This window comes from Cucumis melo, chromosome 6 (assembly GCF_025177605.1).
Source record: "Cucumis melo cultivar AY chromosome 6, USDA_Cmelo_AY_1.0, whole genome shotgun sequence".
Lineage (NCBI taxonomy): Eukaryota > Viridiplantae > Streptophyta > Magnoliopsida > Cucurbitales > Cucurbitaceae > Cucumis > Cucumis melo.
The window spans coordinates 24194593-24266681 of NC_066862.1; the positions used below are offsets into that span (position 1 = coordinate 24194593).

A 72089-nucleotide genomic window follows, 5' to 3' on the forward strand; every position below is an offset into this window, starting at 1 on the left:
TTTTGGGCTAAAGTTCAATTAAGCCCAAAGACATCAATTTAGCCCAAATGTTAAATGAGGCTCAAATCCATATGATTGGGCTCAAGGGTTTGATCCATTGACCAACCAAGCCAAGCTCATAAAGACCATTAGAAAACTTTATAAATAGCGGAGTTTACTTCATTTGTGGAGATTTAGAAATTTTTACTTTGAAGAACTTAGAGAGAATTATTCTAACAAGTAGAAGTTCCTAAAGATAAAACGCTCATTGAAGTTTAAATTCTTTGAAGATTCAAATATTCTTCCAAAACTCAAACTTCAAGAACATCAAGCGCTCCGCTTCCATACATCAATCATATGCATTCAATCGAGAAAAGATTAGAGAATCAAGTACTAGAGATTGATTGCGATGAAAATATGCTATCTATTTTTGCTTAATTGAAGCTCGTTCCGTGATTTTATGTTATTGTTTAGATGTTTGATAGTTAATGAGCAATTCATATGTGACATGTGGTGCTAAGGCCATTTTGGAGTCATACGTTGACAACCAAAGTGAACCGAGATGAAAGTGGAAGCAAAAAAGGCCAAAAGGCTTCCGCCTTTCAGTGTCATGGCGCCCTAAGCGCCCAACGCAGTGATGTAAGGTAGCGAGAGCTGTCTTTCGTGTAATTGGACAAGTTCCACATTGTTGTCCTTAGATGCCGCAACGCTTCGAACTTTCAATGCGCACACAAGAATGTCAATGCGCGACACGAGCATTTTTATAAATATTGTTCGCCACCAGCTAGAACTCTAACTCATTCTAGTTTATTTTTACACCTTTTCTCTCCATTTTTCTATGTTCTTTCATGTACTTTGAGTCCTTGAATTATCCCTCATCATCTGTCATGTGGATGAGAGGCTAAGGTACTCTGTTCTAGCTTAGTTTTCTTAGATTCCCCTTTGTCCTTTAGAATTTGACCAAAACTTAAACTTAACTTTCATGTTATCTTTGGTTTAGTTTCGTACTAAAATGAATATTGTTATATGTTGGACGCATGAGCATGTATGACTTTAGCTTTGCATTGAAGTCTTTGACTTGTGATAATTAGATAAGAATTGGTTAAAAGCGATGGCTAGGTTGGCATGTAAATCTATATTGATGCACATTGATTCTAACCAACTAAAATTGAACCTATTGAATGTCGATTAGATGGCTGGAATTAGGTATTTCACCTAAGGGAACTTAATGCTAATTGGAAAATTCAATACTGCATGTTATTGGGTTAGACCAATTAGAACCTTAGGACAATTTAATTTATAGATCCAATTAAATTGGTTAGGTGAAGATTGCATATGGCTAAGTAATGATAGTTTGATGAATAAATTCTTAGGATAAGGGAGAAATCACTATATCCAAAGCTAGAATGTTTTAACATAGAATTTTCACAAGTTTTACCTTTTTAACATAGAATTTTCGCAAGTTTTAGTTTCCTGAAATTTATTCTCTTGACATAATTTCACTCAAAACCCTCTCATCGATGACCTCCAGTTAAGATTTAGTTTGTTTGAGAATCAATGTGTTTTTTGTGATTGACCTAAGCTTACCACTAAGATTAGTTCTTTGTGTGTGATTTAATCTATCATTTGGTACGGGTTTGGACAACGAAATTCTTTAACCAAATTGTCGAACCACATCGCATTAAATCAACACAAACACAACATAAACACTAGTTCAGCTCCATTAAACATGTTTCCCCGAAAACCTCATGTGAACACAAGTCTATTAAATGTTAACATGCAAAATAAAAAAGTTCAAAAAATATATAAATATACATCTTGAAAATTTATAAACTCAAAATTAAAATTTTATATTTTATGGTTGTCCAAGGCAAGGTCGAAGCCCATCAATACGCTAAAGCCCAAAGGGTATAAAATAGGCATAGAGAAACGCACATCCCAAAAGAAAAATGTATGCTCATGACAATACTATCATCACATCTAACTATAGATGTGTGTCAAAAGGTAGACTTAAAAATAGCACCAATCAACCACCCCATGGAAAAGAGTAATTAGTCTCTAAATGAGAGAACAAACCTTACTTCTTAGCTAAATTTAAAACTCTTTGCATTAACTTATCATCGTAGTGTAGTAGGCTCAACACCATACCGGTGTGAGGATCTCTTATGCATGTCAACTCAAAAGATCTCAAGATCAGGCGAAGAAGAAGCATGTCGAATGTTAAGGCCACCAAATACTTATTACAAAGCGCCAATAGACAATGGTATGATTTGATGTCACACCGCCTCCCAAACCCTCTTCTTTAAGTCTAAGAGAAGGCAAGAAGTCAACAGATACCATTCTTCACTCAACGAAACTTACTGGAAACATACTTAACTACTAACTCTAATACTGAAACAACTAGATAAAACATACGTGACACTCATATAAGTAAACTTAACATAACTATGTAGCTTATAACAACACACCAAACTAGGGTTCAATAAAATAACATATAAACAACCAAAAACCAACATAAGATTAAGGTTTTACAACCACAAGAAAAACACATAATTGTTAACTCAACTGTCATACAAATGCACAACCCTAGATGCATGATAAAAGTATATGACATACAATCAGAAACCTAAAATTGGAGGGCTTACTAGCAGCAGTAGGTTAGACTCGAAAATCACGATCTCTACTTAAAAAGTAGAAAACAATTGAAAACATGAACTAAAACTCAGTGAGTGTCACTTTTAAAACAAAACATGCTTATAAATTTGTGTATATAAAGAAACTTAGCAAAGCAATAAATAAGATTACACAACTTTCTCATTACTCCTATACTCATCTATAAACTACTTGTATCTAACTCGGTTATGGTAGAATTTAATCGATACCAAGAACCATAATTTCTCCAAAACTCAGCACATAGTATCAAAATTAATTAATAAATTATCAGTGATACTTGGCCTTCACTAAAGTGGGTCTCTAGGCACCTAACAAAGGCTCTTACCTCAGTGCAAATTTAACTTTATGCACAATATACTAGTCTTGAAGGGTCTCCACTAATCTCTAAATAACTCATGTATAAAGTAATGTAAACCATGCTTATAAATTCAAGCTTTCTAACTTAGATAGTTCAAATCTCATGCTTATACTCTTTAAAGCTTTTAAAAGCAACATGCTTGAATAAAACTCTTGCTTATAATACACTTATGCTTACTTTAGGACATGCTTTCTTGAAATACTTCAAACTCGATTAGAAACCTAACTTAAACTCATGCTTAGCATTTCTTAATAAATCTCATGCTTTTAAATCAAATCTCAAGCTTTAGCTAAATCTTATGCTTAAATAACTCATTGAAATCAGTCATTAAATAAATCATGCTCAAGTAACTCAAAGGCTTGCTTAAAAATTTCTAATTTGAAATTCATGTTTAAATCAATATTTAAAGTCATTTTGTTCACTCATGGGTTTAAGCTAACTCCCTCAAGTCTATAGACTTGCTCAATTTCTTCTTGACCTAGAATAAGAGAATTAAGACTCAAATTAATCCTCTTGATCTTAAAAATTTAAAACTTTGCTAAAAAATTACAAAAACATAAAAAAAAGACCTATTTTTGCACTAATTAAGGCATGGGTTGGCATATAGACTTGTCGCCTAGCTACGCATTGAGGCTTTCCATGCATTGCTCAACACCGCATGACACTTACTGTTCGCACATCTCGCACACCCTTCTTTACACACAAGATCCTAACCCTCGGCCTAAGCCCCTTGCGGTAGCACAAATGCTTAAACCTCCTATGTAATTCCAAAGTCGTGTTTTAATTTAAAAAAAAAATCCATAATAAAAATTAGTTCACCAAATCAAGAAGTATCCTTCTACAGACTTGCTTGCTATCCTCTTAACTAACTTTCCTCAAAGATTCATATTAAAAATCTAATTATTATCTTGGCTGGACTCAAATCTTTGAAGATTGTTCCTATATCCTTCGAAAAATGACCTTCTAAGCTTTCCTTCGGCCTGTAGAGTTCTTCCCCAATTCCCTTCTTTCCAACAGCCCTCGCCAGAAAATTAGAATCTTTCAAGGTTCTTTCGAGACTAAAATCACTTAATTCGCACGAGTAAAATGGTAGCACTCCTTGTTTGAAGTTGGCTTATATAAACAGTTTTGAATGCTTTCAACTTGACAGCTCCTGTTTGCCAAAATTAAAGTTAATGCTGAAGGGATGAAAACCCTTTACAGCAGAAAATTACAGAAACCCAATTTTAATTGGAATCTTAAAATTACCAATACATTAGCAAAAATTACAAAACTATTTTTATGGTTAAACATGCTTTGAAGAAAAATATGGAGAAGAAAACTTACGCTCGTTGACGACTCTGAATTTACCAATCACCAATTTAGGCACCACCACTTGGAAACCTTTCTATTCTCTGAATGATAGTTCGTGGGAAACAAAATTGGAAGAAGAGAATTTTTTTTTTTTAGAGAGAAAAATTGTTTAGAGAGAAATGGGAGAGCAATCCAAACTTCGCAGAACTCATCCCTCTGATCTTTGTTACGTAAAAAATTCCCTCTTCTTCCGACCGAAGAAGAAGGAAGTTAGAGAGAATAAATGGGAACGTGGGAAAACCACCCACGTTCCTTATTAATTTAATAAATAAATATTAAATTAATATATATTAAATTAATTAATTAATTATATTAATTAAATAATTAAATCATATTTAATTAATATTTCATTTAAATCATATTTAAATTAATATCTCTCACATAACCTATAATTTTAATTTAATTAATTTAATTAAATCAAATTTAATTAAACGAAATTAAACTAAACTATTAATTAATTCTCCAATTAATTAATTTCTAAATTAAATATCTTATATTTAATTTAATCCAAAATTTGAATCATATTCAAATATAAATTTCTCTCATAACCTATAGTTTTAATATGTATCACATACACATTAAATTTTAACATATAGGTTTAATATGAATCTAATTCACATTAAACTAATATTTGAACTCATTCAAATATTTTATTCTCTCATAATTTAATTTTGAATCATATCCAAAATTAAATTTATATAATAAAGTCTAATTAAAATATAAACTTTATATTATAATGTATCAATATACATTATATTAATTCCCAAAGTAAATTTGAACATTTCAAATTACAACCAATATAAATAAATCTCATTACTCTTTATGAGCTAGGAAGGGGACCTAATGGACCTACAGTCAGAAGCTACAACGATATGAGATTAATTAGCTAAACTCATTAACCACATTAATCAATATTCGTTAACTGTGTGTACACTCCACTAAAGACTCACAGTTGAACTCTTCTCACTGTAGATATATTTCTGTGTCCACAAATATAGACCAATACCAGTAAGTTAGTCATTCACAAGCGTTCGTAACACAAGTTGGGTCAAATTACCGTTTTACCCCTGGGTTACTTCTAGTCCTTAAATACCAGTGGTCCTCTAATGAACAACCTGTTTATGGTTCAACCACTAAACAGAAACCCCTCTCATGCCATAGAGAGGGTAGAGCCCTTTGTTCAAGTCCCGGAGAAACCATTTAAGGGAACACTTATCTACTTACCCTAAAGGTGGGAAGGAGTGAATTCCATCTTGTGTGATTATGTTTCCAGCTCCACACTCGGTCTTGTCCCCAAAATGATAAGCATATTGAGTCAGCAATTTGGCCACTCTCACCCGTACAAATCAAAGGACAATCCCTCGCAAACAGGAGTTCATAATACACTCAGGATTAAGACTAAGTCACCTAGGTCATCCTAATGAAATAGAAATCTAACTAGTTAACGGAGTTACATCTAGTGATTACTATTTCGTTGTCCAGTCTTATGCAAACTCGTTGCATAGGATACCCTCACTCGCATGTCGCATACATGAACACATTTGATCAATATGTTTGTATCAAATACAAAGTGAGCCGTATCCATAGTGTTAACAGGATAAGGTACCCAACCTTAACCCTATACTATAGACCCTTTAAACTGATCTTGAACATTAATCCCCATATGTCTCTACATACTGTTCAAGACTCATCAAACAACTTAGGATGTTAGTTTATTGGATTTAGGTTATTAAGACAAAACTAATAATATAATCAATAACACTTATTGAAATTATAATAATAAAACACTTTATTAATGACGCTCAATTGATTATATTTACTATCTACGAGTTTTAAGACATAAAACCCAACAAATGCTTGGTCATCGGTAAAACCACTCAACTGACACTCCCTTATTGCCTCAATCTTAAAAACTCACCCTTGAAAGCATGGCCCTCAACCTTGAGGTCGCTTAACCTTTTGCTTGACCTTGCCACAAAGCCTTCAACACAAGACTTGTCTTCCCACCTAATTTTCAACTCTAGCACCCAACAACTCTTACTTTCCATGTCGCTTAGAGGTTATTTAGCTGGCTTAAATGCATACATACTCATACTTGGTCGCACAAGGCGCTGAACACTCACACTACTCACTATTTACTTTTGTCGCCTATCCCCTTTGCCCTAGGTCACCTAGGATGCTCATGTGATCATCTTTGCCACCTCACCAACGCCTCACTTGGCTTCATGGAGGTTATTTTGACATTGTTGGCCTCATTGCATCCTCTTGCTCGCCTAGCAAACACTTAGCCATTTCTACACAACTTTTCCTCTTTAGCCGCATTGCTACACTAGGTTAAATATTTCTTTATGCCTTTCAGCCCTCTCACTTTACTTTCTTTTCTTAAAAACTCAAAATGGTTGCATAGTAAATCTAGATCAGCTTACAATTGATACTTGTTCTGGTTGATAGATTTAGTAAAATATCTCATTTTCTTCCTGTAGCAAAAATTTGGATGTGATATAACTTTAAGAGATTTTATGTTTATATGGTGTTCTTAAGTCTATAGTTTCAAACCGTAACGTGAAGTTCTTGGGCTATTTTTGGAAGACATTATGCAAAAAGTTCAATACTAGTTTGGATTTTAACACTGTAAGTCACCCTCAAATGGATGGACAAACAAAGATTACCACATTGTCTTAGAGGTATAAACCAAAACAATAGGATCTTATCTTGGCTGAAGCAAAATTTGTTCTAGTAATCACATGAAGAATAAGTCTACACGAAAGTCCCCCCTTGAAATAGATTAACTATTGACTTAGCTAATTTACCTTCCTTGATTGGACTGTCATGTACTAGACGATGCCATAAGCAAAGACTATTGAGGAATTCAAGGAAGGAGACCTCATTATAATCCACCTCAAAAGACTCAATTTCGAATGAGAGCTTACAACAAGCTACAACCAAAAATGCTTGGTTCTTTTTAAGATTTAAAAGATCAAATTACTAGCTGATATCAATCTAGGGATTTTAAATGTGACAGATTTGAACAAATATTATGCTCCAAACATGTTCTCTTTTTCTACATCAGCTCGAGGACGGGTTTCTTTTTCATTTACAGATTCTTTAAATTCTTTTGTAATAGTCGTCTTTAGTTACTTAGTCATTGTGTGGTGGTATAGAAACTAAAACTTCTCGATCCCTTTAATAACATTCTGAGCAATATTTTCAAAAATCAAGTTCTCTCCACGTGATACACTATAATTACATCTTAAATCAGCAGCGGGTTCGACACAGATACCGAAGGTTATTTGATATTTTGAAAGGAAAGAAAAATATTTTGCCCAAATGAGAAAAAAGTTAAAAAAAGTTTGAACAGAAAATATCTGTTGTCCTATCTGTAGGCATAGGCCCAACCAATTATGAAAGTAGAAAAAGGCCACAAATGAAAAGAACTTATCTCTGAATCTAGGTGCTTGAACTCCCCAAATCCCAAAGCTCGGTTAGTTCAACTTCAAACACAAGCTTCATGCTGGCCATTGATATAAGAACCACCCAGCTAAGGCTTCTTCCCAATCCTTGTTCATTTTCAGGCAACGCAAACCAACGCCGGCGACGCCTCCTTTATGCATCAAAAACCACTGCCAATCTGAAAGAAAATGGCCAAACAAACCAAGAATCCACAACAGCCGCAGGCAATATCAGACGCCAGGTTCTTACCCCACAAGAAAGAATTAAGCTTAATGCTTACCCAGATCGAGAATTCTACGCTTTTCCGCGCTTCGTAACTCATGTTGATGATGGCTTTATTTCCACATTAACCAATTTGTATCGGGAAAGGCTGCAACCGGGTATTGAAGTCCTTGACTTGATGAGCTCTTGGGTTAGCCATCTCCCGAAAGAAGTAAAGTATAAAAGAGTGGTTGGGCATGGCCTAAATGCTCAAGAACTTGCCAAAAACTCCCAACTTGATTACTTCTTTGTGAAGGATCTTAATGAAGATCAGAAGCTAGAGTTGGAGAGTTGCAGTATTGATGCAGTTGTGTGCACTGTTGGTGTGCAGTATCTTCAACAGCCTGAGAAGGTTGTCAATTCCTTTCATTCTATGCTACGGCATATTATTTCCATATTTTTAGACTAACCAAACAAGAATGAATCAGATTTAGCTAATCCCCATATAGTGTTGATATAGCATTTTGCTCATTCTTCTAGGTAATGATTTCAATTTTTTTCAATATTAGACACTTGAAAGAAAACATCTCCTTACCAACATTTTGCTCAGGAGGAAGATAAGAATTTTTAGAGGGTTGAAAAGTGAGTTTTAAATCGGTTCCAATACCTCACTGAAACTAAGCTTTCTGCTGGGAGATTATCAAAATCTCTTATTCTCAGCAATTGGAGCACCTTTATGTGGCTTCCTGTTCTTTTAGTTAGTCTTGCATCATTTCATGTGTACTCTTTCTGGTTTCTCATAGAAGTAGAAAACAGAAGCAAAACATGAGCCTAACTGTATCTACTCTTTCCTGAGGTCGGAGGACCAGATTCCCCATCCGCGTCCCTGTCCCCATCACCACCCCCAAATTTATCATAAAAGGTAAAAATTAGAAAACAATGGGAGCAACAAAAGAAAGAATTACCAAAACTTAAGGAATACCCTAAGATCATTTCTACTTCTTTAAAAAATTACAACCCCATTTCTTTACTAAAAAATTATGACATTCTAACTATCTTAAGTGGAAGACCTAACCAGCAAATATTCATTGCAGGTATTTGCTGAGGTGTTCAGGGTGCTGAAGCCAGGAGGAGTGTTCATCATCAGCTTTAGCAACAGAATGTTTTATGAGAAAGCTGTGAATGCATGGAGAGATGGTTCTGCATACAGTAGACTGCAATTAGTAGTTCAATATTTCCAATGCGTTGAAGGATTTACAGAGCCAGAAATTATTAGAAAGCTACCTGCTTCAAGTGGCAATGCACAACGTAACTCACCATTCAATTGGGTTCTGAGGTTGCTGGGCTTGTTGTCAGGCTCAGACCCTTTCTATGCTGTGTTAGCTCACAAGAATTTCAAACCTGTATATACAGCAGAAAATACTTGATCCTTCCCCTAGGAAGATACATAATTCACCACATCACTCACGGTACTTGTGCAAATATCAGAATTATTTCTTTGAAGAAATGGTCTTAGGTTGTTGCCTGTTAGTGATATATAATTAAATTTGCTTTTAACCATCAGCTTAACCTTTTGAACAGTGAATTGATGGTTTAATAAACACTGTGTTACAAAAGATAATAAAAACTCCTAATTTAAAATACTTATTGGGCCTTGAAGTTGGTATTGGGGTTCGTGAGGGTTGGACACGAACATAATGCAAAAAGTAGGCCTCCCAGGTAGGAACAAAAAATAGGGTACTCTGTTGCTGATTTAAAGACAAATAAGAAGTCAAAACTGAAGCACATCCTCTGTAACTATGACTAACAAACTTCGTAATTTAGTTCTCAAAAGTTGTAAATGGTACAAAGCTAAATGCCGAAAGATTTTACAATTTCATTTGAATTCTGGAGAATTTGAATTCAATTGATGGGTACAGAGAGGATTCATTGTCCCTTGAAAACGTTGGGACTGCAAATCATTTGAACAAAAAATGTCCTTTTAGCCCCAAAATCAAATCAAATGTCAAGCGAAGAGACCACCAGCCGGCAGCCACCTACGAAGCCAGGAAACAAAGAGGGGTTTCTGAACGTTTTCACAAGAACTTTGAGAGCCTTCAAAACTTCTTTAAAAGAAGAGCAAGAAGGCATTGTCTTTTTCTTCAAAAGAGATTCCTGGACCCTCGAAAAAAAAAATGAAGCCATCCATCTCAGATAGGTAGATAGTTGATGAACAGTCATTTTGATGCCAGCTTCTTTGCTTTCTCAACTGCTTCAACATAGTAATACAATCTCCAGAGAGTAGTGTTACTCTGCAAAATAAATAAGTAAATAGACACATATAAAGACTAAGATTCAGTCTATGTTACCATTCCATGCATATTACTGCGCTGCTTCACTCACCTCTTTATCCAAATCAATATGGATTTCACCAGACAAATCTGTTTTATCGGTTCTATGTTGGATGACGATTTCTGCAACACGCCTAATATTTTCTGATGGAAGCTCCTGAATCAATTTCTGAAGCTGTTCCTTTTCCTTGAAGGTCATAGGCCTGAAATGAAAGCTAACAGTTAACTAGATAGAAAAAAGAAAGTTAATGACTCATTTGGGCCATTCAAAGATAAATATAGTCTGGAAGATAAACAGTTGGTTCCTGGTACCCATTTAATTAAAAAAAAAAACATCCAAGTTGATACTTTTACAAAATTTCTGAAAAGAAAAAGAAAATTTAAGACACCAAATTTTGTATATAATAAAATGAAACCAGAGAGGCAACATAGTGATTGACTCCATTATTCAAGCACAATACAATCTCGCAAGAGGAATAAAAGTAAGCTGGCTTCAAAGTTACAATTTATAAAATGCTGGGTCACCGCCATGGTATGTCTAAAATCATCTTTTCTGTCCTCCCTCCCTCTCTTTCTAATTATCTCTCTACAACTTAATGCCATACCTGAAATTTGGTAGTACAGAATCAAGAACTTCCTCAAGCTGTTGCGCCATGTGCCCTAGCTGACAATTCATTGTTTGATGTTAATTAGCAGTCGAAGTATAAAAACAGTAGGGTAATAATAGTATTAAAACTGAATATATGATATTGACATGATCCAATTGCATTACATATTACTGAAAGCAATTGGCTGCGCATGCAATATAAATCAAAGAAAAATGGAACAAGGGATAATAGAATATTACTGTTCCAGATAGATCATTTGAAAATTCCGTAACTACGTCTTCGATCTGCTCACTATAATTATCTAGAAAAAACTGCAATTCATCATCTATCTGACATGAAAGAAAGAAGGATAAGCAAAAATAATATAAAAATTTGAAGTCTACAAAAAACTAGACCATCATGCACTGTTATGCTTACAAGAAAAATGAAAATTACATCAACTTAAAACAAATTTTCTTCGCTCACTATTTTCTTCTTTCTTAGCACATAAGATACATAGTTTTGTCAAATTTGCTCAAGCCAGGGATATTTGCCATAGACAACTAAATAAGTCCAGTAGAGGGGCAGTAGAAAACCGTTTTCTTTCTTCTGATTAGTGGAAAATCATAATATGGAATCATGGGAATCATGGGGTGCAACCTGTTCAACAACAGAACAGAACAGCATGCCAAATGGTTCCAAAAATTTAAATAGAATGTCAGAAGCATGCAACCACCCATCCCTGAAATGTCAGTTTTGAATGAAGTGCTAACAATCTAAAAAGAACGAGAGGAACTAAGAAATTGGCATTTGAGAGAAAAATCAAATCGAGCATTTATGGATTGCATACCAAATGACCAAACCATAATTTCATATTAAAACCTATCAGCTTTCTTTGCTTTTGAACACACTATCCTAATCATTCATTACTATTAATTTAATGAAAAACATCCTAAATATTTATTTAAAAACCCAAGACAACATCCATCTTTAGGCTTCTCCCAAACAAACTGCTCAATTCTCGTACTTAAAAGTATTTGCACTTAAACCTCAAAAAAAAAATGACCAACCTATGACTCTAAAACAAAAAATATGGATTTCAGCTTGAATCTAGATTTCATTTATTGAGTATTTCAGGTCATCCAGAAAGATTCCATTCACTGAAGGTACTTTACAACTCACAAGAAAATGGAGGAGATACATCAGTTAATTTTCACCAAACTGTTAACTACTACTGTTAAATCAAAATGCATAGGTTGATATCGAGCTTTACCATCATACTAGATCCAAGATTAGCATAATCTTCATGTTCAGATAGGCTGGTTAAAGGGGATAAGGATTTGAGTTTCTTAAAAGGAGCTTGCTCCACATTATTCATATCCACTTTTTCCAAGTTCTTTTTGGATCTCAAATATGACTTCAAGTGCTGGGTAGATCGAGCAGGCTCAAACATCTGCAGCATAATAGTAACAACAGTAATTGAAAATCCATTCATTCAATTAACAAACGTTAAAGAAAGAAAGAAAGAAAGAAAGAAAGAAAGAAAGAAAGAAAGAAGACAAAAGTAGCTCGAAAAAATATTTAGATCTTCGGCAGTTCTCCTTACTTCACACTTTTTTTTCCTTTCCTTATTCTTTTCTTTTATGAGAAACATAGAATTCTTTCATGATGAGATGGCATTACAAAAGAGCTCAAACTACGCGTCAAAATAATTGCAAGAAACATTTGTATAAGGCAATAAGAGAAGAGTGTAAGAGCTAAAGAGAGGGTAAAATTTACACCAAGAAAGTGCTATATATAAGTTACGTAATCAAAGAACTAGTCAAAACAGGTGGCCTTGTCATCAAAAATGCGATGAGTACGTTCCAGCCATAATGACTAAAAAAAATAGCTCTGATGAAGCAAATCCATATAATTTCATTTTCTTTATCAAAAGGATGACCACTAGAAACAACTTCAAGAATACTGATCATATCTATCAGGATAGCAAGGTGCCAATTAAATGCGGAGAGAATAACTTTCCAGTTCTGCTTTAATGTATAATGCTTTAGCAACAAGTTTCTACTTGTTTAACAAGTGCTAAATTGAGTTCAAACCATAACTGAAAAGATGGAGTGTACATAATTCATAACATATTTATTAAATTATCAAACAAATAACAAGCCCAGTGATAGATTGTACTGACAACCAAAATTTTGTAACCCAAGTATACCTCATTTACTTCTTTTGAAAGAGTAACTACACTCTGCCTGAGCAGTGTCTTCAGCTTTTCCTTTTTAAAATGAGACAGCTTAGGTCCTATGCAATCACTAAATGGGGGTGAAGCTCCAGATTTCTGTGAATTTTGGGGAGGAGAAGGTACATTATCCTCTTGAGATAACAAATCTATAACTTCCCGTTTGAAGTAATAGAAGGTATCAGGTCCGAATTTATCTTGGTCAGCTGTATCCGATTGATGGTTTGACATAACAATGCAACACCAGAGGGCCGCAAAAGCACACTGCTACAAATTAGCTAATAAAGTTGAAATCCGAGAACTGAACTGCCCTTCCTTCAAGAAAGAAATCCACAAATTTCAAAAAAGAATCAGTGAAGATATCTTGAAAATCCAAAAGCATCGCATGAAAATAACTTATATAAATTCTGGTAATGACTACAAGAAAACAAAAAAAGAGGAGTAATGAAAGCCTCGTAACCACAAAGGAGAAGAAGTAAATGCACTTCCAATCCAAATTTTCACCAAGAACCAGAAAGAAGAAAAGAAAAAAATCGTCAGAATCAAATTCCTCAATCGTTATATAAAACGTCACAATTGCAATTCTCTTATTATCAAAAGTCAAAACTAATGAAGTGTTCAGTTAAAGGCAACAAAGTCCTGTAGCTCTAAGTGAGGAGAAGTACCATCGCCATCTCAGCACATCGATATATAAAATATAAAACACCTCAGAAACGAAAATCAATATTCATTCAACAAAAAAAAAATTCAGGAAAACGATCTATTAAGCACTTAATATGCAATGATTTCTTCAGCAAGTTAACCAGAAGCAGGAAGCTACAGGTAAGTAGTAACAAAAACTCCTCGAATACACAAAAGGAGCAGAATCAAATCTCTACAACCAGCCACCATATCTTAGCAGAAAGAGGACGAGACTGACGAACTTAAAACCATAAACGAAGAGGAAATTTTCCGTTTCAGCAACCAAACAGATCAAAGTACAAGTAAGTTTCAATCAACCAGTTCAAAAATCATTTGAAATTCCAAAAAAAAAAAAGGGAAAAAATAAAAACGAGAGAGAAGAGAAGATTACGGTAGAGAGAAATGCGGGACGTTGTGACAGATTGAAGCTTCAGATTCAGTGGAAGTGGAAAACTGGAACTAATTGCGCGAATGTTATGCTCATGAGTTATAAATTTGTAATGTTGAGCGCTTCGCGACTTTTGAACGATGATTTTATTTATTTATCTATTTATTTATTTATTTGGTCCTTTTGGCAATTTAGGAAGGTTTTTTCCCCCTCTTGGCCCTTGGGTTATCACTTTGAAATTAGTTTTTGGTTTAACTTTTCTGAAAACAAGATTTTAGTCTCCACAGATATGCTTAATAGTTTAGAACTCTTCATGGTTTTAGACTCTGGGCCGTTTGGTGGAAGAAAAGGAATACGGAGGGAAAGGAATATGGAGGAAAAAAATAGGGGGGAAAAAATAGAGAGAAGAATATTATAAAAAGGAAAGGATTATTCATAATTCATGTTTGGGAGAATGATTAAATAGGAGGATTATGAGGAATTATATAATCTTTGTTTGGGGGAAAGATTAAGTAGAAGGATCTTGTTTGGGGAAAGGATATTATGAAGGATTATTTATAATTATTATCATTATTTGGGAGAAGGATTACATGGGAAACATCATGACCAATTTTTTTCCATTACTTTTGTTTCTCGTAAATGAATCAATATTTTTAATTTCCGTTTTTTTACAAATTGAATTTTATGTTTGTTCATCATGCGACGTGTACTTTTTTTTTAAACGTGTAATTGTTAGCGTAATGCACGTGCAATTACCATCATTCGCTAACGACATTATTTTGAACTATATCTTGGTATACGTTATTCGACAATTCCATAAACTAATTACTTACGCACCACTGAAGAACGTTAAATAAAGTGAAATAAATCCGTAACATGAATTATAACAAAGAAAATGGGAAAGGCAATAAATCTAAATCCATGGTTTTGAAAAAAAAAATAAAGCATCATAAAAGTCTTCTATGTGAAACATATCACCATAGTCACGATTCACCGCCAAGGACGACCCTACAGTAAGCGGGCTTCATCAGATCAGACATCTTGATGAAGCTTCTCATGAAGGACACCTTCTGACTCACTACCATGACACACTTACTCCTCTCCGCCATAATAAGGCTCGGGATGGCCTTCATATGCTAAATCACCTGTTTCGCCATCGCGTCCTTCTGGCTGATAGCTTTCTTCGGGCATTCTGTAATGGTTCTCAACTGATCAGTTGCAGCATCCATACATTCACAAATCAGTTTGTACGTTTCAAACTGCTACATGGAGCGCTTCATTTTTTGTCCGCTAGAGCCCGTCCTACCATCGATCGACCGACCAGATCGATCGCCCATCATGTCCTCAGGCAACATGTTCATCCTCGGGCTGCACATAGCAGGGAACTCCGTGCCCATGCCATCCTCTGCGGGGTCGACTGACCAGATCGATCGCCCATCATATCCTTAGGCAACATGTTCATCCTCGGGCTGCACATAGTAGGGAACTCCGTGCCCATGCCATCCTCTGCGGGGATACTGTCGTTGTCAGTCGGCACGTTTAAAGAGATGTCTGCAAAGGTCTCTGCACGGGCCCCCTTGGCTTAATCTTTCCCGAACACGTACGATAATGCGTCGTAATGCAGGAATGGTTTGTTCAGGAGTCCTTTTGCTGCAGGGTGTGTTTGAATAAAATACAAAAAAACAACAAAGTAATTAGTATTCCATAAAAATCAGTTAGTCATATATTTATGTTCATACTCTTACCCGGACCCAATGATTGAACACGTCCCTCTTGGCGATGATGCACTTGATGTCATCGTTCCAACTGAAGTCACTGTCTGTTGGGCCCCTCAACTCAACAATGGCCAGAAACGTCTTCTTTAACAACTTTATTCGGCTTTCGATGACGGTCGTCATCAGACTGCAATCGGTCATTCTCTTCCCTAACATCTTCACCAGCTGTGCTAAATAACCAGGGCAGAAGGTCCCGTTGTCTGACTTTCACCCCTCCCCCCGTGTTAACCAAGTCCACGAGGCAATCTACTAGGCATGCCTCCTCTACCTGTGTCCAGGAATGATTTGGGCTCCTAGAAGTACTTGCCCTTCTGATACAAAAAATGAATCATTACACGTACTGTACGATACATTCAATGAATAAATATATTTGAACAACACAACACACCAAACATGTTATCCAATTAAGCAGTAAGGTAATTAAACATATAGACATACATCTTTCTAAACCAAGTGTCAGTACATAAAATATTAGAACGACAAATACAAATGAAGAGTTGCATAATACAAGACGGTATACGAATGGGACAATAATAGAAATCACACGATACTACTGATTACGCAACTGCCATTCGATGAACATCAACGAAGTAAACGCATCACGCCATTGAGTCCATTAGTTTGAGGCCTTAATATATGTAATGTCGTCCCCATTAGTAGTTGCGCATGTCGAGTCACCATCGTCTTCGTCATCCAATTCCTCAACGTAAGCATCTCCTGATTTTATTAAATTATGAAGGAGATAAAAAGCCATGATAGTTCGATATTGGACTCGAATCGGATAGGACTTTCCACGTAGTATTGCCCAACGTCCCTTCAACAAATCGAATGCTCTTTTAATGACATTTCGTGCACCAGAATGTGTCATGTTGAAAAACTCTTTCGGTGTCTCAGAAGCATTTCCGGCACCATGTCACTCCTGTAGATGATAACGTTAACCCCTGTAGGACGTTAGAAAACCCTTTGCATGTGGGTAACCCGCGTCGCACAGGTAGTAATACCTTGCGAGTATGTTGTTCGATTTTGTTAGGACGGTAAACGAATACATAAGAAACATGTGACATACAATTTTACCTAGTTACAGTGGGAAAATATGTCTCATCCTTTGGACGGGAAAGCGCATCTCTTAAAATATGTGAGTCAATGGTCGATCCTTCCTAGCCGGCTAAAATGAAAACGAAGTCCCCCTTCGTATTGCATACATCGAGGACATTTGTCGCCACTTCGTCCTTTCGTGTGTGATACCTTGGTCTATCTGCTGTTGACATGTTAACTTTGATGTACGTGTCGTCAAGTACCCCAAGGCAATTTTCCAACAAATATGGAACACAATTTCTTATTTTGCACAACTTTGAAATTGAAAAGTTAGTTAATAAAACGGTAAGTTCTTTAGGCCTAACCTCAAAAGACTACCACCTCATGTCTATGCATCCGCTTGTTATAGGTTGTGGTATGGCCAATAAGTCGTCATGCAGTCGAAGAACGACCATCAACACCATGTTGAAATGTTAGGAGACTGTCTCGCTCAACCTAACGAACTCCCTTTGGATCTGTCAGTTCTTCACATCGTGCGCTAGCACATGAAGGAAAAGGGCGACCATCTCCTCAACCACGCGTTCAGTAGATTCTAAATCGGTCCTAGTTTGTAGTATATGGCATAGAATTGTGAAGCAGCGTCTGTCCATCCACATACTTTTCTGACACATTAGGTCAGACGCGTGTATCATGCGAAAGAACGTTAGGTGCCTAATCCTATGTCTTGCATCGGCCAAGATGTGAGTTATACGCTTATTATCAGGCAATAGTGTCTCCAATATTAGGAGCATATGTCGTTGGGTTATTGTGAATGCAGATACAATAGTAGCGATTTCTGTAGGTCCATTTTTTATGTAAGTAAGAGGGGAAATCTGCTAAAGGTGGAGGAAATTGTCAGAAATCATGAACGAAAGCGACATGTGATAGTTTGTTCCACCTACTAGTGTTTGTCTTTTCTTAAATTGTAAATCATCTTATATACAATTCATTCATAAGCTTATTGTACGATTTTTTGCATTTAAAATGCATTTGTTGTCATTTAATGGTTTCTTTTCATATGTTTAAAAAAACTATCACTTAAAACACATTTGTTTTGTATTTTTTTTATTGAAAATAAGTGTTGATTCTTATTAATTGACCAATTACATACTTTCTCATCGTTTTTTTAAGAACTCGCTTGCATCTACACTAATGTATTTATGATAACAATTCAAAAGTATAATTTTAAACTTATTGTCCTTCATTTGAAAAATGTGATCAAACATATGTAAATCGGTTTTTTTTCCGCCTCATAATTTCAAATTCACTCGCTATGTTATAAATATTTTTTAATTTTTTTGTATTGACTAAAAATTTGGTTATATTTTTACCTAGTTTTAGGTTGAAATATTACACAAGTTCACAATTACATATTTTGTGAAACTTTGTTATCCGATCTTTGTGTTATAAAGTGGACATTTACTATTGTTTTTGAAGGTTAGTTGCTATAAATAACAGAACGTGCCATGGAAGATGAATTTTCAAAATTTGTGCAACATGTATTAACGGAAGCACATTCTTAAAACATCAACGAAAACCATAATGTAAATAAAAAAATATTTATTGTCAAAGTCCCTTGTACATTACACAGGCATGACTACGTCTTTATAATTAAACATGTACTAAAACATAGGAAATAAAACAAAGAAACGACATAAATGCACAGTAAGGACTTCTTTTTTATGTAGGAGGCCGTAGGGACTGTAGAAGGTGAATTTTTGTCTCGCTATGTTCTCGCACGCACTGCAATGAAAATAAGAAACATTCATTATAAATTGTTAATGCAGTTTATTTTTATGTGTGAAAATGTTAAAAAATGAAAGGGAGGTCGCCGCATACCTTCACTTAAAGACCTACCGTTGCATAACCATGAGAAATACGAAATTGTTATAACGTACATGCATGGAAAACTTATGCATAAAAAATCAAAGAGAAATAGTGATTTTTTTTTTTTTTGCCTCAGAAGAAAGAAGTTTGTTTCATATTAGGAAACTAAACTTCATACAGAATGTCATCAAATGCAGTGATATGAAAGGCATGACAAGCACAGAAACGAGAAAACCAATACACACAAACAACATGATAAACATATGGAATGACATACACATAACCAATACACAGAAACAACATAGTAAACATAAACATCAACAATAAACCGTGAGCCAGCAGACGAATGGAAAAAAGACCATCAAATTGGAAAAGTATAACAGAACATAGTACTAAAAAAAATATCACAAAACAGAATACCTATGTGTGCTACAACAACAAAATGATGCTGATAATGGAGTACAGAACCAAATCGAAGGATAGAAATAAGCAAAATACATTTCTGTAAAATAGAGCACATGGAAAAACCGAAAGACATATCAAAATCGAAAACCCAATAGAAAATGCATGGATATTGAGCTATGTCAAAAAAATTTTTGCACATAATCATAAGGAAAATAAAATTGATTTCAACACGAACATGTAAACATATCAGACAACTAACAACACTAAAGGAATATGTTGAAGATCGTCCTCATCATCGACACTTAGAAAAAAGGGTCAGAATGTATACCTCAACCCTACCATTCTCGGAGTAACTTAGACAACAATTGTGTAGCATCAACAACTCATAGAACGACCAAAATCGTAGCGTCAATGGCTAATGCGAGCGACAAGGTGTTACACAAACCCAAACCCTCAGATCTGAGCAGAAAATCGAAGAGAAAAGTCATGTTCGGATCGATTTAGTGAAGGAAAGGGGATAAATAAAAAAAAAAAAAGCAAAGCGTCGAAAACCATTCTCGACCCAACAGATTGGAGCAAATGAAAATGGGTTGATATGATGTCGACCAAATGGGAAAAATATCAGGAAGGAGTAGATCGAAACCTTACCAATTGAACAATGGAGAAGACAGAGGAAAATGAGTATGGATCAGTGAGAGGAGGGGAGAAGAAAGTGAATCGATAATGGAGGAAAGAGATGGCGAAAATGGCGAAAAGAGAAGGATTAAAGGGGAGAAAGAGAATGGGAAGGTAAAGGAATTAATGGGGAAAGAGAAGGAAAATGGGGTAAAATGGGGGGAAATTTTTTTACCCATTCCCCCCCTCCCCCCTTCACCAAACGGGGAAATGATAAAATTAAGGGGGAAATGATTAAATTATTATAATATGTAGTTATTATAGTCTATGTGTTATTATAGTATGTGTTTGAGGGTTAGATTATTATAGTTTGGGTTATTATAATCTGTGTTTGTTATTATAAAATGTGCTTGGGGTATAAATTATTATAATATGGGAAATATCAAAAGTGTTATTTTCACTATTCTTTTTTGCAATACATATTATTTTTTCAAAATTATTTTATTCAAATCTCGTTAATTATGTAGTTCGCTTAATAAATTTAACTATAATTTCCATAACATAATTTCCTCATTTGTTTAGGTGATCATGTTTGAAATTATGTTATAGATACATCCCTACAAATCGTCGACAAATTTCAAAAGAGATTAATCCCACAAAATTAAATTCCTCCACAATATGTTCTTAGTGAAATATAAATATATAAAGTTCCATAACATATGTAATTAAAACTTAGAGCAATACAAACCTAGATCATGAGTTCACAAAATAAAAGTACAAAGTCATAAAATCGTTAATTGGTCAAACATTATTTTCCAAGAGAACATTGCAATACTCTAATTTAAGTTCTGTTAGAATCGACAAGAATCCTTCAATGCCCTCCACACTACAGAATAGGATTTGCATGCATAAGTTTTGTCTTATCTTGGCTTCGTAATTAAAGGATATCTTGCAGTTGTTTCACGACTTTAGGATGCAATTCGACCTCCGTTGCACGCTTCTCTTTTAGCCAATCTGCAATTGCCTTCAGAAGATACTAATCCCAAAAACAAGGGATATGACAATGATGTAATGAACCTAATTCATAGGGTAACTAGTTCACACAACAGTTCAAGGATTACAGAAAAATGCAGATCATGTGACTCTTTATTTATGGATAATAATATGCTTCAACAATGTTTTTTTTTTTCAAAGAATGACAAAACAGAATGAAATAGAAGCCTAGTGATAACAAAAAAGCAAGCAAAATAATTCAGTTTCAGATGTTCAAATATTAAAAAAAAATAGAGGTCAATTCGATACAACATATGAAATACATGGTGAAAATTAATTACAACACAAAGAATCACATTGGTCACAAAATACAGAGTAAAAGAAATCAGTCTGGTCATATATTAGAAAAAATAGAGATCAATCGACTTTAGCACATAGAGAAAAAAATTTACAGTAGAAGACCAAGAATCACAATGATCGCAAAATACAGCAAAAGAAATTAGATCACATAGCAAAAAAAAATATAGACCAATGAGATACCCCATGAATTAGAAATATACAATATGGAGTGTTCAAAATTTATATGGTAACAGATTAAAAAAAATTGAGTCACACACCAATCGGGCAAGAAAACTCAAGAAATACAAAGAACATTATAAATTGTGAAATAAAGAAAGGAACCTCATCATCGGCTTCAAGAACATACAAGAATCACAAAATTTTATGAACAAATTAGGAAAAACAAAGAGACGTCATCATCAACTTTTATAAAATAACAAAGAAACAGGCCGTGAAGGGATGAGAAATTTTCATCCCTACCATGCTCTCTTCGAATTCTAACCTTGCTCATATCCTCGCAAAACCCCTACCAAGCTCCAAACAAAAATCCACAAACCGTAACGACCAAGTTCTATTGGATCCGTGAACGAATAATGGCCAAAAGGAAAATATTTTGGGTAGAAGATGTGGAGCGGCAACGGGGAAGAATGAGCGGCGAGGAGAAGAATGAGTGGTAAGGGGAATCACAAAACAATTCCCCCAGAAACGATTAGGAAGAAGAGAGATGAAGAGGAGACAAGAAGGGAGACGAAGCTGATCGTGAAAAAGGGAGATAAAGTGGATCGTGAAAGAAGGCAGACGAAGTGGAAAGTGGAGTTCATAGAGAGGAGAACAGTGAAGGATTATGGTTATTTTGAAATAACCCTAATCCTTAGTCATTGCATAATATGTGGGCTAAACGTGGAGTGAGCTATCTTCACCTCACTCTGTGCGTCAAATAGCCCCTTAGGTTTTCTCGTTGGAAGTGATAAGGAACAACTCACTCAATTGTTTTTACCTTTCATCCAAGATATTTTTATAGTACAAAGAACAATCCTAAGAGGATGTTAAAGTTGCATAAGCAATTTTCTTTTTCTCTCTCACCAAGGATGCACCAAAAATGAGAAATATTAATATGAGTTTACAACAAAATATATCCTTAATTAGAACTCTAATGTCATCTAAAGAGTTCTCTCTATTCAACATATGAAGCATCAGATTCTACTTCATATGACAGCATGGTCCTAGATCATCGCATTTGACCATAAAAAGACCTTCCAAAATAACTTTGGCCTTAAGCATATTGAAACTTCAACCTTTACTAATACTCTTGCAACCCCTAAGATTGATCAACCCATCATGATCACGATCAATCCACCCAACCCACCCAAACCTTTCTCCTTAGACTAGGTTGCATCAACATTAAACTTCTAACTACCTACCTTCAACAGAGACTAATAAGAACATCCTTGTAGGGAGGGAAAGGGTTGATGGTAAGGGAATACAAACTCCCAACAACCCTCGACCCTTACCCACAAGAACTTGAAATATGAGTTTTCATTGGAGGTAGTCTCATTGGTCGGACGACATTTTCTTTAGGCTCAAATTGTCGTCGATGAACACTATTTCGCTATTCATCAATTGACATTTGACAATTTGGATAAATATTGTGATATCGATCAACCAATGGATCGGCCAACCGATCGATTTATTCAATTTACATCTCCAGCAAGTTAGCTACGTCGCGAGCCAAAAATTGTTGAAGCTTTCAATCGACCAAATAGTGGCAAGTAGATCCACAAAGAGTCAACCAATAATTCTTTCAAATCACTCGATGCTAAGTAACAAAGGGGTTTAATGAATTGATGAATCAAAACCAATAAAAATATTGTGAGGAAGCAAGATCAAACAAGAACTAAGTTGAGTTATCAATTGAACAAATCCTCGGGTAGATTGGGATGACTCTTAATTCGTCACTCAATCATGGATTGATTTCATAAATTGCTTACGATGTAATCAATTTAACTTAGCCAATCACTTCTAGAAAAGCTAGAAGGACATCCTCAAAATTAAATCAATCATAGGCCTTCTAAACATACAAATCGATAAGTCTTAAGTTCTAGGACAATGCTAAGATGAACTAATTAACTAGGAACAACCTAAACAAAATGTTCGATGTGAATCTCTTCTAAGCTAGATAGACGAATGTTATAATTTGGGAAAGCCGAATAAATAAACAACTTTATCGCAATTGATATGGATCGATACCAATGAGTTGCATTAGTGAACTTTATTATTTTAAATTAAGTTCCAACATTTTTATTTTAGAGGTATTTGTTGTATTTGAATAGCATTTTTATCTCCATTTGAACCGAGTTTAAATAGCAAACATGAATCTTTAAACAAAGTAAGTGTGTAGATTTACTTAAGGTGGCTGAGAATGAACATAGATCACTAGGTTGTTTTAGGATTAATACAATCAAGTAGAAGTAAAAGAAAACGAGAATAAACATGAGTTAGCACATATGACCTCCAACTAATTTGATGTTTGCACTATATTAAAACATTTTATTAATGTTTTAGGTTTTGAAAGCAAAAAAGTCAAAAGAGTCAAATCTACAACTTTGTTATTTAGGGCGTGTTTGGGATATATAGTGGAGTGGGTGGAGTGGGCTATAATAGTCGACTACTTGCTTGGAGTAAGGTTTAATTTTAGTTGAAGATTACAATTCGGATTTCAAACAACACTCATTATTATTCTTCAACCCTAAGTGAGTGTTTGTTTTTCAAAGATTGGAAAGTTTGTCGAACAACTTTCGTAAACCACTTCCAGTGACTATCATTGACCAATCTCTGACTGCCACTTTTGATGACTCCACCAACGAACTTCCGAGAAATCAACTCTTATGACCATCGCCAACCAACCTTCAGTTGCCATAGGTCAAACTTAAAAAGTTTTAGTAAAAACAGTATTAAAAGAGAGTCATCAAACATATTCTTATTTTTATTTTAAGAAGTATTTATAAAAAAGGTTTACTAAAATTAATTTTTTGAAAAACCTTTTTCTTATAAATCATTCCAAATATGGTCTTAGTTTAATTATAATAATATTTTTCTTTAAAATACACTTTCACTTTTTTCTATTTTTTTCTTTTGGATTTTTTAAATTTATTATTATTAGATTATATTTTTAAAATTATCTTTCTTATCTCATTTTTGTTTAAAATTAATGTTTCTTTCATTTTAGAAGATAATACGAATATATATGTATTTGTATGTATCTATGTATCTACATATCTATATCTATATATAGATAGATAGAGGTACTTGCAAAAAAGGTAAAACAAGTTATAATAATTACACTCATAATGCACATATTTATTATTTGCAAAAGTAGCAAGAACAAAACCCAACCCACATATACAAGATGTAAAATGTCACAAATGTCTCGTTACTGATATGCATTCGATACACCTGTTACACACATAATGCACCACCTAATACCCTTTAATACACTTGGTATCCTCTTGATGAACACACGATACTCCTGGTACCCTTGAAATGTAACTCATGAATTTTTACTCCTAAATAAATTATTGATTGAATAATGATTGTTGTAAGTTGTTGTAAGATATTGTTGATGCATTTGAAATGTTGATTATTGTTATATATAATTGTTGATACTTTCATATATTGTCAATACACTTGAAATGTTTTTTCAAGTATTTACTGATTGATGTCTGATATATTCGAGTATTTAAAATGTTTATATGTTAATTTATTGTTTGATATTTGATAACTTAACTTGTCAATGTATTTAAATACACTCACTATAATTTTTAGGGCTTCTTGCATTTTTATCATAATAGGTTTAATAAATTAGGTCTATAGCATGCAATTTTTGGTTTTGCAAAAATGTCAAAACCCAAACCCAACCTACATTTGAAAATGGAAAATTACAAACTTGCCCTCACATTTTGTTTCACCGATACACTTGATTAGTTTGATACACTTCAATGTTTCACCGATAAGTTTGATACATGTGATGCACTGCTAATAAACTTATTATGTTTTACTGGTAACTTTCAACAAATTTGATACACTTAATACACATGATATGTTTGATACACTTGATGTAATGCATATACACTTAGTATTCTTCACTGATACACTCGATTGATTAAATACACACTTGATATACTTGAAGCCTTACTGATACACTATTAATTTACACTTGTAAACTTGATTTATATACTAGATAATGATTCACTTTACCGATATGTTGATAACTTTTTTAATATATTGTCAATATACTTGATAATGATAGATTGAGTTATATCATTCATATATTTATAATGAACTACGATTGATACACTTAATACAAAATTTATTATATACAATTGATACACTTATTCTACTGTTTAAAAACGCAATTACTAATGAAACATATGCAATGCAATGCAAAGGCAAGAGACCAAAGCCTTTACTATTGTCTCCCCTTCACAATTTACCAATTTAATAATACAATGTGAACATTCTCGATCTACTTTTGCAAGTAAAGAAAGGAAGCAACTTTGCAGTTTTGAGTTTATTTAATAAAATATAACATTATTCTTATCATTAATTATTAATATTTTCCTAACAAATTCTCACCTCCATTTGCAAGTCAAGAAAGGAAGCAAAGAAAAGTTGTCTACATTAATAATAATAAAAAGGACTGACAATGTAACGTGGTAGAAGTTTATTTAACGCTCAATTATTACTCAATTGAAATCTTGTTCCATAAAGTTTATACTTTTTGGTTTTTGTTTTTGTTTTTTTTTTTTATAAAATCGAGTAATTTTCCTAACTAATTCTTTGACTATTATTTGTTGGAATCGTTTCAATTCAAAGACAAAACAAAAATAGAATCTTGAATTGCTTTTTCTCAAACTTACTATGATTTTCAAACCATTTCGGAAAGTGAATTACAACACAAAGGAAAAATAACAAAAAAAAAAAAAAAAAAAAAAAAGAGAGAGAGAGAAAAAAAGTAAGTTAATAATAGTTTCGTCATAATAAGAGACTTGAATTATTCTTACAAAGACCATTTATATACTTTGTGGAGTCCTGGTGAAAAAACACAACACAATAATTAATTTTGAGGCCATGCCCACCCACTACAAAGAATACGAAAACCAGCACTATAGTAATATTTAAAAATTTGATTTTATGAAAAAAAATAAAAAAATCAATACCTTGTAATTTGAATCAATAACCTAAACTACTGATAGTTCAAAATATGAACCAATTTAAATGATTAGTAGGTTATGTTTTAAAAATTATTTCATCCAATGGAGTGCTTAAATGCCTTGCTTTTTTGGAGTTAAGGTATCCTATACATGTTCAAGTATTTAATATAAAACTAAGTTATTTTAGAAAAATTAGAGTGTTTTACCACTACTCAAAATAGATTTTGAATCATATTTTAAATAGATTTTTGAGATTTTTTTAAAGAATTATAAAAAAGCAAACCGACAAAATATATATATATATATATATATATATATATATATATATATATATAAGGGCATGATAAAAAAAAAAAGACAAAACATAAAAAGATTCCACAACCACGCAGAGAACAAATATATACACAAACATTTAGAATATAGTTTGAAATTTCATATTTCATGATAGATCTTTAAAATATTGTTTTAATAGATTTTTTTAAGTAGAAGATTCAAATAAACTAAAAAACATCATTACTAAACCATATAGGATCAACAGACCACTAAATATCAGGCAAATTTGACATAAAAAACTAAACAAGCAGAAGCATAAACCAGAGACGATCTGAAATCCTAAAATCCTAAATGCTAATGAATTAGAGTTTTGGTTTTGAATCTTACTGCCTTTCCATTTGCAATTTTACCAATCAGAACACGTAAGACCCAATAAATATTCTGATCTTGTGAGAAAAATGAAATGTAAACTGTAAGTTAAAGGGTCCACAAACAAAGGCGTCTTGACATAGAAGAAATTTAACCAAAAGTTTAGAAAAGAAGTTGTTTCAACAGAAACTTTACTCCTTCTTGAGGCTATAAATTTGTCAATTCATCTTGCATACATTCCCATTCCACACAACCTGCTGTGACTTCCCTACATTTGTGTTGTAGAACAATGGACTGTGGTAATAAGTTCTCGCTCGCCTCTCGACATCAATTGGCCAAGGGTAACAAGTTCTTGTCCGCCATTTCTGACGACAATGTGATGATGAAGCAAATACTAGCCACCCACGATCCCGATGATCGAGATGTTGACACAAGATCGCTTCTACGCCTGGTTGAAAACATTCTGAAACGTGCCACCTTAGCGGCTGATGCCACGGTATGGAACTAATCCTTTTCAACAGGTAGTTCATCCAATGAATTGATAGAATGTGATAATATAAGCATTCTGCCTACAAGAATTTTCAAACACTTAAAAGGACAGCTTAACTTGTTGGAATTGGGCGCTTATAACCAGAGCAAATTTCAATTAAAATCTCTAAACTAAGGAGTTGTTTCGATATAAACCAAAAAACAGAGAGATGCATTAATTTAAACCTTTAACTTTTATAACACCTCATGCCCCATTCAAACTCAATTCGAAAAAGTATCCTCAATAGTTTTAATTAAACTTCTTAATTGTTATAAGTAAATTTATTTAAACCTTTTATTAAAATAACATTTTAAAATTGTCCATGCATTCAACTTTTACATGTGTAGTTTCTTCAAACGTTGGAATAATGAAATAGACTATTCGAATCGATGCATGGATCGTTTTCAAAAGAAAATTTAGTTGAGTCTAAATTGATTCACCGATTAAAGTTTAGTAGTTTATTTGATAAAATTATAAGTCACGCATTATTTGTCCAAAAAGATCGTAATGGAGTATATAATTAGACACTTGTGAAAGTTCAAGGTTTAAATTAATACAATTATTAGTTTAGAATTTAAATCGATAAAAACCCAAAATTCAGAGGTGTAAATTGACCTTTTCATTTTCTGACCTTTTCCATTTTCCTGTGAAATAACTTTGCTTCTATGCCTAACTAATTATGGACGGTAAAACACAGGGCTCATATGAACAACTAGAGAGTATGGAGGAAACAGGCACCAATCAAGCGGGCCTCACTACCATGTTGGAAGCTTTGTCCTACACAATTGATAGGATTTCTAGTGAGGTGATTGGAAAATCATTACTGATCTATTCGAGTTTCTACTAACTATTTTCCATGCAATGGCAATGAAACTAGCCCATACACCAGTGATAATGTAATATGATGTGTATATTGAGTATAAACATATTGAAATGATAAACATGATCAGATATCATACAAGGCTCTGGAGGGGATAGATCCACATGCAACAACATTGGCAATCTTTAATATGTTGGCAAGCTACGAGTGGGGTGCTAAGCTGGTGCTGACATTAGCAGCTTTTGCTTTGAACTACGGGGAATTCTGGCTTCTTGCCCAGATTTACTCACAAAACCAACTTGCCAAAGCAATGGCAATTTTGAAGCAACTTCCAGGAATCTTTGAGCACTCAGTTGCATTAAAGCCAAAGTTCGATGCGCTAAAAGACCTTGTGGCAGCTATACTGAATGTAACTTGGTGCGTTATTGACTTGAAGGAACTTCCATCAGCATATATCTCACAAGAGGTTCCAGCAATGTCCACAGCAGTGGCCCATATCCCAACTGCAGTCTACTGGACCATTAGGAGTATTGTTTCCTGTGCAACTCAAATTACTAGTTTAACTAGCATGGGATATGAGTATGTTCTCATCCTCTCTTTTCCAGTCATCCATCATCAATTTTTTCTTCCTCTTTTCACGGTTACATAGCACCATAAGCATTATGGTTGTCTGGTTTCAGGCTAGCTTTATCAACCAGTACTGACTCATGGGAACTATCAACACTTGCTCACAAACTTAAAAACATATGTGACCATCTCAAAAAGAAGCTGGTACTCTGCCACCAATATATCGGTAGATTAAATAGATGGTTCTCTCTCTCTCAAAATGTGCACAGACATGTAGGTGATGTAATATTAATACTGATAAATGGCTATCCCTTAATGCAGAGGAAAAGAAAGACACTGAATCATTTCAAATGCTCGTTAATCTTTTTGGAATGACCCACCTGGATAACATGAAGGTTCTCAAGGCTTTGATTTATCCTAAAGATGATCTACAGCCTCTAGTTGATGGTTCTACAGGGCAAAGGGTCTGGACATCTCTCTATTGTAAACAAACTCAATTCTTACCACACTCAGTCATTCTTCTAAATATCTCTTGATTCTCTGTTAAAAACAGGTTAATCTTGATGTGCTAAAAAGGAAGAATGTCCTACTGCTCATCTCAGACTTGAATATCTCCCATGATGAGCTTTCAATTCTAGATCAGCTTTACAATGAGTCAAGGGCTCAAGGAATGCGGGTTGAGAGCCAATTTGAGGTAGTCTGGATCCCAATTGTGGACCATTCTATCAAGTGGAATGATTCGATGCAAAAGAGGTTTGAGTATCTCTTGTCAATAATGCCATGGCACATAGTCCACCATCCTACATTGATCTCCAAGGCAGTTACCAGATTCATTGGGGAAGTATGGCAATTCAGAAACAGGCCCATCCTAGTGGTGTTAGACCCTCAAGGTAAAGTTGTAAGCCCGAATGCAATCCACATGATGTGGATCTGGGGAAGCCTTGCCTTTCCATTCACCAGCGTGAAAGAGGAAGTTCTCTGGAAGGAAGAGACCTGGCGGCTCGAGCTGCTTGTCGACGGCATTGATCCCGCAGTTCTAAACTGGGTAACTCAACCATCATAAAGCTAATACAACGACTCATTACTAAAATTCCCATAATCAAATCCTAAGCCATTAAAAAATAATCAGCTAGTTTCTCAAAGGCATTTTATTTTTTATTTATTAATTCTTTTTTCAAAGTACAGATTAAGGAAGAGAGATACATCTTCTTATATGGAGGGGACGACATAGAATGGATAAGAAAGTTCACAACGACAGCGAAGACTGTAGCACAAGCAGCACGCATACCCTTAGAAATGGTGTACGTGGGAAAAAGCAGCAAAAGAGAACGCGTCAAAAAAATCATTACAACAATCACAACAGAAAAACTTGGGTATTGCTGGCAAGATCTTACAATGATTTGGTTCTTCTGGACTAGAATCGAGAGCATGCTTTACTCTAAGATCCAATTAGGAAAAGCCGACGATTGCGATCCTCTGATGCAAGAAATAAAAAAACTCCTCAGCTACGACAAAGAAGGAGGATGGGCAGTTCTGAGCAAAGGATCAAACGTGATCCTGAATGGCCACAGCACCACCGTGTTGCCCACCCTGGGGAGTTTCGATTCATGGAAACAAGAGGCTGCCGATAAGGGTTTCGACATAGCTTTCAAGAATCACCACGACGAACTTCAAGGCATTACTCATCCTTGTTGCCGGTTCGAATTTCCACACACCAGTGGGAGAATTCCGGAAAATTTCAAGTGCCCTGAATGCGATCGGCAAATGGAGAAACTCACCACATTCCTCTGCTGCCATGACGAAAATTCAAACGAGTGAAGTGAATCGTAGAAGAAAAAGAAAGCAATGTTCTTCATCAAGGAACCATTGTTGGCGTAATTTCATTGTGGGAGAGGAATTTAAGATTCTGAGATTTTCAGAGAATGATGAGAGAAGAATGGAACGTCGGATGATGGGAAGGAAGGATGAATGAATTGAATACTTAATCAATAATCATGAATGTAAATAATACCAACAATAAAGATTTCTAATTTATTCTTTTTTAAGATTCCTAAAATAACACTGTTCGGTTTTATCTTTTACAAGTAAATATATTGTTCTATATTGTCAACATTGTTCTATATTGTCAATTGAGTTGAATGTAGGATATCTTTTCATTGAAGGCTCTATTCTTCGGTGTAGTTTCAGGGAAGGAAAGGAAAGGAATATGGGGAAGGAATAAGGAGAGCAGGATTATGAAAAGAAAAAAATTATATAATCAATGTTGAACGATTTAAGTAAGAGGATTATGAAAGATTATTTTATAATATTTGTTTGGGAAAAGGATTAAGTAAAAAGATTATAAAAGATTATAAGAGATTATTTACAATCTTTCGGAAGGATTAAGTTGAACGATTGTGGGGTATTATTTTTAATTATTATCATTCCTTGGGTGAAGATTATATGGAAAAGACTATGAAAAATTTTGTTCCATTACTTTTGTTTTTTCGTAAATTAATCAATATTTTTAATTTTTTTTTAGAAATTGAATTTATGTTTGTTCCGCATGCGACGTGAATTTTTTTTAAACGTATAATTGGTAGCATAATGCATGTGCAATTACCATAATTCGCTAAGGATATCATTTTCAAACATATATTGATATGCGTTATGCGACAATTCCATAAACTAATTATTTATGCACCATCGAAGAACGTTAAATTAAGTGAAATAAATCCGTAACGCGAATTACAACAAACAAAATGACAAAGGCAATAAATATAAGTCCATGGTTCGGAAAAAAATAAATCATCATAAAAGTCCTCGACGGGAAAGATATCAGCATAGTCAAGGGTCACTGCCAAGAAAGACCCTGCAGTAAGCAATCTTCATTGGATCAGACATCTTGATGAAACTTCTTATGATTGACACCTTCTGATTCACTATCATGACGCACTTACTCTTCTCCACCATAGTAAGGTTTAGGATGGCCTCCATAAGCTCAATCACCTGCGCCGCTATCGCGTCCTCCTTACTCATAGCTTTCTCCGGCCATTTTGCACTAGTTCTCAACTGATTAGTCGCAACCTCCATACATTCACGAATCATGTCGTACGTCTCAAACTGCTACATGGAGCGCTTCCTTTTCTGTCTGCTAGAGCCCGTCCTACCATCGCTCGACCGACTTGATCTATCGCCCATCATGTCTTCAGGGGACATGTTCATCCTCGGGCTACACATAGCAGGGAACTCCATGTCGATGCCATCCTCTATGGGGACACTTTGTTGTCGATCGACACGTTCAAACCGATGCCTGCAGAGGTCTCTGCAAGGGCCCTCGTGGCTCGATCTTTCTCGAACACGTATGACAGTGCGTCGTAATGTGAGAATGACTTGTTCAGGAGTCCTTTCGCTGCAGGGTGCGTCTAGAAAAAAACACAAAAAAAATAACAAAGCAATTAGTATTCCATAAAATCCAGTTAGTCATATAATTATGTTCATACTCTTACCCGGACCCAATGATCGAACATGTCCCTCTCGGTGATGATGCACTTGACGTCATTGTTCCAGCCAAAGCCACTACCTGCTAGGCCTCTCATCTCCGAAATGGCCTAAAATGTCTTCTTCAACAGATTTATTCAGCTTTCGATGACGGTTGTCGTCAAATTGCAACCGACCATTCTCTCCCCTAACATCCTCACCAGCTGTGCTAAATAACTAGGCTAGAAGGTCCCATTGTCCGACCTCCACCCCCCACGTTAACCAAGTCCACGAGACAGTCTACTAGGCACGCCTCCTCTGTATGTGTCCAAGAATGCTTTGGGCTCCTAAAAGAAATTGTCATTCTGATACAAAAAATGAATCATTACACGTTATACGATACATTCAATGAGTAAATATATTTTAAGAACAGAAGACACCAAACATGTTATCCAATTAAGCAGTAAGGTAATTAAACATAGACATACATCTTTTAAAACCAAGTATCAGTACAGAAAATATGAGGATGTCAAATTCAAATGAAGAGTTGCATAATACAGAATGGTATACGAAGGGGACAATAACAGAAATGACAGGGTACTACTGATTACGCAATTGCCATTCCATAAACATTGACGAAGCAAGCGTATCACGCCATTTAGTCCATTCGTTTGAGGGCTCAATGTATGTGATTTCATCCCCACGAGTAGTTGCGTGTGTCGAGTCACCATCATCTTCGTCATCCAATTCGTCGATGTAATTCATCTTCCAATTTATTAAATTATAAAGGAGACAACAAGCCATGATAGTCCGACATTGGACTGAACTGGGTAGTATGACTTTCTACGTAGTATTGCCCAACGTCCCTTAAACAGACTGAAGGCTCTTTTAATGACAGTCCGTGCGCTAGAATATTTAATGTTGAATTTCGATGTCTCAAGAGCATTTTTGACACCACGCCACTTCTGTAGATGATAATGTTGGCCCTTGTAGAGTGCTAGGAAACCCTTTGCATTTGGGTTCGTGTCGCACAAGTAGTAATACCCTGCGAGTATGTTGTTCGATTTTGTTAGGACGGTAAACGAATACATAAGAAACATATGACATACAATTTTACCTAGTTAAAGTCCAAAAATATATCTCACCCTTTGGAACCTTTAGAATGTTAGGTCGAGAAAGTGCATCTCTTAAAATACGTGAGTCAGCGGCCGATCCTTTTCAGCCAGCTAAAATGAAAACAAAATCCCCCCTTCGTATCGCATACGTCGAGGACATTTGTCGCCACTTTGTCCTTCCATGTGCGATACCTTGGTCTATCTGCTGCTGACACGTTAACTTTGGTGTACGTGCCGTCAAGTGCCCTAAGGCAACTCTGCAACAAATATAGAACACATTTTCTTATTTTGCACAACTTTGAAATTGAAAAGTTAGTCAATGACACAGTAAGTTCTTTACGCCTAACCTCGAAATACTGCCACTCATGTCTGTGCATCCGCTCATTATAGGTTGTGGTGTGGCCAATAACTCGTCATGCAGCCGAAGAACGATCATCAACACCATGTTGAAATGTCGAGAGACTGTCTTGCTCGACCTAACGAACTCCCTTTGGATCTGTCGATTCTTCACACCATGTACTAGCACATGAAGAAAGAGGGCGACCATCTCCTCAACATCCACGTGTTCAGTTGATTCTAAATCGACCCTAGTTCGTAGTAGATGATACAAAATTGCGAAGCAGCATCTGTCCATTCACGTACTTTTCCAACACACTAGGTCAAACGCATGTATCATGCGAAAGTACGTTAGTTGTCTAATCTTATGTCTTACATCGGTCGGGATGTGAGTTATGTGCTTATTATCATGCAACAGTGCCTTCAATATCAGGAACATCTGTCGTTGCGCTATTGTGAATGCAGATACAACAACGACGATTTCGTGTGGGTCCATTTTTTACGTATGTAAGAGGGGAAACCTGCTAAAGGTTGAGGAAATTGTCAGAAGTCGTTAAAGAAAGGGACATGTGATAGTTTGTTCCACCGACTAGCATTCGCGTTTTCTTACATTGGAAATTATCTTATATACAATTCATTCTTAAGCTTATTTTAGAATTTTTGTATTTAAAATGTATTTGTTGCCATTTAATGGTTTATTTTCATATGTTTTAGAAAACTCACTTAAAATGCATTTGTTTTGTATTTTTTATTAAAAATAAGTGTTGAATCTTATTAATTGACCAATTACATACTTCCTCATCGCTTTTTTTAAGAACTCGCTTCCATCTACACTATTGTATTTAGGACAACAATTCAAAAGTATAATTTTAAACTTATTATCCTTTATTCATTTGTAAAATTTCATCAAACATATGTAAATCGTTTTTTTTTTGTTTTTTTTGGTCTCATAATTTCAAATACACTTGCTATGTTAGAAATATATTTTAATTCTTTGTGTATTGACTTAAAATTTGGTTCTATGTTTACTTAGTTTTAGGTCGAAATATTAAACAAGTTCACAATTACGTATTTTGTGAAACTTTGTTATGATCGTGCTTTGTGTTATGAAATGGCCATAAACTATTGTTTTCGACGGTTCGTTGATGTAAATAACAGAATGTGCCATGCAAGGTGAATTATCGAAATTTTTGGAACATGCATTAACAGAAACACATTCCTAAAACATCAACGAAAACCATAGTGTAAATAAAAAATATTTTAAGTCAATGTCCCTTGTACATTACAAAAGCGTGAGTACGTCTTTATAATGTGTCCATGCACTTAAACATATGAAATAAAACAAAGGAACGACATAAATGTACGGTAAGGACCTTTTTTTATGCAGGAGGCCGTAGGAACTGTAGAATGTTAATTTCTGTCTCGCTACTACTCCCACGCACTGTAATGAAAATAATAAACATTAATTATAAATTGTTAATGCAATTTATGTGTGGGTGAAAATGTTAAAAAAAATGAAAGGGAGGTCGTCACATACCTTTGCTTGAAGACCTACCAGTGCATAACCATAAGACATACGAAAATGTTATAACGCACGTGGAACAATGACTTATGTAGAAAAAATCGAACACAAATAATGAAATTTGTGTTTGTTTTTTTTCCTTAGAGGAAAGAAGTACGTTTCATATTAAGAAACTGAACTTCAAATGGAATGTCATCAAATGCGATGATATGAAAGGCATGACACGCATAGAAATGAGGAAACCAATACACACAAAGAACATGATAAACATATAAAAGGACATACAGAAGAATTACTAAACCAATACACAGAAATAACATAATTTAATATGGAGGACATACAAAATAAGCAGTAAGCAAAAGATATGAAACGACATAAAAAACAATCAGTAAACCAATACACAGAAACAACATAATTAAACAAAGAATAACCCTAAACATCCACAATAAACCGTGAGTAAACAGACAAATGGAAAAAAACACCACGAAATTGGAAAAGTATAACAGAACATAGTACTAAAAAAATTTCACAAAACGGAATACCTATGCGCGCTACAAACACAAAATGATACTCATAATGGAGTATAGAATCAGATCAAAGAACAAAATAAGAAAAAATAATTTTTGTTAAACATAGCACATGGGAAAACCAAAAGCCATACCAAAATCGAAAACCCAACAGGAAACACATGGATATTGAGGTATGGGGAAAGAGAAGAATGAATTGGGGAATTAATGGGGAAAGAGAAGGAAAATGGAGAAATCGGCGGAAAGAAAAGGACTAAAGGGAAAATAGAAGAATTAATTGGGAAATTAATAGGGAAAGAGAAGGAAAATTGAGTAAAATGGGGGGAAATTTTTTAACCCATTTCCCCCCTTTTCTTTTCACCAAACGGGGAAAGGATAAAAACTTTTTCTTTCCTTGCCCCAAACGGGGCTTAAGGTTATGTTTTAGTCCATCTCAAAATTGGACTAAATATGAGGATCATTCACATTTTCCAGTTACTTTGCAAGGAACATAAGGGTTTTTGATTGGGAGGGAATGGAGGAAATTTTTCTTAAGTGATCAAATCTTACTTCCTTGACATGGCGACTGAGCTTAATGATTGGAACCAACTTTTCCATTCATCACGACTCCCTATATAATAATGCCCACAATAACCATGGTCATTGCTGAAGGGATAAAAGTTCTTTGGAGCAGAAGTAATTAACAGAACCATTAAAAGCAACTTTAATTGAGATCTAGAAAAACCAGTACATTGAAAAAAATCACAAAATCTAAATTAGTGTAACCTAAATAAATTTAATGGTTAAGCATGCTTTCAAAAGAAAAAAAATGAAAATACAGAGAAAAAGGAACTTACCCTCGTTGTCGACCTTATATCTACTAATGGTCAAAATTAAGGTGGGCTAAAATTGGGATCGCCACCACTTGAAAACCAATCTATCCTCGAAGTAATTGAGGCTTTGGTTTGTGAAAACCAAAAAGACTTTTTGGGAGGAAGAGAGCTTTTTTTTTTCTTTATGAGAGATTTCACCGAGAGCTAAAAATGCCTCAATCTATCTGCATTACCTGCTTACATGTACTGAATACTGAATTTTGTCTTTCAGTAGTTAAATTCAGTAGTTTTGTTTATGAAGTGTAAATAGTTTCTAAATTTTCTATTTTTGAAAAAACTTCTAATTAATTCTCCAATTAATTACTTGTTAAATTAAATATCTTATAGGCTAATTTTCATAAATGTAACAAAACACTAAAATATTTACAGCCCGTGTAACAAAAACGAAAAGCCTATGAAGCCGATAAAATATTTTCATAAATTTTAGATTTGTCCTTGAAATTCGGACGATTCGTCGCTGCTCTTTTTTCTTTTTCTTTGCGATTTATTCATCTTCTCTTCCAGATTTTTGTACCTCCTCTTTCAAATTTCTCCAGCTCCTCTTCTAGACTTTCTTTCTTTTATTTTTATTCATTTTTTCTTCCAAAACATCTTTCAGAATATCAAGATCGTTTAAATATCACTTTGGTATGATCTAAATGATCGTTTACCTAGTCGATACGATCGTTTAGCATTGTTAACACGATCTTTTAGATTTGAAATCTTTTTCCTATCGTTTCAAAAGAACTACATGATCTTGTGGATATGATCTAAACAATTGCTTACCATAGTCAACACGATCGTCACAATTGTTTAGTATGATCAACACAATCGTTTAGAATTGAAGCCCTTTTTCCGTTGTTTAAAAAGAACTATATGATCGTGTGGATATGATATAAACGATTGTTTACCATAATCAACACGATCGTTTAAATTTGAAGCATTTTTTCCATCGTTAAAAAAAAAACTACAAGATCGTGTTGATACTACCTACACGATCATGTACCATTTCTTACACGATTGCGTATCATGATTGTTTAGAATAAGAATTACGCACACGCATGTGGTCGGTTAATTACTTGTTGACTAGGGCATTTTTTGTATTTTCCATTGTAGGTCTGTGGGTTTTTTCTGTTTTCAAAATTGTTCTATACAATGTAAATATTTTGCTGGTTTGTTATATTTTTTTAAAAATCCCATCTAATATTTAATTTAATCCAAATATGAATCATATTTATATATAAATGTATCTCATAACCTATAGTTCTAATGTGTATCATATATGCATTAAAATATTTTATTCTCTCATAAACTAATTTTATGATATATTCTCTTTCTCACTACATTCACTTATATAATTTCTCTAACATGAAAACTATTATTTTTAATCAATTTTGATAGAAAAAAAGTGTGGTCTATAGTTATAATGGTCGTGGATTATATTAGTGAGTATTTGAGGAGCAAACTATTTTACTTCTAGTTCAAGTTTTTCCTACTATTTTTATTATACAAGTAATGATATCTTAACTATCATATTTGCAATCAAGAGATAGAAAAGTTTGGACACTGAAACTCATACAACTATTAAAATTAGGCCTCCAAATTTACAAATTTGTAGAATTTTGGCAATTAAACTTTTATTTAGTTACATCATTGTTAAAATAGGTTGTTATTTTAATAATTCTTTTGTCGTATTATATTTTGTTTTCTTCTTTCATAGAACTAGATAACAATACGACAAATAATCCTTTCTCTACATTTTAGACGATTATTTTGTACCGTTCATACACAATTACAATGTACAAATTTGGCAAATTATTTAATTTCATTGATTTCATTTTTTTAAAGAACTAAATTGGGAAAAAAAGAAATTGGTATGAAAAAAAGGAAAAATCTTTTTAGTTCGTAGGCTTGAGGACTTGTTTCTATATTTCAAAATACTACACAAGTTAGTGTCAAAAGTGCTTTAATACACACATGTTTGATTTCCTATACTTAAAATGTTTCTATGAGTGTCAAATTCCAATAAAATAAAACTATTAAACATTATGGACTAGTGATAACTTATTGAAATACAAGTTATTGTAGCCTTTTAAGTAGGATAATGCAGCAAAATTGCGATACAATGAAGAATAACGCATAGCAAAGCATATGAAAATAAGATCAATGTGATATGCAAGTCACAAAAGATAAAACACTTGTTTATCATGATTTTTACTTTTTTAATGCAGGTTTTCAGTACAAAGAAGCAAAAAGCGAATGAAGGGATCATCTAAGGTAGCTAATGCTTGCTCAACCAACTAGGGGACCAACGAAAAGATACTACACGATTTGAATCATTAGAAGACAAGAAGAGTTCGTGAAATTGTCAGCAAAAAGGACGATATGACATTTTCGGTGCCGCATGACAGTGTTAAGAAGTAAGGAAATTAATGGCGCATCAGAGCCATGTACAATCTCATCACGAAAATGCCTATAAATTCAAAGAAATATCCTTCATTTTTAGGGTGTGAATTATCGTGAAAGAACATACTTCATCCCTAACCTTTCTTCTTTGTGCTTTAGGTGGGAAATTAGAGTGAGAGTTGTAAAGAATCGCAAGTTCTGTTTCCCCCTAGTTTTGTATTAGGCATAAATGTAACCAAATAATGCAAGAGATTGTAGTCTACAACTTGACACATTTCTTTTCTTTTCCATTTATAATTTATACTTTAGTTGTATTGATAGTTTAAGCTCCATGGCCGAGAGGCCTAAAGCTTTTATTAGGAATTCAATGATATTTCACTTTCATTCCCCCATTTCTTTACTTATTGCATGGTTTAGTTCTTTATGTTATGAACGACACAAAGAAGTAGTAGTTCTTAGAAAACTTGGATGTTCTCATTACTTAATTATCTTGTTTAGTTAGAGTTTCACTCAACGCCCAACTTTATTCAAAAGAATGAATTAGGTATTTGGAATTAACTATTTGAGAGGGCAAGTACCTAAGATCTCATTAAGCAGGTGTTAAAGGGATTTTAGCAATATAATCACTTCTTCGGATCCTTCCTTAACATATGCGAGTGTGTGTGGCAATAAGACGTTGAGAGATTGTAGCCTTAATATAAAATGGATCATAACTAATGCGACCAAAACAGGTTAGATGTGAACCACGTGACGAAGTTCAGTATTTGCATCCCGAAAGGTGAACAAGTATGGCGAAAGCTCCAAGAGAATGCTCGCCTTGTACTAGAATTAGTTAGGAAATTTATATCGCTCCGACAAAGTACTTGTTTCCCTTGTATCACGTCATGAAGAAAAGAATTTTCCTTCCTTATTCTAGCTTATACAAACTAAGTTCAATTTTTCTTCATGCCCTTTCATGACACACTATTAGTGTAAATAATAATAGAATTAAATAGGCGATATTGTTGATATAATTTTACTATACAAATAAGTGGTATGATCTAAGATTGTCCAGAATTTCATGTGTTCGATCCTAGCTTATCCAAAAAACCTCATTTTTCACGTACACTTGGGCAGGATAAAGAAGAAAACTTGTACACAATAGACATATCAATAAGGTTAAGCAACACAAAAGATTGAGTCTGCCCCTTTTATCGCATGATCTTAACTTTATTGCCAAGCTTAGTCGCATATGTAGAGCCATATTTCCATATTGATTAGGATAAAACTAAAATGTGTACATATTAAAAACAACAAGGTGATCATTGTCTAAAGTGGGAGTTAACTACTTGAGAGAGCAAGTAACAAATTAATACCACACTAAGCCGACATTGAAGGAATTTTAACAATATAATCACTTCTCCTGATCCATTTTTAACATACATATAAAAAATGAAAGTGTGTATAGCAACAAGACATCAAGAGGTTGTTGCCTTAATATAGGATGAATCATAACTAATGCGGCTAGTATGTGTCATCAAATTAAACACTACGGACTTTGCTAGTCGTCATCGGAGGTGGTTGTCACAAAAGTTAGGTGTTTAGAAGGCCTTTGCTAAAGTTGATTGTTAGAGGTAGGCGCACGAAGGTGTTTGTCACACTTCAATCCAATTCACTCTGTGCGATGGAATGAAGAGGCAACCGCCTAGACATTCTATGCGAGATTCTTAGTGAAGTAACACGTAGAACACCTAGTAAATGGAGTTAAAAGACAAGGTGAGGAAATATAACGCGAGATGTGGAAAATAAATGATAAAATTTCATTGATACCTCAAAGAAAAGTATAGTTAATACTTCTTACATCACTCGTTACAAAACTAAGAGACATGACTCATGACAACACTCGTACTTCTCTCGCCTAGCTGCTACGTGCTATACGAGTTGATAGTGGTCACTACCAAAATGAAGCGATTAAAGAGGCACAATATAGTCGATCAAGGCTAATGCTGGATGTCCTTTGCTACCTGGGAGGGGGGTGAATAAAACATAACATTTTAAAGGTTAGACAAAAACGTCTAGTGAGTGGGATCTTTTATCATTTAGCTTAAGTAAATCAAGTTTGTCTTAACGTGTCAATTTCAATTCGTCAAATCTCTCGACATGAATAATGTGCAGAATCTTCAATAAAACATTGAGTTTAAATCAAACCAAATCTCATGCATTAGGCGATTCACATTATATCATCAACCATTTTAATAAATCATATTGAAATTTCCCCTTTTTAAAATCTTTTAACATAGCTCATGGAGGTCATTTCTTTCCAATACATTCCTTGTAATTCATATGGCATCGCATGCACTTAGTGTATGTCAATCATCTCGCGTAATCATTTTACAAGTTTAATTACATCCCTTTCCTTAGCTTAAGCGTTTACCACACTCTTTTGCCAAGTTACAACTATGTGGAGGAATCTTAACACATTAGCAAGTTGGCCATTAATTCCTCTACGCATAACACTTCTTTCAATGTCAGGTCATAAAACAAGCAAAGGCATTGCCTACCAAAACACACAGCAAGTATAAGACTTTCTATTCAAGATCACACAACATGAATAAAGCATTCTATTCCAGAACATACAACAAGAACATAGCATCTTATTCTAGAACACACAACAAGGATAAGACATCTCATACCAGAACATACAACAAGTATGAGGCATTTCTTATCGCATAGGGTACAAAAGATCATCTCATTTCAAGCTTTATCAAATCTCATGCATTCTCTAGAATTCATCATTTCAATTCATAATAAGCCTAATTAATTTGTAAGTCAAATGCATTGTAAGAGTTAGAAAACATAAGAGAAATCCTATAATTCGTGGTCTTAATAGAAATACACTTAAGGGTTCAAGCACATTTTAGAAGTCCTTTTCATTTTGGAAAACTTTTATAAGAAGAACCACTCACAGTCATAGTCAACTAGTTTCTTAGCCTAGCTCTCTCAGCCAAGAGCTCCCTTGCACTTCTTGAAATCCTTGCCAAAATTTTACTCGTTTTTCTTCTTGAAAAATTTCATATGTTTCCTAAGTTCTTTCTTAAATACGCTAAGGATAAAAAAACTTCAAAATGATCGAAATTCTCCTATTTATAGGTCTCTTTGGTGGATTTTTTCATGTCGAAATGATTGCCCTACCGCGGTGAGAAGTGGTTCAATCTCGAAACACCACATGTCTCCGTCCAACTCTTATCTTGAGTTTAGATTAGCAGCGAGGTTAAATCAATCACCGACTTTCTGATACAAGGGTCACGTCACTAGTTTCCGGTGAGGTAGCTCAGACTACCCAACTACTAGTAGTGTAATTCCTTTGCATAGAGATCTTCCATCACATTACCCCTTCACTGATCACAATTTACTCTTATGAGTCTTTTCGCATGGTATTCTCATCACAAGACCTTCCTCGCATAGGTAGTACGCGATCAGGACCTCACAGTGGTCATTGTTAAATTTGACTATCGGAGGTGACTTTCACAAAAGTCGACTGTTGAAGTGATCGTCGAAAGGAAATTTGCACGGATGGCCTAAAATAGGAGACCCAAATGAAAAATTATTACTTTTGTTTTTTTTTTAAAAACCCAATGAAAGGTGTATTATGCTTATATCATCTCTATACAAATTACCAATTCAACCGTAAATGCATTCTTTTTCTATTTTCTTTGTTTTGCAGCTTTCTTTGTTACGATTCTTTTTTTTCTTTTTTTTCTTTTTTTTTTCATTTCTTCTTCCGTCCTTTTACTTCTTCTCTTTTATGTCTTTTTTATGGATTTCTTCTTTCATTTTCTCTCTCTCTCTTTTTTTTTTTCATTTCTTGTATCAAGTATCAAGTAGCAAGCATGTAACATAATATAAACATAGAGTATCAAGTAACAAGTATTTAGTATCTAGGATCAAGGTTCGAGTATCTAATATATGACATATAACATAGAGTATCAAATAATCAATCATTGTGCATTGTACGTCGAGTATTGAGTATCAAGTAGTATTCTTAGTTGCAAGCATGCAGGCAGATTTCAAGGGAGAATTGGAGAATTCACAAGATGCTGATTCAAATAAAATGCCACTTACCATTGTTTTTGTTTTCAAATGCCCATTTTTTCATTATGACCCTTAAAAGGCACTACTACAAAACAGACTCGCTTGATGATTTTAAACTGTTAAGAGTGATTATTCTTGACGGTTTTAAAATTTTCATTGAATCCAGTGTCAAGAAAGACAAAGTTCTTGACAATTGGTAAAAACATCAAGAATTGTGAACGTTGACAGTTTATGACCTTTAAGTATTCAATTTTTCATGACAGTTTAGAACCGTCAAGAATGTGAGTATGCATGACAAAAACCGTCAAGAATATGAATATTTATGACATTTATTAACTGTCAAGAATACACTTTTTCATGACATTTATTAACTGTCAAGAAAGTGATAGTTTATGACATTTTGTAACCGTCAAGAGTATGTTTTTTCATGACATTTAGAAATCTTCAAGAATGTCGTTGTTTATGACATTTTAAAATTGTCAAGAAAGCTATTGTTTCTGACATTTCAAAACCGTCAAGCATTTTTCAATTTTTTAATTGTAATTTATTTATATTTTTGTTTCTGTATTATGCTCCCATTGGTCCTGTATAGTGGTCCAACAATCATTCTATTTTAAATACATATAAATGACAATATTCATCAAATGACAACTCAACATCATCTATTCATATCATTTCCAAAACTTTGCATCATATTCATATCATTTACAAAACCAATATAAACAATTCCATCAGATTTCCAAGAATTAAACTCAACATCATCTAATTAACTAACTTAGCCCAAAAGTATATCATCTTCATACATAAAGTTTCATAATGGCAACCCCCTACATATGAACAATTCACCTAAACCCTAAACCACAATTAAGTCTCAAAAGTATATCAATCGACCCCCTCCATATGAACAATTCAAAAAATCAACAAAAAAAAAAGTTTCCTGCTTCAGAATCACAAATAAGTTGTAGATCATATATACGAACCCAAAAAATCAGTACTCAACCCTCACCTCATCTAACTGAGCCTGTGAGTATGGTTTCCGTGCATCAATATGTAAACATGTAAAATAAATGAATTAGTATTCATGAAAATTATTATACCCACAAAAAAAATAGTTTGATATATAACATACCAAATCCGAGATGACAATGCTTCCCCTATTTATAATTTCTCTCATATACTTCATGACATAGTATCCATACTCAGTGCTTTCGACTTATAGTTGACACTATAAAAACAACAAATTAGAATAACGAACTAATCCTAATTGGTAGTAGTCTACAAAATACAATGAATTTAAATATTTATACTTGCCTTTACTGTTCGACATAAAGTTTGTTTTCTACTTTTATTAATGTTCTTTTGCGAGTGAAATATTGCTATTGCTTTGTTTGCCAGTATAAGATTGCACATATTTTAGAATATTGTGCATGCATTCAAATTAACAGCACTACATGATATAGAAGATTAACTTACGTGTTGGTTACATATCTTGTAGTTGCTTTGGATGTCATCCTTAGCGAGTCAAGGTAAAACAACTGTATCCTCATACACATTTATGGCAAGTAGTGCCCAATGGCTCTTAATTATACAAAAATGTAAGTACTATTTTATTGTTAATGCAACCGATAAACTAACTGAACTGACCCAGGATTAAAAGGAGCAAGAACTACTTAGTTTGCTTTTGACACCATCAATCTACTACACAAGTTTCGAATTTAAGATTCTTGTGTGTTTCCAGAAGAGATGAGGGACAAATCTACAAATACATACTGCACATTTTCTTTCGAACCAAGAACAAATGAATATAAGTACCTACAAAATATTTAAACTTGTAAACGAGATACATAAATTTAGATGCAAAGAAATGAAATTAACTTACATCATATAGGTCACCAATGTAAATGTTTTGACTTCGTTCATGTTACAAAGATCAATGATATCCTCTTGAAACACAAAACTCTTTCGACTAATACCAAAAATGTCAGCGGGTAGTGGAAAAGTGATGCTGGAATCTTTCTCCATTACCTTCTCAGCGTATTTGAGAATCGACTTCAATGCTAATGGCAAAGTTGATGTTGACTCACATACAACTTCTCTTTCCATAGACATTTTTATTAAGTCTCTCTCCTAATTCAAGAACATCCACATTCAGTAAGATGTATATATTAGGCATTCTAGTTTAATAGTGGATTACGTATCTTAAAGACGTCAAACTTTAGTTCATTCATCTGCACCACCTTCTTCCCTTTATTTTCATTCTCTTTTGGTTTGTCCATCGATTCCACTTCTACTCTCTTACTCTTCTCTTCAATCCCCTCTAACATTATTGGCCTTGAACAACTCCTGTGTGTAGACAATGGTGTAGACAAGTTTGAGGGAATTTGTGCCTCTAATTCACTAACTCGCCTTCGGAGTTCTTCATTCTCAAGTAGAATGTTTGCCTCATCTTTTGATGTTTTCTTAACTGAATGAAAGTACGTTGTCGGAGTAGCGTATCCACCAACCCCATGCACACGACCATTCTGCTCTTTTGTACCCAATGCTTGGGTTAACACATCCTTCGAATAGTGTCTATTCACAAACGATGTGTTTGTATTCATTGATTTCTCATCCTAAAAAGAGAGCAAAATTAATATAAGTTATAGAAATGCTTATGTAATGGATAATTGAAATGTGTTATCTACAAGTAATGACTTACTATTTTATGGACGACTTGCTGAACGTCGTTGTTGTCGTACTATCCTTATTTGTTTACTCGAGCTTTCTTCCATATTTTAGGTCGATCAAGATCAACTTCATTTGAACTTTCCTTCTACATTCGAAAACATGGAGTTCAAATGGTAAGCATATTAGCTTGTATTCCATTTTGGCTATATTGCTACTGATTCCAGAAAAAGAATTAAAACAAAAAAAGTAAAAAAAAAAAATGCAAACACTAACAGCAACTTGCTAAACAACAACTCTTCAATGGAGACATGGTATGTTAATAACCATTAAATAGTAGCCATTAAACAGTAACCATTAAGATTGTTTCTTACAACACTACAATCAAGATTAATACAACATCATATGAACTAAACAACTTCAATCAAAATGCACCCTAAAATCCAACTAAAGAGAACTCAAGGATAGAACAGATATGGTGGCTGGTAGAACTTGGAATAGTGAGAGAGAGAGAGTAAAATATGGTGACTGTAAAGTTGTTTGAAATCAAATGGATTAGAGGTTGAGGATTCCCCCTTTTCAAATCTCTCCTTTTTCCTCTCTTTACGGCCAATCCCTTAAGATATTGGACTCTTTTTTTCTCCCCCTCAATAAAAACCTCACTCTCCTTCCCCACGTTTGTATTGTTCTTTCAATAAATAAAAATCCTAACTTCTTCTTCTTTACAGAACCTTCTTTCAGGTTCTTCTTCTTTTTCTTCTCACATTGGTTTCATTTGTAGTGAGATTAGTTGTTTAGTTTAAAACAACCCCATTACTATTTTTGAGTTTCCAAAGGTGAAAAATAGTAATGTTAATATATAAGATAATAGCATCGTTATGGGGTGCATAATCAAAGTTAATGTAAGCATTGACATAAAGGTTTCTTCTATAAAAGCATACCGCTAAACAAGGAGCAAATATATTTTGGTTACAGGCTTGGATAATTCTTCACACTCAGAATGGTCATTTGATCATATTTTTCAGAAACCAACCATGTATACCTATACAAAATTCATTCAAGTTCAGTATATCCTCCAAGTAACAGTCTAATTAATCAAAACAAACCAAATAAAACTCTAAAACTAGTGCAGAATGTGAGAAAGGATGAAGGGGAGAAATAAAAAAGTCATAAGCTCATTGTGTTTTTCCCCAAAAGTTACCCTATGCTTCTAAATCTAAAGTCATTTCCTAAATCTAAAGTCATTATAATAACTGCCAATATGTTAAATTGTTTTTCTACTAAACCTATACAAGAAAATTAATTAACAAAGTAAGAAAATGTAACTTCAAACAAAAAGTTGAATTTTCTCTAGAATATAAAATACCAATGCTTGACATGTATGAGATGGAGAATGAAATTGTAGAACATCTAAGAAGTGTGTTTTATCTACTTCGAAAGACAAATTCAATAGTGATTAATACTCTTGCTGTGGAGGTATTATTCATATACATGTGGCTTGGTTATAATTTTTTGTTAAAACAAATGTTGTCTAATTTTTTGAACTTTTGTTTGGAGTATGTTATTATTCCTTCTACACTGAAGCATGAAAGCTTCATATTTGAATAATTGAGGGAGTTGAGGGTGAGGGAGGGAGGCATTTGTGAAAGTGGTATGTTTAGGAGCTTTTGGAATATGGATTTATTAAAACATTAATTTATACTAGGATTTAAGTTCATTGTTTTACTTCTTTCTTTTAAGAATTTTGGATGTTAGGTTTTGAATTCTTGAAGCTACTTTGTTTGGTTGGAATTTTAGCTAGAAACACTACCATATGAACCATATAAAAGTGCAGAACTCATATACATAAAGTGCAGAATTTCTCCAGTGGCAAGACTAAAGTGCAGAACTCATATACATATACATAAACACATGTACTAAAGTGTAGAACTCATATCAACTTCATAAACATAAATATCTAAACATTTTCAACACAATAACAAACATCCTTAAACATCTAAACACCTAAACATACTGCATAAACCTAAACATCTAAACATCTAAACATACTACATAAACATCCTTAATAATATGCATAAAAATCAATAAAAATTCTCTCACCATTTCCTCCTTAAGATTAACATACCTTTTCCTTGAGATTCTATGATTGTATTTGTTCTTAGATCGTCTATCATGTTGCAATTGTCTTTTTTCCTATATCCAAATGTATTTGTTAATGAGAAAGTAGCAAATATTCTTCCGAATGATTTTAATGTATAAAAGTTATTCATACCTGAAAGCTCTTGGATAACCTTGACCTTACAAACTCTTCCCAATGATTTTGCTTAATGAAGGAATACTTTTCAGGTGGAACTTGAAGCAGTTGTGGTTCATCTTTATGCGGCATGATGTATTTCATTGTTAGCCAGTTCTTCTCTCGTTTTAGTTGAGACATCTAGATTGATTTATGGAACTTGAGCTTGTTGGATAGGCGAACATTCCTTTCTTTTCGCTTTACACGAAACTCCGTGGGCAATCGCTTCGCTATTTAGTAAGTAGCTTTTTCTAAGAATAGGTTGAATGAGAAAGCTACTTATTCTCTAACTAACTAATTAATAGAAAAGAAAGCATTTATTAGCCTTGCCGACTTAGACTGATTAATATTTGATTCTATCTTGCACCTACTATTTATAGAAAGCCTATCCTTTCACTCTTTTTCTTCGCACCTTATTAACTGACTGAACTTTCTTTCTTCCAAGGCATCCTTATCTTGGTAGACTTTCCATTTATGGAATTGAAACTTGAATGTTCTCAGTCCCATGGAGCGGTTCCTTTTTTTGGGGAGTGAGAGCCTGATCTTTCTTCTTCTCATTCAATAATCAGATATAAGTAGTTTCTCAAGCTCTTCAACTGCCTCAATAAACAATGACTTTATTCAATGAGCTTTGACCGTTCCGAAGGAGTCATAAAATTTCACTCAAATAGCTTGGCTGAAAGGTGCGAAGCAGCTCGATTAGAAAGGAGAATATCAAATAATATTGATTCTTTTCTCCTTTTTAGGAGCGCAAGTACAGAAATGGAATATTAAGGGATATTGTTTTGGAAGAACTTTGCCCAATCTCGAGAAAAGATCTCAGAAATCAAGCATCTACAACAACGATAATAAAGCAGCTCGCCTTAGGACTTATTCCTTTTTCTGTTCATTTGCTTGGGATTCATTCCCTTTCTCTTTCCCTACATATTCTACATTTGTCATCAAAGGGTAGAGCAGCTTGTTGGAGATCCCGATTGGGGAAGTTTTTTTGTCTTCTTAGAAAGAAGTAATAAATCCTTTACTGACCTGTCTCCAACTCGCATCCTAACCTCGCAATCTCTGGCTTGCCTTTCAAAGACTTAAAAGATCCCTAGTTGGATCGCTTCTTCTTCTTCTTCTTCTTCTTCTTAAAATAGTTCTAAAACTAGTGACAAACATATGGTCTCGCTGCAACGGTCTGACTTACTTGGACGAAAGAATTTGAACCTCTGTCTGGCTTGACCACATGTAACGACCCAACTCTTTATACTAAGATGAGGTCATTACTAAAAAGAAACAATGACAAGAGACACTTTTTTGAAATGAGGGAAGACTAAATTTTTATTAAAAGCGGAATATTAAAACACTGAAACATAGGCGCGGAAGCAAAACTGAGTCCCCATATGGCATGTCACGGATCCTTCTCTGTCGTTCGCCAACTTGCCTCTACCTTTACCATTACCTGAAATATTAAACATAGAAAGAGTGAGTATAAACATATACTCAGTAAGGGACCTACTACTAGTCCAACTAGGTGTCTGTTAACTTTCCATTAGAGTCCTAAAAAGTGGTACCCAAGAACTGGCACGTTCCCGAACACGTGCAATCTGTGATCCCGTAGGAACATATCTGGTCTTCGGTGAACCCAAAGGAACACCTAGGACAATCTGGTCTTTAGTGTACTCGAAGGAAACACTAAGACAATCAGGCTGCGAGTGATCCCATCGAATCACTCGAATCATGTCTATGTCAATGCCAGACTGGCGGTCCCGTCAGACTACGCAGTCCTAAAAAGGTGGTGATCCCGAAGGACACCCATGCAGGTACGACTCTAATAGACAAAGTTAATAGACCACCCTATTCATAGCATGTAGCACCTAGTAAAGTGACCCAATCTTGAGTGAAATAAATATCATAGCTTCGGTCTTTTTCAAGAAAATCATCACATAATAAATCAACAAACCCTAAAGTAATTTCTCTTTCCCCTTCAAGTTTACCTACTATGGTACCAACATGACTATGGTCTCCACCAGACATACGTAACGCTTTAGCTAGTACACGAAAGTGCATACCTTGATTCTTCAACCTATCAATAGCAACATGCATTGCACGATGAATGTGAAGAAGTAGCCCATTATCTTGGCAATAATGAGCCAAGCTAGTATTTTCAGTGAATTCACCTCTTTAATAGTCATGCATTACGATAGGAAGTCCCAATTCTCGGGCAAATATAGCCTTTTTCATCATTTCTTCGCATGTACCTGCAGTAGCATTCAAGTAACGTCCTTTTATTTCACCTGTTTCAGCCTGTGATTTCAAAATAGCTTCCACACAAAGAATGGCGAGATCTCATCATAATCTTTGGATACTCTGTCGATAACTATTAGCAGCCTTAAGTTGTTGAGGGCTTCAATTGACAAGCTATGGGGCGACCCCCTCATTTTTTTCTTTTTTTTTTGGTGGGGGTTACCGAGTCAGACATACTTATTTTCATCCCTAGCCTAGTTCTGCTTTGCTAATGCTAAAATCAAAGTCATATTCTTATTTGTTAAACGTAGCTTCTTACATTTCCTCCAAACCAGAAGCTTCTTAAATGATCGATCAGTGGTGTTGAACTGGAGAGAAGGGAGCCCACGTAGCAGAGGGCCTTTCTCGCATCGATGGAAAGACTTTGTCAGCCTTTGATTGCTATCATTTTCTTCTTTTTCCCTTTGGTGAATCAGACTAGGGAAGCCCATTGGCGGGGGGGGGGGGGGGGATCCATGTTTTTTAACATGCCTTATGAGTTCAGCCCTATATTATCGTAAAAGAAATCACGATCGCTTAGACTTATCCAAAAGTAAGGGCAAAAACAAAGGGAGAAAACTAAGATATCTGGTGTCCGCATAACTAAAAAATGTAGCTCCATAGGAGGAAACAAAGGGAGAAGCAGGGCGAATCCACCGCTACAAAGTACAAACACTACTACAAAATTGGGTTTACTTGACGCTTTTACAATTGATATACTTGACAATTTTTCTTAAAACTGTCAAATAACAGAAAAAAGCGTCAAGAATAAGAAAGATTGAAAAAACTCAAATTTTTTGTCTTTTTGTTTTAAATACTTGACATGTTAAAATTGTCAAGATTATTTTTAATTACTTGACATTTAAAAAATGTCAAGTAATATATATTTTTTTCAATTAAAATTTTTCCTCTTCTAATTTTTACTTTCCCAACCTTTTTCCTCCAATTTTATAAAAGAATTAAACCCTAACAATTTTCCCTCTTCTAATTTTACTTTCCCAAACTTTTTCCCCCAAATTTTGTAAAAGAAATTAAACCTAACTTTTTTCCCCTCCCAATTTCTCTATCTCTCTCACGCAAGGCATCCCCCCAAAGCTACTGCCGCCGCAGCACTGAAGCTTCGTTTGTCGCCCCACGTACAAGCCAACCCACCGCCGCAACACGCTGTTACAACGCTTCGTCTTTCGCAACCCGCCGCTGCTGCAATGCAAAACTGTCGCCGTCGAATTCGTCTGCCATTCTCAATCTTCTTCCCTGTTTTCCTCATATTTTCCTCTTAATTTTATCGGTAAGTCATTGTAATTAGATGATTTGTTTTGATGTCGATTTATTTTTTTTCATTTTTTATTTAGTTTCATGGTAATTTCTGCATTTATTTATATTTGTTTTCAATTTTGTTTGGTGTTGGAGATTGAGGGGGTATGAAGTTTCTTGATGTGTTCACTTCAGCCCACTGTGTGTATTGGCCAATACGACTTTGTTATTGTATTATTTTCAATTAAGTTTGTAGGGGAAATCATGGACCACCAAGCTTTTCTATTTGGGAGGATATTGAAGTTATCTTATATTGAAGTACTCACTAGAAACGTTTAGGAATTGTTTTGGATGTACTTTATAGTTGATTTCATCCACTTAAAAAACCTAAAAAAACCAATCAAAATAAGCGCTTATAGTATGTATTTTGATATTCCTTTGTGAAGAAGGTGGAGTATCTATTTAGACTTTGTTTTAATAATTGCATTTGTTTGCATGCAAGATCTTGTTTGTGGTAATTTTCATATTTCATATCTAGAGATCATATTAGACTTCTGAGACAATTCCTAAATATATCGATAACAATAAATATAATATTGTATTTTGATTGTTGGATTTTAATTTTTGAACTTAATCTACTGAATTGTGCTTTCACCCCTAAATTTGTATTATTTTTGTTTGTATTAATGGTATCAATAATGTTATAAATTTGGTTATGGCCTATAGTAACTTGTATTCTTTTTATTAGTAGGAGTTGCTAAAATCTTGTATTTCTTGTATTCTTTCATATGAATTTCTTTCATATTATGAAGTTCTTGTATTCTTTCATATATTATAATTCAAATTGATAACCATTACTCAATAAATTCTCTTAGGACTTACACTTATGGATAGATCATGGATGCACAAGAGTAGGTTATCCAAAGATTATGAATTGGGTGTAGAAAACTTCATCAGTTTTGGATTTTCTAATGCAAAAGATGCCCCTATTCGTTGTCCTTGTTTGAAATGTGGGAATTTTGAAAAGCAAAGTCGTACTACTATTAGAGATTACTTATATGTCAATGGAATAGATGAAAGTTATAAAATTTGGTTTTGGCATGGTGAACAACTACCTGAGTCATCCTTATACGAGGAATCTTCTAAGTTTTACACTCATATGTATGAAGAGAATGATGCTGGAAGTATAAATGAAATGATTGAAGTTGCTCAAGAGGAGTATTCAAAAGATCCAAATGAATTTGAGAAATTGCTTAATTATGCCGAAAAACCACTATATGAGGGATGCAAAAAATTTACCAAGTTGTCCATATTAGTGAAGTTGTATAATTTAAAAGTTAGGTATGGACAGAGTGATATTAGCTTTTCGGAACTACTGAAAACTTTAAAGGAAATTTTGCCTACTTCCAATGAGATCCCAACATCCATGTATGAAGCGAAGAAAACTTTAGGTGCATTAGGAATGAGTTATGAAAAGATTCATGCATGGCATAATGATTGTTGTTTGTATTGAAAAGAACAGGCTAATGCAACTGAATGTCCTGAATGTGGTGAATTAAGGGGGATGTATGCTAAAAATGCAAACGGAGGGAAAAAACAGATTCCTAGAAAAGTTGTATGGTATTTTCCATCGATTCCACGTTTCAAAAGATTGTTTCGAAGTATTGACAATGCTAAAAATTTGATTTAGCATTCTAATGAACGAGTAATTGATGGAAAATTATGACATCCTGCAGACTCTCCAGCTTGGAAATTAATAGATTTGAAGTGGCCAGACTATGGTTCTGAACCTAGGAATATTCGTTTAGCATTGTCAACGGATGGAATGAACCCACACGGTGAAATGAGTTCTAAATATAGTTGTTGGCCTGTAGTGATAGTTATTTACAATCTTCTACCATGGTTGTGCATGAAAAGAAAGTTCATAATGTTATCAATGTTGATATCGAGTCCAAGGCAACAAGGGGATGACATTGGTACGTACTTAACACCACTCATCGAGGATTTAAAACTCTTATGGGAAAGTAGTGTTGAATGTTATGATGCTAATCAAGAAGAAATATTCAATTTAAGGGCTATTTTGTTATAGATAATAAATGATTTTCCTGCATATGGAAATCTTAGTGGATTTAGTGTGAAAGGGTATAAGGCATGCCCAATTTGTGGAGATAATACATCCGCTATAAGACTAAAATATGGAAAGAAAATGGCATACCTTGGACATCGAAGATTTCTAGCACGCAACCATCCATACCGCTGTAAAAAAAAGTCATTTAATGGTGAAAAGGAGCTTAAAACAATTTTAGAACCTTTGTCTAGAGAGGCTATATATTCAAGAATAAAAAACCTTGAATTTCCAAGAGGAAAGAAGAAGACAAAAAAACAACCTATAAAAGGAAGTGCAAGGAGTTGTTGGAACAGAGTGTCTTCGTTTTTTGAGCTACCGTATTGGAAAGATCTTCATGTTAGACATTGTCTAGATGTGATGCACATTGAAAAAAATATATGTATGAATATATTGGGTACGCTTCTTCATATTCTTGGAAAACGTAAGGACGACTTGAATGCTAGATGTGATTTAGTCCATTTGAAAATTCGAGCAGAGCTTGCACCTATCAACGATGAAAAAAAAATCTTCATTCCTCCTACTTATTATACTCTTACAGAGGAAGAAAAACGTTATGTTCTGAAGACATTGTCAGAAGTAAAGGTACCAGAAGGTTATTCTTCCAATGTTAACAACCTTGTGTCGATGGCTGATTTAAAACTTAATGGTTTAAAATCTCATGATTGTCACGTGCTCTTACAACAATTATTTCCTATTGCAATAAGATCTGTGCTCCCAAAACATGTTCGGTATGCCATCACTCGGTTGTGTATATTTTTCAATCTGATATGTAATAAAGTCATTGATGTGCAACAACTGAAAAAGTTGGAAGAAGATATTGTGGTGACTATGTGTTTGCTGGAGTAATACTTTCCTCCATTTTTCACCATTATGATGCATCTCACTGTACACATTGTAAGAGAAGTCAAACTTTGTGGGCCTGTATATCTTAGATGGATGTATCGCTTCGAAAGATACATGAAAGTTCTAAAAAACTATGTGAGAAATAGACATCGTTCAGAGGGTTGTATTGTAGAAAGTTATATAGTAGAAGAAGCTATTGAGTTTTGTTCAGACTTCTTATCTGGGGTTGATCCTGTTGGGCTAGGCATTGATAGATTAGATACATCTTTAGACAATTCAAGCTTTGGTAGACCATTATCTGCAGAAGTTTCCTTCAAACTTGAACAAGATCTTCTATACCAAGCTCATCGGTATGTTTTGGCTAATACAATTGATGTGCAACCATATATGGAGTAAGTTAAAGTTTCAATTACCTTGTTTTCGGTTTTTTATTTAATTAATGACATAAACTTAACTATATATTACAATGTTTCAATGTTCAAGTAAATATGTGCAGGTATTGCAATTGAAATACCCAAATAAGGTTCTTCATCAAAAATGGATTCAAGAAGAACACAATCAAACTTTCATATCTTGGTTAAGAGAAGAGGTAAAATTTTAAACTTACTGATATTTTTTTATGATGGATTTTGTAATTACGTTAAGGTACTTGTCTTGGTAGGTTGCATCTGAGATTGGGATGGAAAATGTTGAAATTTCAGATAACTTGAGATGGATTGCTCATGACCCTTATCCTTTTGTCATTAAGTATAATAGTTATGCCATTAATGGATGTCGCTATCACACGGAGTCTTATGATAAGAATCAAAGTGTTCAAAATAGTGGTGTTCAAAATAATGGAGTTAGTTTAGTGGCCAAATCAATGCAAGTGTCTAGTTCGAAAGATAAAAATCCCACTATTGGAGATATGTCCTTTTATGGAGTGATTCAAGACATATGGGAACTTAATTATAATACGTTCAATGTTGCAGTGTTTAGATGTGATTGGGTTGAAAACAATAATGGTATGAAGATCGATGACCTTGGTTTTGTCTTAGTTGATTTAAAAAGAATAGGTCATAAGTCTGATTCATTTATAATGGCAACCCAAGCAAGATAAGTTTTTTACGTTGAAGATCCAAGTGATGTTAGATGGTCAATTGTGCTTACTCCACCACAGAGAGATTGTGAAGGTCAATCAAATGACGATGAACTTGGAGATACCATGTTACATCGTTAAGGAGTACCTAGTGATATGCCAAATATCGTGGAGGTAACAGTTTGGATGAGAATATGTCAACATATGTACGATCAGACTGTGAAGGCACATGGATTCCTAAATAACACATTGTAGGTGAGTTTCTACTTATTATGTATGTATATGCTATGTTTGGTATATATATGCATAGTATGCCTAATATAATCTTCATCTTTCTTTGACAGGATATTCTCTTTACACATGGAGCCAACGATAGTAAGAGACGATCAAGACAAGGAGGTTGGTGGAGCTGAGATTGATGGATTAGTTGTTGGAGTGGTTGATGAACATGTAGAAAAATCTAAACAACAAAGAAAGCAGGGACCAACGATTATGTTTGATATGACATGTGTTCGAAGCAAAGGTGAGAGAAAATTGGTTGAATACAACGAAGATGGCATACCCATTGGAGAAAATGGGGCGAAGCTTAACTCCTTTATCGGATCGTGTGTACATTACCACATCTCCATTATCTATGCAACATGGATAGATGTGCCTGCAGAATTGAAGGAAAAGATATATACCATAGTTGAGGTAAATTTAATTATAGTTTTTGTACAAGTTTATTTAAATTGGCAATATGACACTAACTGACCTTTAATCTCAGGCTGCATTTATAATCGACAGTAGATCTAGGAAGAGCATTCTTAAGACTGCAGGAACAACATTCACTCAATTTAAGCATTGGTTGACGAAGAAGTATATCTTGCCTTTCAAGAATGAACTTGAACTCTTGAAACGACCACCATACATGTATTCTTATATTGACCAAAAAGAGTGGGAAGAATTTGTTAGATCTAGATTATGTCCACATTTTGAGGTATCATTGAATTTATTTATATTTTGTGTATTAAATATTTATTAAGAAACTTTATAAAACTCCAATACAATGTTATATTGTGTAGGTCAAAAGAAAACTTCACAAGAGAGGCGAAAGAAGAATAAGTATAACCATAGACTTTTAAGAAAAGGTTATGCTAATCTTCGAGAGGAATTGGTAAGAAATAGTTTATGTTTAAATTACTCTTAAAAGCTTTTTAATCAATGTAATGAATGTCTATGTTGAAATGTAAAAAAATATACCTTCAGAAGAAAGCGAGCTTAACCGAGCTAGCATGTGAGGCTCATGTAGATAAGAAGGGACAATACGACAATGAAGATGTCCAAGAAGTTGTGAATCGTATAGTAAGACACATTACAATTTTACATTCTTTAAAGTTTTATGAAATTAAATTATATTTTTGTGCAATTTTAGGATGAGATCTCCAAAACTTGTGCTGATAAAGAGCCGTCTCCAAACGATGTTTTGACACAAGCTTTGGGTACACAAGAGAGTAGTGGACGTGTACGTAGAGTTGGTGGGTTTGTCACCCCAACTACTTATTTTCACACAGCAAAATGCTCAAAGAAACAGAATGAAGAAATTGAGAAGCTTAGTTAAGAGAATGAAAAGCTTCATTTGAGAGTTCAAGAATTAGAGAATATTCACATATCAACACAATCTACATCGACGTCTGCACATGGATCTTGCTCTAGACCAAGATTGGAATACGATATTCAATGTAAAAAAAGTCTGGAAAAGGAGGTAGTTAAAGAGGAGGTGAATGTGGATGTGATTATTTTGAATGATCTACAGGAGGATGCTATAGAGGTAATTAGTTATGTTTTGGCACAACTTGATGCATGAGTTTCTATAAGTCTTATAAAGTTTATTAATGTTGGATTTATGTCTTTTTTAGGTTCGTAATTAAAAAGAAGTTGCATGTGAGTCAATATCAAGATGTCACTACCTTTGAAGACAATACTCAGATTTGCTGAAAAGGTAATGGACAAAGATTCAGGGATTCGTTACCAACTACCATTCTCGTTGTTTGGTATCGGTAGGAAGACGTGTGTTCTTCGAGAAGATATTATTGATTTTTGTAACATGCGAGAAGTGAAGACTTTGACATTGGTTGCATATATGGCGTAAGTACTCATTCATCCACTACAATCTTTTTATATAAATACTTGTTTATTGATTTCTCTATCTTTCTTAGGTATTTACATTCACAAGATGAACTTTGAAATTACATCTTCATTGACCCATCCCTTATATCTGTTGGACACAACACCTAAGAAGTTAGAGCTCGCAATCTTTGCAGTAGATTAATGGCTTCAAAACCAAACCAACTCTTTCTGGCTCCATTCAATCCAGGGTAAGTAATTACTATACAAATCAATGAATTATGTGAAGACAATATTGTGGTGGTGGTGGGGGGGGGGGGTTATGAAATTAAGTTATATGAAAACAACCTACTTTATTCTTTCTATGTAGTGGTCATTGGGCACTTCTAGCTATGAATGCATACGATGAGACAGTCTATTAGCTTGACTCACTTCGAACAACATCAAGAGTAGATATTAGATATGTCACTGACACGTAAGTAAACTTTCTTCATATATTATGTTTTCCATCTTAAAGTTTACTTCATTATAATGTCTAGTTGTTTCTTGGTATTAGGGCTATTACTATCATCTGATCTCAGAAGAATATTCAAACAAGTCGTAAACAACCAATATGGAAAACAGTAAAGGTAAGTGTACACATATTTCTTGGTAAGATGCATTATATTGGGTAGTATGTGAATGTTTCTTGATAATATGCACTATATTGGATACTATGTAATTGTTTCTTGGCAATATGAATACTATGTGGTTGTTTCTTGACAATATGCACTATATTGAATACCATGTAATTGTTTCTTGGCAATATGAATACTATGTGGTAGTTTCTTGGCAATATGCATTATATTGGGTAGTATGTGATTGTTTCTTGACAAGATGAACTATTTTGGATATTATGTAATTGTTTCTCGACAAGATGAATACTATGTGGTTGTTTCTTGGCAATATGCATTATATTGGGTAGTATATGATTGTTTCTTGACAATATGCACTATTTTGGATACTATGTAATTGTTTCTTGGCAAGATGAATACTATGTGGTTGTTTCTTGGCAATATGCATTATATTTGGTAGTATGTGATTGTTTCTTGACAATATGCACTATTTTGGATACTATGTAATTGTTTCTTGGCAATATGAATACTATGTGGTTGTTTCTTGGCAATATGCATTATATCAGGTAGTATGTGATTGTTTCTTGACAATATGCACTATTTTGAATACTATGTAATTGTTTCTTGGCAATATGAATACTATGTGGTTGTTTCTTGGCAATATGCATTATATTGGGTAGTATGTGTTTGTTTCTTGATAATATGCACTATATTGGATACTATGTGATTGTTTCTTGGCAATATGCATTATATTGAATACTATGTGATTGTTTCTTGACAATATGCACTATATTGAATACTATGTGATTGTTTTTTGACAATATGCATTATATTGCATACTATGTGGTTGTTTCTTTGCAATATGCATTATATTGGGTACTATGTGGTTGTTTCTTGGCAATATGCATTATTTTGGTTACTATGTGGTTGTTTCTTGGTAATATGCATTATATTGGGTACTATATGTGGTTGTTTCTTAGCAATATGCATTATATTGGATACTATGTATTTACAGTGTCCTTTGCAAGTTGGACTAGTTGAATGTGGATACTATGTAATGAGATACATGAGAGATATAATCACCAATGGGAGCATAGTAGTCACAGATTTGGTATGTTGTGTTTAAATGATTGTTTGAATTATTTTATAAATTAAATTCAAGCAATCAAAGTATTAACTTCAATATTTTGGGTTTCATATCAGATTGATACTAGGACCTCATACAGTCAACTCGAGTTGGACGAAGTACGAATGGAGTTTGCTGATTTTTTGGGTGGCCACATGTGAAATGGTCATAACTAAGTTCTTTTAGTGTTAGATAAACAAATTTTGTTGATACTGGATATAGGTGAACTAGTTTTATTGTTATTTTGTTGATACTGAATATAGGTGAACTAGTTTTGTTGATATTTTGTTGATAGTGGATATAGGTGAACTAGTTTTGATATGGTAATGACACCTTTAGGCTACACATATATTTTGTTTATATATCGACATTGATGGAAAGTTTAGGCTATTGTTAGAAGTTTGGGCTGCACATATATATATGTTGTAATTAACTATGTAATCACCAACTTATATATGTGGTTTATTGATATATATATATATGCAATTTCTTTGATGGAAAGTTTGAGTTGATTTCAAATTTTCAATTGATGTGTATTTTAATATTGTTGGACTTCAAAACAGGTGAATGATAAAATATAAGGATATTTCAAAATATATAATTTTTTATTTGAACAAACCTTATATACTTGGTACCTATAAACTGTCAAGTATAATTTCACTTGACGTGTAAAACGTGTCAAAAATAAAACCCCCTTATTCTTGACACAGGATTATTTGACACATAAATACTATCAAGTATAATTCTATACTTGACGTGTTTTAAATGTTAAGTATAATTAGACTTGACGCTTCGAAACTGTAAAAAACAAACCCCTTATTCTTGACACTGGATTAGTTGACGTATAAACACTGTCAAGTATAACTATATAGTTGACGCTTTTTCAATGTCAAGTATAATTATACTTGACACTTAGAAACTGTCAAGTAAACCTTCCTTATTCTTGATACTGGATTAGTTGACACATTGAAAAGCGTCAAGTAAACCAATACTTGACAGTTAAAAAGCGTCAAGTAACCACAGTTTTGTAGTAGTGAAAGTACAAAGACAAAGTTTTATTAATAGGGGGAGCCACCGCTCCGCTACACTAGGCTAAAAATTTGAAGGTTCGAAGCATATTGTTGAAAACTAGAAAAGAGAGAGGGGTAGGTGTCATGTCTGTTCCGCTGAAAAACAAAGGTTTAAAGAAGATTTTCGATTGATTTTGTCGAGCACAAAGTACAAAGTACAAAGACAAAGTTCTATTAATAGGCGAAGCCATCGCTTTGCTACGTTACGCTGAAAAAAGGAAAAAGAAAGAATCAATGAATAAAGGTTTCAAGTTGTCTGCTACACGTAGCTACACTTCTGCTCCTTCTGAAGAAATGAAGAAGGGAACTTCTACCCAACTCTTTCTTCTTTTGGTCCCTTACAGTAAAGGATATTCACTCAATTCAATCTTCTTCTCCTTGTTCATTTCTTAGTTTGAAGTGATTCTTCTTCGTACGTGAATTACTGACTATATCTTCTCATTGACATCAAAGAAAACCTCAATTCATGATCCTTCACACTTATCTTCTGAAATTCAGGCTCAAGACGAGGAACAAAGATCATTGATAAGGAAATCATAGCTTGATGTGGGCTCTATAAGACAGGGATATTGTTGAGAAAGATTTTGATTGAATTAAAGGGTATTCCATAGGCTTTCTCTCTTCCTTTATCTTGTAAGAGAAATCAATGAACAAGGCACTAATTTTATACTCTTTCTTATTTCGATGTGCAAATATTGATTTTTTGAATACTAAATCAGATAAAAAGTGCAAAGAGCTCACTCAAAGTACCTGGTACTTCTTCATTAGTATTCTTCTTTCGATTTTCATGACTCAGAAATCTGAAATGAAATGGAAAGGTTCAAAGACCTTATTCATTGATTGGAGCAAAAGTGACTCGACTCCCACGAGGCTAAGAGGAGCCTCCATTAGAAGTATTAAGACCAGAGCGATATGATTTGAATCAATATTATATTACTATGCAATTTTTTATGATTGATTATACTGAAAAATAATGGATTTCTAGTTGCACTCCTTTCAAACCTTGTTCATTGGTTCAGTCGAGTTATTTCATAACCTTCGAAGTTCTATAGCTCAAAGAATGATCAAGGCTCCGTAAAGAGTTGACACGTAGCAGCTCGAAGAGAAGGGAATAGTCGTGCAAGTAGGGGAAAAGTACAAGTACATTATTTAGTAGGTATGGTCATTTTCACTTTTGATCAAATCTTCAATATTTTTTACTTTCTTTATTGCTAGGAATTTGACCTAGTATATTCATTTTTTGAGAGGTCAACTTTTTTCAGAAGAAAAGGCAAGGTGTGAATTGGCTTAATGCAATTAAGAGAAATACCAATCCTTAACTAATCTTTGTGCTCTGCACAAGTCCCAAGACTTCGAAAGATAAGGAAAGCGCTCGACAGATGCCCTCTCCTCTCACGCTAGCCCACACTTTCTCTGCCCCTTCGTTAAAACTCACCTTCTCTCGCCCCTTAGTGCGAGTTTTGCACTTTCAGTGGGTTTGACTTTATTCTAATCCTTTAGTTCTTTCATTCCAATTTGCAAACTACTTTTTATATATTAGTAGAAGTGACCTTTCGGATGCATCAAAACTCTTTTATTGACTCAAATGATATTGAGAAGTAATGAAATAAAGAAAGAGAGAAAGACTTTGATATGATATATAATGAGGCGACTTCTTCAACGAAAAGGATGAACCTGCGCCATGCCTCTCGGTCTGGGGTAAGCCTCTTATCTTTTAGAAGAAGTGAGAAGGCGGAGTTAGCAAGTTGAACTTTTTACATAGGCTATATGTCGTCAACTAAAATGGGTCTCAGAGGAAAAATCTCTATTTTCATGGTAAAAAAGCCCACTGTCTTTGTCTGGCTAAGCGATGAAAGTCATTGCGCGAAAACCTCATCCTTAGTCGAGGGCAACAATAGGAAGAAGGAAGACTTGCCCTTCTGTCTCATTACCTTTTTCTTTTGAATGAATTTACGTCAAAGAACCTTAGATAAAGAAGAAAGTAAGGATGCAATCGTGAAAATATGAATTTCTTTGTTGATTACGCTGGCTTAGTTGGGTGCTTCCTTCCTCATAAAGAATTAACCACAGAGAATGCTAACTAAAATGAGGAAATCTACCCACCACATAGGACGAAAAGAAGAAATTTATAGGCTCAGAGCAAAGAAAAAGAGAGTTGGAATAGGAGCAAAGAAAGCTGCAAGTGGGTAGTTAAAATTTCGCCCCTTCTTTCCTTAGCGGACAAGAAGAAATGAAAGCCATCGACCAAGATCGATTGATCACCATTATCATAAGTATTCTCGATCAGATTAAGAAAGTGATATCATGAAGTAAGAGAAAATCGAGCAGGTATAAGGAGTAAAAGAGAGAGGCCGAGTCAGAATTCTTAGAGTCAGACGGCCCAAAATCGAGGAGACTGGAGCAACCCCTTCTCTTTTGCCCTTTTAGAGGCAGGAATATATGACAGGGAAGTAGTTTAAGAAGTAGCCGTCCTTTTTATAGAAAGACTATCACATTCCTATGCGGTTGAGTCATGATCTGTAGCCCTCATTGATGATTTAAGGCAGTTCTCTTTTTCCTAAGATTGGAAGAGACTCCACTCAAAGCATAGTAATCTTTGGAATAGTCTTTCTAAAAGATCACGTGGGTGCCTCTTCACGACTAAAGAAAGAAGGCCAATCCAGCCTATATCTATCCTTTCCATAGAGAAGATTCCAATTCCTTCGATAAGACCTGCATTTCGAAGACTCTACTCGGGCTAGCTGGCCTTCTCTATCTTTTCCCTTTCTACTTTACTTACGAGCTATTGATAACCCTACTGAATGATAGCTTACCCTTCCTAAGCGTAGAGTGGGCAAGCTGACTTGACTCAGGGTCTTACCTTGTCCCCTCGGATAACTACTCCTATTTAGTTCTAGCGCTAGTCCAAGATTGAATGAAAGAGAAAAGGAAGTCTTCTCTTGGTTTTCTCTCATGAAAGAGAGAATGCTACCTCTACATGGGCTCCAACGACCTCTTCCTCAACGAAGAAATCCTCTTATTTCCCTTCTTCCTTCTAACCATGATTTTAAATAATTGACTTATTATCGACCCATTCGGAAGACTGTTCAACCTATTCCCAAATTGTCCTCCTACGCAAAGATCATTGATAAGAAAATCATTGATAAAGTCCTCTCCTTTCAGTTGAGACTTCTGGACTATGAATCATATATATATTGGATCGTGGAAGGACAAGTCTTATTCCACTAAGGACCTTTTCGATTGAAGGACTTGTTAATTTGATCTACTTTTTTGATTTAAATACACTCCATCCGCGTCATGAGGGTAGGGTCTATTTGATCAACTCCTTCAGGAAAGCTTCGATTGTTCTAGGTTACATAGAGCCTTTTCCTTTGATTTCTGTCTAGATTTCTTGAAGGTTCCAGAACCATTAACACATGAGACACTTCTTTAATTTTCAAAAAGGCAAGCGAACAGTGGCTTCGCCCTTCATATTTCCTTACTTCTTAGGCTCTGCCCCTTATACTGACTTACCTCTTATCAAATTCTTTGGCACTCGCCTCACCTCGCACTTGTAGTTACTTTCCTTCCTCTTCTTGTAGTTGTAGTTGCTTTCCTATCTCTTCTTTTTTGTGGTGGCTTCTCCCTTTGTTTTTTCCCTCAATATTCTTTGAACCTTTGTTTTCGCCCTTTCTTTTCCATTTCCAGCGTAGCGATCAGCAGACACCTTCCTTTTCTTTTCTCTTTTCTAGCGTAGCGAACAACCGTCAACTACTGATTTATCTTATCCTTTCTTTTGGAAAAGCGGAAGCATATCAAACAACCTGAAACTAAAGTAATTTATTTCTTCTTTGGAGCGAAAGCGTACCGGAGCGAAAGTGTAGTGTAGCAGTGAAAGCACTTTCTCCTTGATTTCCCAAAAGCGTAGCATAGCGAACGCAATTGTTAACTACTTTCTAATTATCCTATTCTTTCTTTCAGAGGAGGGGAATCTATTTATTCTTTCTTTATTCGGAGTGGAAGCAGAGCGGAGCGGTGAAACCCTTTTCTCGTGTATTTATCCAGAGCGTAGCAGAAAGCCTAAAACTCTTTCAGCGTAGTGTGTAGCGGAGCAATGGCTTCACCGTTGCAAATTTGGCCTGAATGATTTGGACAGGCTCGGCTCTCGGTCAATGGCTTCGTCTTTAGTTTTCTGTTTTCCAATGTAGCGTAGCCTTCTTCACTTGCACTCCTTAACAATCGCTTCGCTTCGCACCTAACTCCACCTTTGTTTTCCAGGTTTCCAGCAGAGTGGACACCGAACACCTTTGTTTTATCCAACGGAACTGGGACACCGGGGACGGACATCATTATTTTATGTTATCCAATAAAGCTGGGACACTGGGACACCTTTGTTTAATGTTTTCCAATGGAGCGTAGCGGATTTGTGGCTTTGCCCTTCATATTTGAAGCATAGCATATTCAACTCCTTACTCCCCTTTTGTATTTGCCCTTTATAGTGTAGCGCTTCTCCCATTCATATTTGAATCTCTGCGTAGCCGATTCAACTTCTTACTCTATCTTGCCACATAGAAGGCGTTGAAGTCAACTCCTCTTAAATTCTTTGATCCTTGTTCACAAATTCTTTGCTCCTCTAAAATCAGATTCTTTGAAAATTATCAAAACCTTGCCGTAGGTTAGAAGGAGGAGTTTCAACCTTTAGTTTAGTAAGTTGAATGGGGTACTTTACCTTTTTTTTAAGTACTATTTTGACTCCTCCTTAGGAGTCTTCCTTAACATGGTAGGAGGGATCAAATTCGATTTTTTAGTCTCGAGGATTAATAGTGGCTCGACTAAGTTTATAAGAGTTGTAGAAGGAGAGGCTCTTAGAAAATGAGCTGACCGAGTTGTATCCTGACTTAATAGGGGAGTACCCTTAAACTTTGAACCTCCGCTCTTGGGTCTTCTTACCCAGTCTTGTGTTAGTGGAAATCCTAGGACCTATAATGGATATGGGCTTGCTGGTTTCAAAACGAAGATAGCTTCACCAGCTTCCTCTTTGATTGGGGAGTTTGTCCTTGAACTCTAATTGTATTGTATGACCTTTAGGTCTAGCTATTTCATCCTTTGTTATTACTAACAACTTTCTTCTTTTCATATACTGTATTAATGAATAATCGCTTTTCCATAATCAAAGTTATTTCCTCAACAGAAAGGGATGCTACAACCGGTACGTGTCAACTCCTTATGGAGCCTCGATTTTGATTTCCCGACTACTGAAGATGAATGAAACTAGGTCTAAGGGTTCCCTCTTCAGTCTAGCTATAGAAGGTGGTTTTTAGCCACAAAGGTCTTTTCTAATTCAAAGTTGTTGAATCCTACTATGATTAGAAGAACATGAAGAGAGCAGATTGTACATCCAAGAGTGGGAAACTCTTCAGAGGTCAACGAAGAACTCTTCTTCTAACGGGAGTAAGCAAGGCAACTTAAAGCTCAAGCTAGAAGAAACCTCATAAAGAAAGGCTTTCTTTAACCTAGGAAAAGGAGATCAAGAGTGAGAGGATTCGAGGTAAGCCACTACGCGTATGAAATAGAACCCTAGCTCAACAATAAAGGTATTCATATGTGAGAGAGTTGTGCCATTTAAGAACTTAGTTAGTCAGATCGACTGCCAGGTGCAAAGCAGCAATAGGGTTTGGTCTTATGAGGTCATCACTCCAAGCATCAGAGAAAGAGAAAGAATATCCCAGTGCTAGTCACGAAAGAGACATAGGTTTCTTGCTAGAATTAACAATTGTGGACAGACCCATCAACTTATGCATAAGATAGAAAGTTTGCCTATCAGTGGCTTCAAATCAACTTTTTTCACTGTGGATTGTCTTCCTGGGATAACTACTATTCCAAAGCGAGAGGCTAGAATGTTATGGAGCAATACCTACAAATACGAGTAACTGACAATACACCTGAATTCTCAAGAGGAAGAACCAGCACGTCTCGACCACAAGAGAGGTTCTTTCAAAATAATCAGTTTATCTCCTAGCTTTCGTTCTAGCTGTCGATGAACAAGAGTCTGCTATTGCTAGATCTCCCCGTCTTCTTACTGGATTTATTGAGTCCTAACCCCTTACATAAAGAACGATTATGAAAGGAAAGGCTTGAAAAGTGAAATCCTTGGATAAAGATGTCTATCTTGAGATCCATCCTACTATGAATTCTGGATTATAAAAGATGAAAATTCTATTTCATACTTTATATTATGGGAAGGTTCATGTCACAAACATGTTCAACTCAGAATCTCATAATGGAGAAAAAGGACCAGGATCAAACTTGCCTTTTCCCAAATGGGGTTGATGAAGACTTGTCTGCTCTTTCATGGGTTTCCTGATTGGGGTTAGGAGCTTTACCATTGCTAGAACTATTCTTCTATCTACTAATTTACGATATGAAATGAATAGATAGAGTCAGTAACGAAACAAGGGTTGCGAGCTAGTAGGATATGAATTTAGAGTGGAAGAAAGAGGAAATATGTGAGAACAAAGCGAGAGGAGAAAGGGTGAGACTTCCCCAGGACAAGGGAAGGGCAGAGGAGAAATCGACTTACTACTGAGTTTAAAGAGAAGGTGAGCAAAGGCCACTTCAACTTCCTCAGGATAGGTCTTATTCAAAGGTCTGAATCTCTCATGTAAGTAGTATGACTCTCTTTTCTTTATCTATTATGAGAAAGAAATCCTAATTCATTGGCAGGAAGTACTCAAAGATGTGCAATGTCATTCATCTGAATCATAGGGTTAGGTATACGTGTCCCGAGTGGAAGGTTATAAGAAGCCGCTCGAGAAGACGAGTGTTCAGAGAATAACTACTTTTTCAAGGTAAGACAAGTTACCCTTAAAAGCTTTCTCGATTTACCAAGGAAAGAGAATAGTCATTGTCCTAGAATCAAGGTCAGAGACTAAGAACCCCACAGAGCGGGGACACGGACATGTAACTCCTCCCTCGACAGCTAGAACTCCCATGGAGTGGGAATTGTATGAAGAAACCTAGTGGGAGTGGAAGAAGCAACTTGACTTGATAGGGATCATATGCAAAGAAGCATATCCACCTCCATATGAAGTCGTCTCGGCGGGAGGAAGAAGAGGGAGTTGCAAGCACTTAGTATGCTTTACAGTGAGTAGCTGAACTTGTAAGGGGATCTTTCAATTTGTATGACTAAGTTTCGTTAGAAGTGATAAGTATTCTCAAAAGCAAGAGTTAGACGTTATCATACAATGGCACTAATTGAGTGCGGCTGTGACTCTTGTTCCATGGAATCAATCAGTCCCACGTAGCGGTATGAAACTCTCTTATTCCATTACTGAATAACTATTTTCAAGAGACAGGGAATGATATGTTGCCAAAGCAAGAGTTAGAGGTTATCATATGACGAGACTGAGAAAGATCAGACCAATATGAAGCAAGGACTCAGTTGACTCTGATCGAAACTATGGCACTTGGATCGGAACAAAGGAAGTTTCGAGACCTAATAGGATACAAAGGGCTTACCCAAGCAGTTAGACCAAGTAGCTTATTCTACAAGCATAAGTTAGAACCCCAACTATAACTAACTAGGATCGAGAAATTCCTTTTTGTTAGATTATGCTTGACGACCTTCATTCGCGGGAGAGGACAAAGGCGAGACCAGTGGGCTTGACTTCTTCTCGAATTTGGATGCCAGTGAATATAGAAAGAAGAAAGACAAGGTAGTAGAAGGCTGAATTCATATTTGAAGTCCTTTACCTTCGGGAGAGGATCAAAATAAGTCTTTCTTTCATGAGAAAAAGTTTGATTCCTTAAGAGCTCAGGGGAAGTTCCTTTTATGGTCCACCTAGGGTCGGAAGACGAGCTTCGCATCTATACCGAAAATAGGATGAAAGTCGAGAAACTTCAGGATAGACGTGCTTTTTGGGCATGAATGCATAGCAAAAGAGCGAGGCACTGACATCGATTAGATATAGGCTCGATCGAAGGGGGTTTTATAGGAAAAAGTGGGAAATAACCATTACCAAGGTTTGGAACCATCACCTTGAGGATGAGGCGATCGTGCTTTTGAAGGAAAAAGAAAGGATATACGAAAAGTTGGCAAAATATTATGAAAATGCCACTGAAAATATGTAAAAAAAATGAATTTACATATGTAGGATTCAAACTCGAGCCGATTCTTCATTGCGTCCAAGCCCCATAAGAAACCCGAGTCACGTCTTTGTATAAGCCAAACTGCACGCGAGCCTTCCAAGCCGTTCGAGCTGTGTGCATGTAAGCCGACCCGTGCGTGCCTTCATTCTTTTAAGTCGTTCGAGCGACATCCCTCTAAGCCGACCGAGCCACTCCTTGTTGAGCTGAGCCACCACCTAATTTTTGTCCTTTTCCACCTATTTCAATAGGTTTTAATCGGTTTTGGTTAATACCCATGAGATATTAATTTTGGACATTAAATAACCTAATTTTGGATTTAAGTCGAGTTTTGGAATATGTTTTTTTAAGGATTTTTAGTTGAATTTTGGAAGTAGTTACTTGAGAATTTCTGGCTAAGGTTAAGTTGGTTTTAACCCTATTTGTTGGTAAGTTGGAAACCCTAATTAAATTTTTTTGTAGATATTGGTTAACAAAATTATTAAATTAATTTTATCTGTATTTAGGACTTGATTGTTTGGGAAAGCTTGACTATTGCTATTAGGATTATTTTTGGTTAAGTTAATCTCCAAGTAAGAGATTCTCCTACTAGACCCTCGAATGAAGCTAAGAGTTTGCATGTGATTTTTGTATGATGCATTAATGTAGCTAAAATGCATAATGTATTGATGACATATGATGATGACTGATAATTATTACTGAGTTATGTTGATGATGATTACTGATGATGTTAACGTTAATGCATGAAATATTAATCTCATGTTTAGAACGTTATGATTAATACTCATGCCATATTTATGATGTTATGATGTGCTACATATTATGGATAGGGTATTTTGTTAACTTTATCTATTAAAGTCGTACCCATATGGGTGTCCTTCGGGATCACCACCTTTTTATGACTGTATGGTCCGATTGGATCATCAGTCTCATGAGATGTTATGCATATGAGTGGTCCGACGGGATCACTTACAACCCGATTGTCCTAAGTGTTCCTTAGGGTTCACTGAAAACCAATTTATCCTAGGTATTCTTTCAAGATCACCAAAGACAAGTTTTGTCCTAGGTGTTCCTTTGGGTTCACTGAAGACCAGAGATGTTCCTACAGGATCATTAGTTTGCACGGTTTGGGAATGCACCAATTTAAGGGTACTTTATAGGACTCTAATGGGAAGTTAACAAACACCTAGCGGGACTAGTAGTAGGTCCCTTACTGAGTATATGTTTATACTCACTCTTTCTATATTTTATCTTTCAGGTAGAGGAAGAGGTAAGGGCAGAGGAAAGCTGGCAAATGACAAAAAGTGACCATGACGTACCATAGGGAAACTTTTTGCTTCCACTTTTACTTTACAGTTATGTTTACAGTATTTTTGTATTCTTTGACTATTTTTCTTTAAAACTAGATAGGCCCGAATTAGGAGTTTATTTTAGATTTATTTCTACATTATTTATTTATATATGATTTTAATGCATATTTGTGATTTTCAGTAAAAGATAGTTTTATTTTCCATTTTCTTTAGAGAGTTTTTATTTTTCTTTAAGTAGCAATGATCTCAACTTAGTATAAAAAGTTGGGTCGTTACATCTTCCAATTAGATCTAACCAAGTCTTCATAAAAAATATAATCCAACTTAATTCAAAATTAATTTTATTTAGGCCCAAATTAATATTTGTTGGGCATACCTAAAATCGAATCAAAACTAGGTTGGTGGCTTGGCTAAAAGGGAATCGACTTGGGTGTAAAGAAAGTCGGCTTGATGCTTGGATTGGAGGGAAATAGCTAGGCGGCTCGTAAAGGAAATGGCTCGCAACTCGGGCATTTGCACGTGCGGCTTGGATGGTTAAAACGTTCGGCTTGTAAGGAAAGACTGGCTTACGTTCATAGCTTGGAGTTCGCATGATCGGCTTGACGCGACTCTGAAGGAAGAAGCAACTCAAGTGGTTTGATGAAAATGCGAACAACGGCCGACAACTTGACTTGCGATCAGCGATGGGACGCGAAGACCAGCGACATATGAAAGCTTGTTAACGACGCTGCTGAACAACGAAACGACGTGACGTTGACAAGAATGGAGGACCTAAGTGCGACGAGGACGAAGGAAGCTTTGGACGACAGAGAATGCGATGGCTTTCATGGTGACAATCGGTTGGAGGGAGTGACGGAGCCAACTGACGCGGCGGACAGCGGAGAGGTGATTGTGATAGTGGCGACGACTAGAAACTAGGGTTTCTTTAAGGGAGAAGATGGTGAATAATGTTAGCATGCATCTCGACGCCTTTATAAAAATAATAATAATAATAAAATTATTATTATTTTTCTTTTCTTTTTCTTTATTCTTTTTACCTTTTCAAAAACAAAATCTTCTTTCTCTTCCTTTAATTCCTATCAAACCAAATAACTTTATTCTCTCCCCTCATTAAATCTTCCCATCATATCCTTTCTTTTATCTTCTTTTTCACTTCTCTCTAAAATAAAACATAATATTCGAATCTCTAATAATTATATTATCCTTCATATAATTATTTCACCTAATATAATTATTTCACCATTCTCTTAAAATTAATTAATTATATATATATATATATAATTAATTAATCTAATTCCTTAAATCTTACCAATTAACCAATAACAATATTTACTTAATTCTAATTCTACAAAATCAGACAAAATTCTCAATTTATCTCAAAATAGCACCTCATTAATTCTAACATAATTAAAATTAAACCAAGATAATTAAAATTAAAATTATCTTATTTCGGTGCATTACATGAATGAATATAGAACTTTTCTTTATTAAATTAACACTTTTAGAAATTTCAAACATAACTAACACTTTCCATACAACAAGACTTAAAACATAATCTTACGGCTTCCTTTTGCCTAACACAGCTTTTCTAACTTCACGTCTGGTTTACTCACCCAATCGTGTAGCAGTGCACCTTGTTCCCTTTTTGCCACTAAGAGGTAGCTCTTCGCGCCACAGTGGGGAGAGGCTTGGTAGGACTCTATTGGCAATGATACTCAACCTCTGTTCTAGTTGCTGCCCCTTTCCCTTCTTTGCCTCTTCAGTTGCTTCCTAAAGATACCCCATTCCTTGTTCATCACCTAATGCTGCTTCTTGAGACGAGGTACTTAGAGGTGTGAAGCATTCCTTCCCTAGCTCGGTTCTTCGACTCCTTTGCTCTCTGCCTCACTAGGTTA

The 72089-nt window shown here is 34.8% G+C and overlaps 3 protein-coding genes and 2 long non-coding RNA genes across 6 annotated transcripts; 2 read left to right on the top strand and 3 right to left on the bottom strand.

The window, feature by feature from the left end:
- Positions 1–7649: 7649 nt before the first annotated feature.
- On the top strand, positions 7650–9577 carry LOC103491718 (uncharacterized). Its single transcript, XM_008451779.3, has 2 exons — positions 7650–8426; positions 9109–9577. Exons 1-2 carry the CDS (start codon positions 7872–7874, stop codon positions 9439–9441), a joined length of 888 nt encoding a protein of 295 aa, XP_008450001.2. The 5' UTR covers positions 7650–7871; the 3' UTR covers positions 9442–9577.
- A 224-nt stretch (positions 9578–9801) lies between these two features.
- Positions 9802–14507, bottom strand: LOC103491717 (uncharacterized). 2 transcript variants are annotated; one of them, XM_051085639.1, is made up of 7 exons: positions 14240–14507; positions 13144–13478; positions 12205–12384; positions 11192–11281; positions 10950–11008; positions 10397–10547; positions 9802–10305 (listed from the first exon to the last, which is right to left on the bottom strand). In XM_051085639.1, exons 2-7 carry the CDS (start codon positions 13396–13398, stop codon positions 10231–10233), a joined length of 810 nt encoding a protein of 269 aa, XP_050941596.1. In that variant the 5' UTR covers positions 13399–13478; positions 14240–14507; the 3' UTR covers positions 9802–10230. The 2 variants fall into 2 exon arrangements, with proteins under 2 accessions (XP_050941596.1, XP_008450000.2); XM_008451778.3 differs by having other exon boundaries at positions 9871–10305; positions 13144–13482; positions 14240–14497.
- Positions 14508–18630: 4123 nt separating this feature from the next.
- LOC127149768 (uncharacterized) lies at positions 18631–20076 on the bottom strand. Its single transcript, XR_007821435.1, has 3 exons — positions 19961–20076; positions 19646–19776; positions 18631–18828 (listed from the first exon to the last, which is right to left on the bottom strand). It is a non-coding gene; the product is annotated as an uncharacterized LOC127149768 (long non-coding RNA).
- A 7118-nt stretch (positions 20077–27194) lies between these two features.
- LOC127149769 (uncharacterized) lies at positions 27195–30568 on the bottom strand. The gene is made up of 2 exons (XR_007821436.1): positions 30427–30568; positions 27195–27685 (listed from the first exon to the last, which is right to left on the bottom strand). It is a non-coding gene; the product is annotated as an uncharacterized LOC127149769 (long non-coding RNA).
- On the top strand, positions 27376–31142 carry LOC103491716 (protein SIEVE ELEMENT OCCLUSION B). Its single transcript, XM_008451777.3, has 7 exons — positions 27376–27612; positions 28343–28450; positions 28596–29044; positions 29146–29258; positions 29354–29496; positions 29586–30077; positions 30218–31142. The coding sequence occupies exons 1-7, from the start codon at positions 27406–27408 to the stop codon at positions 30848–30850; spliced, it is 2145 nt and encodes a 714-aa protein (XP_008449999.1). The 5' UTR covers positions 27376–27405; the 3' UTR covers positions 30851–31142.
- The last annotated feature ends 40947 nt before the right edge of the window (positions 31143–72089 follow it).

Bases quoted from the DNA above. Each gene is read 5' to 3' on its own strand.
- LOC103491717 (XM_051085639.1), bottom strand. From the start codon at position 13,398: ATGTCAAACCATCAATCGGATACAGCTGACCAAGATAAATTCGGACCT. The intron at 11,282-12,204 runs GTAAAGCTCGAT...CTTTCATGTCAG, and splicing joins ATCTTGGATCTAGTATGATG to ATAGATGATGAATTGCAGTT. The intron at 10,548-10,949 runs GTATGGCATTAA...CTTTCATTTCAG, and splicing joins TCTGTACTACCAAATTTCAG to GCCTATGACCTTCAAGGAAA.
- LOC103491718 (XM_008451779.3), top strand. From the start codon at position 7,872: ATGCTGGCCATTGATATAAGAACCACCCAGCTAAGGCTTCTTCCCAAT. The intron at 8,427-9,108 runs GTTGTCAATTCC...TATTCATTGCAG, and splicing joins ATCTTCAACAGCCTGAGAAG to GTATTTGCTGAGGTGTTCAG.
- LOC103491716 (XM_008451777.3), top strand. From the start codon at position 27,406: ATGGACTGTGGTAATAAGTTCTCGCTCGCCTCTCGACATCAATTGGCC. The intron at 27,613-28,342 runs GTATGGAACTAA...GGTAAAACACAG, and splicing joins CCTTAGCGGCTGATGCCACG to GGCTCATATGAACAACTAGA. The intron at 29,045-29,145 runs GTATGTTCTCAT...GTCTGGTTTCAG, and splicing joins TTAACTAGCATGGGATATGA to GCTAGCTTTATCAACCAGTA.